Genomic DNA, 57,332 nt, shown 5'->3' with positions numbered 1-57,332 from the left:
GGTTGCCGTGACAACGGGAAACAGCCCCAGGCCTCCTGGAAAGGATGGAGGCAACAGCGAAGTACTTCGCTCTAATGTCGGGACAGCATGTGCCAATTAGTAGGTTTGGAGTGAGATTTGTGGTCTTTGGAGAGGAAAATCCCCCGCTGTCAGAGGAGGAAAATTAGATCACGTAGGGTCTCTTCTTTCCTAAAATGGGGATCCTAAGGCCCAGAGAGACAGTGACTTGCCCTAGTTCACAGTAGGTTGGGGCAGAGGTGGCCTAGAACTGGTGTCCATGGATGCCCATTTCTCAGCAGGGAAGCCTTGACTGGTCCACAAAGTCAAATCCTGGTTACTAAGTGACCGCATATAGTCGTACTTACTTGGTCTTGGTGGTTTAGGCTCTACACTTGTTTGCGTGCTTATTTGACTCATTTGTTAAGTTCTTCCATGTGAGCATGGATTGTGTGTGGTTTTGCTTGTCATAGCTCCTGTACCTAGTACAGTGCCTGGCACTGTAGTTTTTAAAAACTCAATAAAGGAAGTGTTATGAAGTGCTATCCATTCCAGCCCACCTATCTAACCATCTAGCCAGGCATTTTCCAAAATCATTGTGCTGATCATGCTATTTGCCCACTGGGCAGCCTACAATGGTTCCTCTTCATCTGCACCTACAAAAAAGGCCCAGCCTCTTCATTCTGGCACCCCAGGCCCTTCACAATGTGACCCAGTCTCATTGGCACTTGGTCTCACTGTCACTGTGCTGTAGTCCAGCCTGTCTCATGTAAGAGTTCTCTTTGATGTTTTCCCCCAAAACTCTTTCCTCTCCTTCATCTCAGAAAATTCACCCAGACTCCCAGGCCAGAAACCTAGGATTGTTCTAGTGTGGCCTCTGTTTCTCCACATATTTTCCCATTTCCATTTGCTCTACTTCCAAAGTAGACCCACATCTACTCTTTTCTCCCTGTTTGCACTATCACTTTAATCCAAGACTCCGTCATCTGTGGCCTGCATCACTGCAGTAGCCTCATGGTCAATGTCCTTGCTTTCACTCTTTCCCCACACTCTATTCTTCGCGGAGCAGCCACAGTGTTTATCTTATATGTAAATTAGATCGTGTTATTCCTGGGCTTACATTCCTCCAGAGGCTTCCCATACCTCTTAAAATAAAAGCTAAACACAGCCTTATGAACTTCATGGCCCCATGTGACCAACACCTTGCCTGTGTCTCCAGCCTCACTTCCTGCTCCTGCTGTCCCCCTCTGTTCCAGCCATGCTGGCCTGGTCTTCACCCATGGAACTGAGCTCATTCCTACCTCCGGATTTTTGGATTAGCTCTTCCCTCTCTCTGGAATGCTCCTGCCTTGACTCTTCACGGGCTGGCCCCTACCTTGCCATCCAGGTTTCGGTTCAAATATCCCCTTGTGGGGATAGGGACACTCCTTGACACCACATCTAAAGTAGCACTGTTCCCCCACATTCTGGTCATCTATCATCTCACACTGTTTTAGTTTTTCATACCACTTGTCACTGTTTGAATGTCCTATTTAAAGTTTACATGCATATTGCAGGATTGTTCTTTTCTTATTCACTCCTGTATCCCCAGTGCCTAGAATAGTGCCTGGCATGAATTTAATAAATGTTATTAGACATCACCATCATCACCGTCATCCTGTATTGAATGCTAACTATGTGCCCATTGTTGTGCTAAGTACAATGTGTTGTTTTATTTCCACTACGGCACTTTGAGACAGATATTTCTGCTCATTTATAATGAGGAACTGAGGCTGAAAAGAGGCTACGTGACTTCCTTACTATCAAAAAGGTAAATGGAGAGGTCAGGATTTAAACCCAGGTGCACATCTTTTAACTACTCAGTACTTAGTAGTCTTGTCTTAATCTTATAAACCTCCTCCCTTTCACCCAGTCCCCCCAAAAAATGGGTAGAATCGAATTGCAAAATCTCAGAAAGGAAGAAGTCCTGCAGTGTGGGCTGAAGGTCAAGGGGTATTTGCTGGGAGAGAAAATAGGTGATACCTGGGCGGCAAGATGCACACTCATTTCATTCCACAAAAATATTAAACCTATTGCATTCCCACCCCTTGCCAGGCTCTGTTCTAGGTGCTGAGGATTAAATGTCTATGAAAATCTCAAACCCCTAACCCCCTCTGCCCGGCAAAGTGTTCCTAGGAGAACATTCTGCTGGATGTCTTTGCTTTTTAGGTTCCTAGGAGAACGTTCTGTTGGATGTCTGTGCTTTTTCAGTGGCAAGAGTATCCAAGTTCTCTCTCAGGTACTGAGACCAGCCAACGCCAACATCCAGGGCTGTGCCTCGGAGGACGTGGGGCAGGCCCAGGTGTGTTTATTTTGGAGCACGCTGGATAAAAGGGGGATCAGGACCTTCCAAAGACCGAAAAACAATCAGCTCATTTCCAAAACCTCAACTACCTGAGGCAGACAGAGGTGGGTGGGGAAGTTCCTGTTATTGTTTCAGCTTCAGCCAAAGGGAAACACTTGGATTCCAGTCCTTTTGTAAAGCACGGAGCACTTTGCTGAGTTCGTGGGAGCTCTGTGGTTGACCAGTTAGAGGTGAGGCAGAGCTTGGTAATGGAAGGGCCATCCACTGGAAAATACCACCTCCTCTAGGGACACGTCATCCGCCCCCTACCCCCGCCCCCTGGCATCCTGGCTCAGCTCCAAGCTCCAGTATTGCTGAGAAGGAATGCCAACGGTCACCTAATTATCGTGGAATTAATTCTCTTTGATTCCAACTAGAGCCAGTCCTGAAATTTAAATTGCAGTCGGATGCTGTGGAGGAGAGGTTGATATGCAGCTTTCCGCAGAACCAACAGAAAAATGAGAACAGCAGACGTGGCATTTTGGCCACACTTCTTTTCCATTATGGGATCATATAGAGACTACATTGATATATTCTATTCCCGTAAATTATTCAGGACAACAACACAAAAGCTAGTCTCGCAATGGAGCTCACAGACCACATGTGAAGAAAGCGTCTAGATTCTGTTGAATTCTGGTGACAGGGGAAACTATTAATGACAAAAAAGGAAGGTTTAAATTCCAGAAGGCATCAAATTGGGGATTTTTCTCTGCGGAAAGAGTGTGCAGCAGCCTTTTCTCCCTCTCGCAGAGCGGAGCGTTTCTCACATTCTCACTTTTCAATTTGCTGCCAGTGAAGTCCCCAGCAGGCAAACCTGACCCAGCGGCCCCCTGCATAAAACCCTTGTCTCCCACTGCCTGTGCTGCCCACCATCCACATTCCAACCACAAGACACGGTCCCCCTGTCACTCAGCACGCTGTGCTTAGCCACCTCTGGACCTTGGCACATGGTGTTCCCTCTGCTTGAGGTCCCTCAGCCCTGCGCTCCCCTGGCGCCTGGTACTGCCCCACCCTTCCACTTTGTTGTAATTGCTTGTTTTCCCTGGGTGCGGGGGCCACATCTCTCCTGTTTGCCCCGGACTCCCTGTGACAGTTCCTGGCACAAAGTAGTGAGAGAAAACAGGCTCATCAAGTTAGATGTTACCAATTTGAATGATCTGTATGCTGCCTTCATTTTTTTTTTTAAGTTTATTTATTTATTTTGAGAGAGAGAGAGAGAGTGCATGTGAGCAGGGGAGTGGCAGAGAGAGGGGGAGGGAGAGAATCCCAAGCAGGGTCCCTGCTGTCGGTGCAGAGTCTGACATGGGGCTGGATCCTACAAACCCGTGAGATCATGACCTGAGCCAAAATCAAAAGTCAGACACTTTACCCACTGAGCCACCCAGGCGTCTCTGTATGCTGCCTTTAAAGCCTGGAATATACTGAGAAATGAAGACCAAAGAATAACAGGGCAGGAATGTGAGAGAGCCACCTAAAAGGAGTGGAAATCTTACGCCCCTCCTTCCTTTCTCTTCAGCTTACCCAGCTCCCAAACTTATGAGCAAAATCCATGGATTTTTTTTTTTTTTTTTTTTTTTTTTTGCTGACCACAGTAACAGAAGAGACTATAAAATCCAGCTTTCCATCTGGTTCTTCATGGTCCAAGAAAATAGAGCAATTCCAAACTCCAGGGAGACAAGCACTCAAATCACGACAGCTTAAACCAGCCTGTTATGGACTCCCCTAAAGAGTAGCATGAATTTGACTCTGGAAGAAAAGGAAAGAAAGCCTCATTTACTATGTAAGGATGGATTCCCTGGGGCCCCTCAAAGGGGGATGCGTGTGATGTTTCCCCATAGTAATATTCCCCTCTGGCCTTCAAAGCCAATGTGCTCAACCCAACAGCTGGTCCTGCTTTTCTCTCTCTACTCACGCCAATGTCCTTATCACGAGGCCAGTCATCAGTTAGCGCTTCGCAGACTGGGCCGAAAGTGGAAGCGGGCCTTCCAATGGGAACGCTTTAACATCTGTCCTCATCCACTGTCCAATGCTGGCTGCTACTTCAATGCAAATATGATGCGTTTGCTTTTTCATGTTTTATGTTAGAACCAGGGTTAGCTGAGAATTGCTGATGAGGGACGAAGTAAGAATCGGCACCTCGTTAATCTAAAAGCATCATGGGAGACACCGAGGCGTGCTCCAGAGCCTGCCTGATATCATTCCCCTGGCCACGGGCACACCTCTGCTCCTGGCAGGAGGAAAATAGGGCAAAGGTTCAGAAAAGCCATCAGTGGGCTGGTCTCCCGGCATTTGGGGCCCTACTGGAGGAGGGAGTTTTCAGAACTATGCTGGACATGCCAGCTCCAGAGAGATGACAGCCAGTTTGAAGGCTTCAGGCAGTTTGGATAAGCATCTAGACTCTGGGTACATTTCTGAGCCTGCTCTGTGATCCCTTTGAAGTTTATCCAACTTAAATAAACCCTCCAGAAAGCTGGGACCAGTAAAAAGGCTTTCTTTAGAAGTCCCTCTGGACGTGCCCTGTTGCTTTCTCACAGGGCAGTCAGCCCATCAGCACAAGAGATGTGAAAAAGACAGAAGGAAGAGGCTTGAGATGGAATGTTTCCATAATATTCAACTTGCTCTCTCTCTCTCTCTCTTTTTTTTTTTTTTTTTGTCTTCTTTTCTTCCTGGCCTTTTTATACATTGAGAAGGAGACGGCAGATAGATCACCAAATTCCCAGCGGACTTTGAAGACCCTGCGCTTAGATCTGATCGTGGCTTGCCCATGACCCCTGTGCCCTTTCCGCCGATGCAACCTGTTTCTGAAGGCCTCGGCTGAGACGTGTGGGAAAAGCACCACATGCATTAGATGAACAAGGTTTAACAAAAGATGCCATTTGGGGTCCAGGAGAGCTGGTGACAGGGCCATGCACCGGTACAGGCAGAAGGTTCCATTTCATTTCCCGGAGAAGCGGTCCCTGGTTGCCTAGGCCAGGCGCTGAAGCCTAGCTTTCCTCACTGGGTGGCATTTCCCCAGGGGCAACGTGGATTGGCTCTGGGCCGCACTCAAGAAGTCAGAAGGGTGGGCAGAGGGTGGGTGGGGAACTGAGCACTGGTTTCTCTCGGAAGCAAACAGGGAGGGGCCTTTATGAGCCATAAGTTGGGCCTTCATACCTGCTTTTGTCTCATTGGTGAGGACAGGCTGAGTGATGCCCCCACTCTGACTTTGAGAGGCGCGCCACGAAGGGCAGGACCCGAAGTCCACAGAGGACCGAAGCATGACTCGAAGCATCTAGAGAGGAGAGCTGAGCTGGGGGCACCTTATACAGCAGCATCCCACAACTCCACAACTCCACTGGTTGGCCACAGACACGTGGGAAATGCCCTTTTTTGACCCTGGGACCACACGACAGAAGGCGGATGACAGAGAGGCAGGGGCAGCACCAGAGAACCCCACTGGAAGTGGGGTTGCATGTAGTTTTATTTATTTATTGGTAAAAAAATATTAATAGCAATTAAGAAACACAAAACATTCACAACCCATCACAGAGTCCTGTACGTGTCGGCCATTTATTCCCAATGGAATCCTTCATCTGACGGAGGCCGTAATTTCAGCCGAAAGGCCCCTTCATGTTTTTCATGGGCGGGTACTGCTGCTCCATCGGCATGGCCCCAAAGCAGTCAGAGGGGTTACAGTGGCCAGCCTTGCCTGGCTGGCCCATGGGACCCGGAGGGCCAGGGATGCCCGGAATGCCTTGCTGGCCCATGGGTCCGGTCGCGCCCATCTTACCATACCCTGGAGGGCCTTGAGGACCTAGGGAGGGAAGAGTCCGAGAGGGGAGGTCAGGAGACCCAGGCGACAAAGAAGAAATCATGGTCACGGTACCTAACACCTTACGTTTGATAAATATTTGTCAGGCTGTAACAGGTTTTCACGGACACCTGATCTGATCCTTCCGTTAACGTAACAGTAACAACATTACTGGCTGGTTTTATTGGGAGCTTCCACGTGCCAGGCACCAGGCGAGTGCTTCTGATGCATAATTCGATGAATCTTCACGACCATTCCGTGAGAAAGAAACGATTACCTCATTTTGTAGATGAGGACACAGGCTCAGAGAGATTGCACACTCGGGAGTTCGAGTGTTCAGTGAGGCCGGGTCTCAGAGCCAGGCCGTCGGGCTTTGGTATCACTTCTCTTTTAGGCTATGCAGCCTGACTTAGCGACCTTCTCAAGGTTCGACAGCCAGCGTGGCGCCAAGCAGGACATGAACTCTCATTCGCTGGCCCCACCATATCTGGCTGTCTTCCCCTGTGTCCTGCTAGCCCAGTTTAGGACCTGGGGACAGGCCCTGGGCCTTCTGCTCCACCCCGCCCCCGGCACACACTGGCATTACCGTGATAGACCTGTAGTTATTTGAGGTTCTACACAACTATATTGTGCTGTAGAAGGAACATAAGGAAAGCAGATACCAGCTGCTTGAGATTCATGCTCTCAGATTCTGGCTCTTCCTACCTGGGGGGCCGGGGAGACCATTTTCGCCAGCCATGCCAATACCAATGTCCCCCTTTTCACCTTTGGTACCGGGCAATCCTGAGACAAAAGGAATAAAATAAGTCCTATTCCTGAGCGGAGAAATGACACCCCAGTGAGATTATTTGAAACACACACATACACACAAATATCTTATTCGCAATGGACCTCATGCAATGCTCTTGTCTGCCCCAAAGAGTCACATGTGCACCTCGGGGGCACCAGAGGGCAGAGCTACCTCTCATTCCTGGCACACCCTGGCGTCCTTCTCTGCCGATCTGACCAGGAAGTCCTGGTGATCCCGGAGCGCCTGGCCGGCCCGGAGCCCCATCCTTTCCTGGGGGTCCTGGTCGTCCCGGAGCTGCGGCCATCTCCATGGGGAACTGCATCCTGGAGGTGTAATAAGCCATCCTCTCTGTAAGAAAGCACAGGGACAGGTCCCAGGGTGTCCCAGGGACTCAGACGGATGCAGAAGGGCCACCAGCATGGAGTCCAAAGCCGCCTTTCTTCAAAGGGCAGTCAGAGCAAGGAACATGCCTCCCGTGCCCTCGCCTTCACCATCCTTTGCACGCTGGTCTTTCGACAGCACGGACCTGATCAGGGCCTCCCTCTTCTCCAACACCCTCATTAGTCTACCGCTGGCTTCACAAGAAGGTCCGGACTCCTTGCTTTGCATTCAAGGTCTTCCCAAGCAAGATGGCTAGCACCATCAGGACAGGGGCCACATTCTCCCCAGGCCCTAGCACGGCCATGCCGGATGAACAAGTGCACGGGAAAAAAGCTTAGAAGCGAAACCACACCAGCTAGCTTATGGCTGCTGCTTGCCCCTCTATTTAGAGCTCGCTTCATGCAGACTCGTTTGATTTCAGCTTTCCTGCCTGTCTCCTCTGCTGCAGTGGGGGCTCGGGGAGGGCAGGGAGATTCATTGTATCTCAGGGCAGAGCAGGTGATAAGGAAGGTCTGAAGTCTGATTGAACATATGCCTGTAAGTGGGCGAGGAGGGGTCTGGGGCGGAGGATTGGGCTCTAAAGGAAAAGGAGGCCAAGGCAGGGCAGAGAAACAGTGGGGAAAAGCCAGCAGCACCCACTGCCGCCCAGCCAGCTGCCAATTACCATCAAACATTTTAATGATCTCTTGTCTGATGAACCTCTTGATTTCATCATAATTCACCATGTCTCCCTGAGGAAAAAAAAAAAAAGAAAAGAAAAGAAAACCTGCCTCAATTATCCTTCCAAGCTTGATACTCTCCCCCTAGGAATAGACTTTGTGGAAAGAAAGGATAAGGAAGGGAACAAAGCTTCTAGGAGCGTCCCACAGATACTTAATCCAAGGTCCTAACCACCACCCCCCCCCCGCCCCGAATTGGTGCATAACATTTTGTGGATCAGTGCATTTTCCTGGGGAGAGGGTTCCCACGCCTCCCAGCTCTCCCAAGCAAGGTTAAGAACCACCTAGGTGGGAGTCATGCTCTTTCCCTCAGGGGCTTCTACAATGGTCTCTGCTCCACCCTGGATGCCTGCTCTGTGCGGCGGTGCCCCTGGCTGCCAGCCGTTCCCCTTACCATGGAGCCAGGCACCCCAGGCAATCCAGGGCTCCCCGCAGGCCCCGGAGATCCAGGGTGGCCTCTCTCTCCTGCAGGACCCGGTGGCCCAACGGGCCCCATGGAGCCACTCTTGCCGGGCCCACCAGGCATGCCAGCTCTTCCCTTCTCTCCTGCCTGGCCCTTCTGTCCTGAAGGTCCCGGATCACCCTACAAGGACAGGAAAGCCATAACCAGCATTGCCAAGGACTATCAAGTCCACCTTATTATGTCTCAGCAATCAGCCTCTCTCTCTGTCTCTCACCCTCTCTCTCTCTCTCTCTCCCCATCCCCCCACCCGGCCCCTGGCATCTTCTTCTGACTGTGGTCACAGCATCCTACAAGCTTGCCTGGCCTCACAGCTCCCAGAGCAGTCCGGGTCCTTTGAAAAGACAGTTCTTCATGCTGTTACTCCCTGTTTAGAAATTCTGATGCCTCCCAGCTGCCTTCAGGCTAAAGAGTTGATTCCTTGGCCAGGCATTCAAGATCATTCACGATGTGGTTCCCATCACCTCTTTTCCAGGTTCATCTCCCTGCCCTCGAACCTACAGCCATGCCTCATTGCTTATAAGTCTCTGCTTCAGCCACGCTGTCTTAGCCTTCCTTGCGTGGAATGCCCTCTCCCTCCTTCTACCCGGCTCACTCCTCCTGCTCAGCTGAAATACTCCTGTCCTATGCACAGCCTCCCTGACTCCCCGGGCTGACTTGGGTGCTGTGTCTAATCTTCTGTAAAGCTTGCCATGCCCTAGCATAAGTGTGGCTGGACGAAGTGAGTGGCTACTGTTCAGAGACTTCTGTTTAGCCAAAGCTGGGACAGAGGACCTGGAACATGAGAGGGAGCAGGTGCCAGCAGCATGAATGAATCAATCAACTGGTCAATGAGTGAATGAACTTGAGATTTCCACCCTCCCAGTCGTAGCTAAGAAATAGGCCCCCGTGAGAAACTTTCAGAGACGAGGTTGCTGCAAATTCTGAGTTCTGCCCACTTTTTTCTTCCTGCCCGCTGGCCTTCCTGTGTCTCCTCTCCATGGCTAAAGCCGTAGCTTGGAGCTGGCCTTAATCACTCGTGAGTTTTTCATCTCAAAACCAGCCAGTGCCCACTCACCTTTGGACCGGGAGGTCCATAAAGTCCCTGTTTTCCAGGGGGTCCCTAGAGAAAAGCAAAAGTCAGGGGTCAAGTCTAGGCAGCATCTCTGAGCCGTCCTGGGGAGGCAGGTGTCATGAAAGGACCACCTTCCGCAACCCTAGGGCCCGGGCTGTGTCCAGCTGGGCTCTGGGTGAGGAAGGGCGACAGCCTCCCTTCTGTTGGCTGACAGCTAGAAGGGAGAATGATGTCCCCTAGGGCATCATCGTGTTGGTTGGGTCCCTTGTCACAGACAAAAAGAGGTGAGAAGTCAGAATGAAAGGGCCAGCGCATGGCATATTGGACGGCGTTCAGGGAGTGATTACTGAGCGAAGGAAGCAGGGTGGGGGCAAGGCGAGGGGCAAGCAGCAGCATCCCCAAGGGAAGGAGAAACCCAACACAACAGTACCTCTTTGCCAGCTGCACCGTCCGCACCAGGCTCACCCTGTGGAGTAGAGAGTGGTAAAAAGCCATCAGCACCACCCCAGCATGGCGTCTGGCTCCCCTTACCCGCTACGCGTGCCCAGCCCCTGTGCCACGAAGGAACCATGATCCTCTAGCCCTCACCCTCAGCCGCTCTGGACACAGGCCATGGAAACTTAGAACCCCACCCCACACTCCAGCCTGTCCCGGAGCCCCACGCTGGCAGCCCGGGCCGCCTCCCTGACTGCGCTATGCAAGGGACAAGCAGACTGCGCCTGCCTGGCTCCTGGCTTGAGGTCCCAGCATCTCGCGGGATCCCTAGCTGTGAGTTTCTGTTACATGTTTGCCAAACAAAGGCAGTAATTGTGAACCTCTGTCCTCAGTGAGGTGCCGGAGACAGGCCAGGGTGGCCTGAGCCTGCTCCTTCCCCAGGACAGGACAGGCCACACACCCTGGGCCCAGCCTGCTTCTGGAATGATTGTGGGGAAGAGGAATCTGGGATTGCAAGGCAACTGGCAGATTCAGCTAGGGACCCTGGAGGCTCCTGAGCCTACAGGCAGGGAGGGACAGAGGCTTGGAGGGACCCGCCTGCCCCAGGGCCCTGGCGAGAATCCGAGTGAGTAGGTGAGACTCGGCCCTCTTGGCAGATGCACCAACCATCACCCCCGCACGGGCAGGAGTCGTCCACCCCATTGAGGCCACCAGCTCCAGGGTCATGGCCACTGCTCCCAGAAGAAAATCCCCCGACCCGGGGGCTAGGAGACCTGGGCTCCTGCCTCAATTTCCCCAGGAGAGTTCATCCCTGAGACTGGCAATCCATCCACCTGATGTGGGTCAATTGTCTGGAACCTTGGAAAGAGGGAGTATCGTAGAGTGGCTAAGGACGACGAAAGTTCAGGAATCTGGCAGGCTTTTCCACTCGCTAGCTATGTGACGGTGGGCAACCTATTTAACCTTGCTGAGCTTTGGTTTTCTCATCTGTAAAATGGGAACGATCAGACCTACTCAACGGGATTGCGGTACGGATTAAATGACAAAATGTCAAGCACTTAGCTCACCATTCAGTGCGTTGTCAGTGACCAATATGTCATAGGTCTTAGTACTAAACACTAGCTGAGACCAAGGACCAGTTTGCGAGTTGCCAAGAGGGCTGTGGTAACGGCTCTGCATTTCTGGCTCCTGACATTCACAGATTCTCTGTGGTTACCGGAGAGCTCCCCCAGGGAGGGGGCAGGGCAGGGGCAGAACAGGCGCCAAGTGTCCCCTGCCTGACCCCTAGGGTGGTGCATGGTCAGAGGCAGCGGCCTGGAGTGCGCTTGGCAAGCGCTGGCTTGCAGAACTTGTCCTTTCTTCCAGATGCGATGTGATCTCGTCTAACCACCTCTCCTCCCCCGGAGACCCCAGATGCGTGGGGTTGTGCTCGGCTGACAAAGCCAAATGTCCCTTTCCCTCGGGGCTGTGCAGTAAGATGTGGGGTCTTACCGGGGGGCCAGGGTGTCCGGGGGTCCCAGGCTGGCCTGGAAGGCCTAGCAGGCCCCTTTCTCCAGGGGCTCCCCGGTCTCCTTTTAGGCCCTGGAGAGAAGGGAGGTGGGTGGTGAGAGGGGACAGGAGAGACAGCAGTGAACCCCACAGAGCAGAGAGGCAGGCGTGATTGTATGCCAGGGACCATGCACCCACCCCCCAGGCCCTGTGGGGCAGGGTGGCGTGGCCTGAACCTGAGGCCGGGGCCTGTGATGGCCTCCAGCCCTCTCCAAAGGCCTTTACTGAATGCCACCTGGGGAGACCCAGGAGGTGGGAGAGGCTGAAGGCAGGGAAGGAGGGGGACAGGCACAAATTGCTCTCACCACCCCCCTCTGTGAAAGAAGCCCCAGCCAGAGTCCTGGGAGGGAGGGAGGGACGAGGGGAGTAGATCACTCACCACTGCAGAGATCCCAGCTGGGCCCGGCTGGCCTGGAGGTCCCGGTGGCCCCTAAAGAAACATGAAGACAGCGGGATGGAAAGAGTCTCCAATAATAAGGGCCCCCCAGGAGGCAGCGAGGGACCAAAGGCAGGAACAGGCCCAGAACTTCAGCAACTCCATCCCTCTTCCCTCAACCCTCCTTCCCTTCTGGTCTTGCACTTGAGCTTCTCCCAAAAAACTTGTGCCAGAGCTGACACCCGGGGGGAGTCCCCGAGCTCACAGGACCTTCACGCCTGCCGTGCACTGAATGGTTCATCTTGGGCTGTGCCAAAGGGATGATCTGGAAACCACAGCCAGAGCCGAGGGCGGGGGGCAAAGGCCTGAAGGTTAACTATGTGGGCCTGGGGACTTCTGAGGCCCTCCTAGCTCCTCTCCTCCTGTTCTGTAGGAGAAGCAGGGGCTCAACTCGAACCCCAGAGACCCAGTGGCTAAGCCTGGCCTCAGGCCTTGGGTCTCCCACTCTGCTGTCCCTGGAGAGCGGTGGGACTCAACACACAGAGTGCTGTCACCCTCCTGGGCTGGGGCAGGGCTGGAATGCCATCCCCATCTCTGAGTCAAGTTCAAGTTCAAGTCAAGTTGAGCTCTGAGTCAGCTCAAGTGCCAGCTCCCTGGCCAGAGCTACCCCTCTGAAGCCCAGGGCACAGGTCTCTCTCCCAGCATGTCCCGCCACACTCCCAGATGGAAAGTTCTGGAGGCACGGACTCTGTTCCGCTCATCACAAGTCTTCTGGGGGCGGGAATGCCCGGCACTGGGACTGGCACGGAGCAGGGGCTGAAGCTGGGCAGACGGAGGTGAGAGGAGGAAACTTGTGCCCCCTCCCCCCAGCCCCCCGATGAGTCCTCAATGGGATCACAAATCAGTGTGTGGCTCCTTTCATCTGCAGTGTGAACAGGGACTAGGCTGGACCTGGGGTCCCTAATCCGGGGCCGCTAGACCCCTTGAGATCCATACACACACTGATGAGGACCCGAGAGTTCCTCTTTTTGATCATGAGCTATTTTTAACACTTCCAGAAGCCTCCTGGAAACTGTACATCTGCCACAACAGGGCTGCAATCAAACGCCAGAGTGTTTCCTTTGCTCAGGAACCCCATCAGCTCTAGCTGTCACACTGATCAAAGGCGCCCATAGGCAGCCATCTATGTTACTGAGGAGTAAATTCAGATGGGAAACTCATTATTGCTTAATAACTGTCCTCTCCAAGTCGTCTTACCTTTGTAAGTGCACCCCCCATGCACCCAGCCGCCCGCCCACGCGCAGGAGTCATCCCTGGCTCCTCTCCCTCCACCGCTCCCCGCCCCTCCCCCATCCAAGTCGGCAGCAAGTACTCCAAACGCAGCCCATCTGCCACCCCAGCTCCACCCGACCATCCACCATCCAGGGACACCTCGGCTGCCACCCGTGCCCCTCGCCTCCTGAGGTCCTCCAAGGTCCGAGGTCGTCACCAGGTCCTCTGGAAGCATAGCTTTCTGGCTCCCACTCACGCCTTTCTCAAACTCCATTCCAGCCATGCTGACCTTGGAGCTCCCCGGACACACGGGGCCCCTCCCTGCCTCGGGCTCCTTGCGTCAGCTGCCTTCCCCCACCCCCCGCCCCCCCCCACCCCCGACTCCTGCCTGGACGTTCTCCCCCCAGACTGCTGGACAGATGGCTCCTTCTTGTCATTCAGGCCTCGGCTCAAATGCCACTTCTGCAGTAAAGGTTCCTCTAAAGGCGCCTCCCAGGCCCTCCCGGTGACATCACATGGCTGCCTGAAGCTTTCGCATTAATTTGTTTGTTTGTTGGGCCTGCGTGGAAGCTCTGGGATCAGGGGACCTTGTCTGTCTCGCTCCCTGCCACAGCCCAATGCTTGGAACAGTGCCTGGCATGGAGCAGGTGCTCAATTATTGTTTGTCGAATAACTGAATGATCTTTGTTTGATCAGTAAGCTCAAATGTGCCCAGAAAATAAGAAAATGGCAGAAAGCCTGGGGACCACTGGATTAGGTGAGCGCAAGGCCCCTTATTGCTCTGTAGGGCTGCCCCTGTGGTCAGTTCTTTCAGGCCATCACCGGCTTGCCCACCCCAGCCCCAAGAGGATCCTAACTCTAATAGAGGCAGAGGCAAAAATGGTTTAACTCACAATATGGCCAGGGGGGCCGGGTCTTCCCTGAGGTCCCATGGCACCAGGCTCACCCTATAGGAGCCAGAAAAAAAAAAAAAAAAGCAATACAGAAACAGACTTACACACACAGGGTGGTTAGTGGGAAGGAGGCTGAGCAGAGCAGGTAGGACACCGATAGAGGAGCTGAGCTGAGTCCTGGCCTCCAGGCCCATGCTTTCTGGGGCCTGAGAGACCAGCCCTGCCCACGAGTATTGTTGGAGACAGATGTCAGAGCCCCCAGCCTGAGAAGGCCAGGCCTTGCTTTTTAGGTGAGTGATCCAACAGCCTGCAGGGAGGGGAACCAGTTGCAGGAGGAAGGAGGAGGTGAAGGTGTGTATCTTGGGGCAACACCTCCCCCAGAAGGCCCAGGAGAGAAGGCAGCCCCTTGGCCAGTAAGTCTTGGACTCAGCAGAGCCCCAAAGGCTGCCTGAAGGTAGCACGTATGGACCTCAGCCCTTACCTCTGCTCCTGGCCGGCCACTGCTGCCTGGGGGCCCTGGTTTCCCACAGTCACCCTGCAAGAGAGAGGGCCAGCTGGAACTCGACAGACCTCTATTTGGCTCCCCCAGCCCCAAGGCGACCCCACATCCGAGGAGTCCTGCCCCCTGCCCAGACTCTGGCCAGCAGCCCTCGGATGCTCTCGGGCTGGTGGACGGCAGAGCCTGACCCGATCCGCTAGGCCCCGGTGGTCTCAGGAGGCTTGGATGCTGGGACGGCGTCTCAGCCAAGCCTCAGGTGGCGCGTCCACTGGTGCCAGGCTGCCATGTCTGCCTGGGGTCAGGCCTTGGGTATGGCCGAGAAAACCTGCTTGGCAGAAGTCGCCAGGCCCTTCCTTACCTTTGGTCCTGGGAGGCCAGGGTGTCCCGTTTTTCCCTTGAAGCCCTGGAAGGAAAAGTGGGAGGCTGCCTCGGGCCCTCGCCTCAAGCAGAGGCGACTTCCCTTGCCTCCTTCCTCAGGTTGAAGGAATCAGACCCATCCAAAGTCACAACCTGGTCCCCAGCGGATCTGGATTCGGGCTGCCCACCCTCTAAGGCAGAGCCCGCACCCGTCAGCTTTGGGACCTCCCCGCCCCCGACTCCTTCCTGCAGCTCAACTTACCGGGGGTCCCATGAGTCCAGGAGGGCCAGCGGGGCCAGGGTCCCCCTGTGGAAGAGACCAGGGGCATTGAGACAGGATGAGCACTCATTTCCCACTGTCTTCCCTCTCGGCAGCCCCTCCCCCGGCTATCCCAGGATGGAGGGAACGTCATGGGAGGCAGAGGGAAGAATCCAAGCTGGGCTTAGTCTCTGACTGGCTGTGGACGCTGAGTGAATCCCAGCCCTCTCTGAGCCCCGATTTTCCTTCTTTTGGGTACAGAAAGGGGTTGACTCTGATGCTCTGCCCTTTGCCATGTCGCATCCCTTTCACATTCCCCAGCAGCACCAGACCCAGGGATCCGGGGCTGCTCAGGTCCTGCCAGGTCTGCGGCCTGTTTTTCTGACACCCGGCCTAGTATCTTTAGTATCCTGAATTTCTGGATATAAATCCACCCCCTTCACTGCCTGCCTTTGGTGAGACCCGGCTCATCCAACCTGGTTAAGGCTACCAGAAGAACCAAGGAACCAAGGCCTCCAGTGCCATCAGAGAAGGGGGTGTGTGGCCAGGAGCAGGTGGAGGGAAGGCAGGGGTGTGGGGGAGGGGATTCCGTTTCCTTCATCGGGGTTCCATTGGCTTTGGCTCTTGGAGGAGGAAAGAGAAGGGAAGGGGTGCCCATCCTCTCACCCTCAAGCCAGGCTTGCCGTCCTTCCCATCCAGACCATCCAGGCCAGCAGGGCCCTAGAAACAGGAAAAAGGAATGTGTGCACGCCTGCCGGAGCCCCAGCACACGTACGCACGCATGCACGCTGCACGTACCTGGCAGGCTAAGAGGACACACACTCACCTGGATCCCAGGCGATCCTGGTGGCCCAGGGGGACCAGGCATGCCTGGTGGGCCTCGGATGCCTTCACTGCCCTGGAAAGGAGCCGACCCCCACAACACAGTCAGCAGGGCCTTGCCCACCACCACCCCCCCAAGCCCCCACCCCCGGGGGATGAGGCCCTAGGCGCCGGGTTCTGATGATTACTGGAAGTCAGGACCGCTGGTTTCCAGCCCCAGTTCTGCTGGATGTATTCCACACCACTCCCCCAGAAGGATCTGTCTTTGTCTGCAAAGCATCCCTCTTTCTGCACTGTGATATGAGGAAGGGACAGAGCCTGTTCGGCCTAGCACCTTCTTCAGGGTTGACCCAGGGACTGGCACAGTGGGTGTGCAGGAACGTGTACTGACTGAAGGCATACATTCAGCGCGCGTCGGTCCCCACAAAGTGCCAAGCACTATATAGCCTCTGATTCTTCCCTGTCCTCAAGGAGCTCACGGTCCAGCTCGGAAGAGGGGGCCGCTCACTCTGGCCAGGGGTCAGGGAGGGTGTCACAGAAGCGTCACCAGATGCTAGACTCTGAAGGATAGGTGGGATTCAGGCAAGTGGACAAGTAGAAAAGAGCCTGCCGGAGGGAACTTCAGAGAACGATACGGATTTGGAAGTGGTCACATGCCTGGCCTGGTCAGCATGTCTGGGGAGCCAGTGTGACAGGAGGGGTGGGAGGCAAGCCTGGAGGCTCTAGGTAGAGCCTGACGGGGGGTGTGCCCGGAACACCGTGCTAGAGTCTATCCGACAGACCAGTGCTTTTCCCACTGTACTCCTCAGAGCCCTGGGGGTTCCTGGAGGAGCGTCAGAGATGGGGGCACAAAGTGGGAGCCCAGAGGGTGGCACCCAAGACCCTTGCTCCCGCCTCAGTCAGAGCAGCTCCACTCATATCTGATTGAGAGTTCACGGGAGCTTCTGTGTGATGACAGGGCTCAGGAACTTCAACATAAAGTCTGGGAACCACTGCGACAGGCACTGGGGAGCCACTGATGGTTCAAAGCAAGGGAGTGATGAGAACCAAGGTGTGAGCTAGAATGTTCACCGGAGAAGGGAGGAGGCAAGCAGCTTGGTGTGGAGGGCTGCTGGGTACCCCAGGGGAGAGAGGGTAGCTGCCCTGGGGCAGTGGCTGTGGAGCTGGCCAAGGGGAAATGATCTAGCTAGAGACACCCCTCACCCTCCCATGGGGGGGTGGGGAGGAAAGCCCCCCGTGGCATTGCAATGCCATCAGCTACCAGGAGGGGTCAGCACAGCCCCAGAAAATGTCAGTCCCACAGGGAGTCGGGACAGAGAACCACTGGCCAGAGGTTTGGGATTCTCTGCAGTGACCAGCCTAAGGAGAGCAGGCAGTGCTGGGGGTACAGAGCCAGCACGGAGGGCTCTGGCAGGGGCTCCCACTGAGAAGGGAGGTGACACCCACCACCACCTCAGCCGCGCTGGCTCTGGGGAGGCAGGGAGGCGCCTGGGGGCTCACCTGGGCTGGGAGAGAAGTCTCAGCTCTGTTGCTATTTTGCTGTGTGCCCCTGGGACACCCCTAACCTCTCTGAGCCTCGTTTCCTCACCGGGACAGTGAGAAGTTAGACCAAGGTGGCCCTTTCAGCAGTCCCTTCTAGCTCTGAGAGCTGTGCGGCGTGTGTTTTCAGAGGAAAGAGGCTCTGCCCAAGGTTGTAGGCCTCTTGCCTCTCCCTTTGGGTCATAAACGCCCCCTCCCACCCCAAGCTTACAAGTCAATTTGGGGCCTCATTACACTACCCAGCCATCACATTTGGGGAGCCCAAGGGTTGGGAAGAGACAGGAGTGACAGCCCCCAGACCACGGCAGAGCTAGTCTTCAAACCCAGGGCAGCCAGCGCAGGGGCTTCCCAGGCTGCTGTCCTTCTGACCCTTGTCATCAGCTCATAGGCCATGCCTGCCCCGCCTGGGCCCCTGGGGACAATCTGAGCACGCTTCCTTCCTGCTGTTGTCAGACCCAGAAGGCAAATGGCCACGCTGCTCTGGCTTCAGGACTGTAGGGTTTCCAGTCTGGATGTGCTCCCCTCCTTCGCTCAGCTCCTCCCTCTCCCCCTTGAGTCCCCGCCTCTGACTACGCCCCCTGCCTCATCCCCACCAGGCGGGGACTCTGGCAGCACAAAGGCCAGTGGGTATCCTGGGCTTGGGGGCCACTGGTCTGTTGCCCAGAGGCAGTTGATGAGCCAAGGCTGGAGATCTCTCTCCCCACCCTTGACGTAACTGAGCCACTCCTCGAATTTCCAAAGGGCTGGTAGTGGGGGTGGATCGGGGTGTGGGAACTGCATGGCTCAGATCTGCGGCTGCGGCCACCTCACCTTGGGGTCCTGCTCACCTTCTCCGCTTGTGGGCCGGGGGGGCCAGGTGCTCCAGCTTTGCCCGGGAATCCAGGAGGACCCTGTATTAACAAAGGAGCAGGCGAGGATGAGAGCGGGGCCTGGGGGGGAGCTCTCCTTCCTTCTTCCACCGGGGTCTGCTTCACTGTGGTTAATGCGATGCCTTCTGACTTCCTAGAAACACCACCCAGGAGCATTACTGCTGGCTGGCCTGCTGGTCCGGGGCCCACCCAGGAGGCTCTGCCCTCCAGGTCCCGGCTCCTGGAATCAGGCCTGGCCACCCAGGCCGTTCCTCCCGTGCCTCTTCCCTCCCCTCCCCAGGCCCATCCTCGCCCAGCCTGGCCTGGTCAGGCCTACCCCTCCCAAACAGGATCACATCAGACAGAACTGGCTTTGTGTCTCCACTCACCGGTGGGCCGGGAAAGCCTGGCTGGCCTTGAAATCCCTAGAGGAAGAAGCGAGGGACAGTTTGCTGAGCCGCCCACTCCCTCCCGCCTGGCTGCCCAAATGGAAAGAGTGACAGGGTGAGGCTGCCTCGAGCCATGGGGCCTTGCCCTCCACTCTGCCCAAGATGACCAGCAGGTGAAACTCGAGCCATGAGCTGGGAGGTTGCAACACAAGGGCGGGTGAGGGCTGGAGGCTAGAGCTGGTCACCCCTCCACACATGAAGGTGGCCATCAGGGAGAGGACCCAGCCTCTGGGACCCCTTCCCTGTGCCCACCCCCACCCCCCAAGCCATCCCTCATGGTCAGGACAGCCAGCCAGGTCCTGTGGTCACTCACCTGGTCGCCCTTCTCTCCCGAATTCCCTTGGGGTCCTCGCTCCCCTCGGGGACCCTGTCGCCACAGAGAACAATGAAGCTAGAACCCAATCTTTCTGCCCTTAGACCCCAGGGCTGGACCAGGACCAGGGGGCCCCATGTCCACTCTCTCATCTCCTCCTTTACTCACTGCTGGGCCTGGGGGACCTGGGAGGCCTTCAGATCCTGGTGGGCCCTGGGGACACAAAGGAGCGGAATCAGTCACTCTGACTAAGGTAAGTGGGAGATCAGGGGACGGGGCAGGGGACAGGGCAGAGAGTAGATGCAGGGGATGTGGTGGGAGGCCCCTCCAAGCTGTCAGGACACTTCCCCCTGGTTCGCCCCGACTTCCTTTCTCTTGCCTGAGCTATTGAACCAGCCTTCTGACTAGTCCTGCCACCTCCTGGCTCATGTCAATCCAGCCAGCAACTGGCTACCATCTTTTCTTCTCCAACATAGTTCTGATTATAACACTCTTCTTGCTCCAAAACCTTCCATGGCTCCCCTCTGTCCCACTGAATGAAGTGCCCAATTTCCACCAGTGCTGGGTTTTGAGGCATCCCGTGATCTGGCACCAACCACCCTTTCCTGCTTCACTTCCCTCTCCTTGTCTTATTTTCTGCCTTGCTTGGTCAGACCGCTGTTCTCTAAGCATACTCTATACATTCATACCCCTGGGCCTTTGCACAGCTGTCTCCTCTACCTAGAATGCCTACCATTACCCCCATCCTTTCCAGGGCCCTTAAAACCTTACCCAGGGATTAGATGGCTCCAATCTCTTTCCGACGTGCCCCCACCCAGGGCCTCCCACTGTGGGATTCTCCAGGACAGATAGCCACGTGTCTTCCCCGCCCTCAACTCTATTCAGGGCTCCGCTCAAACACCACCTCCTCAGACAGATCTCCCAATCCTCTGCCTACTGGCACCCCATACACCAGTCCAGCCCCTTGCCCTGCTGTATCTTCTCTATTGTTTTCTCATTAATTTATGTGTATTGGCTTATTCACCGGTTATCTGCCTCCCTCGCTGGAATGTGAGCTCCCTGCGGTGAAGGGACACAAGTCCCTGTTTTGTTCACGGCAGCACCCTCACAGCAGAGCCTAGCACCCAGGAGGCCCATGAGAAATGTCCGTTATTGCATAAATGCACGTGGGGTTTGCTGTATCCCACCGGGGCCCGATGTGTGAACAGAAGACAAGACTAAGGTTTGGCAGGTTGGCCACAAACAGACTTGGGTTCCAGTCCAGGCTCTGCCCTAACTCGCTAACTGGCTGCAGCATGCTGGGTGAGCCATGCCACTTCCTGAGCCTCAGCGATAACCTCACGGATGTGATGTCCTCGCCTGATAACAGCCCCAGCTCCTGCCCTCACCCAGGCTGGGAAGGGTCGCTCAGGGCTTGTGGGGTCAGGCTAGGCTCCACGCTGGATCTAGGGGTTCCAGGCCTGCCTCTCCCCAGGCTGTCCTGCCCGCCTGCCTGCCTTTGCGGGGCGGGGCGGGGTGGGGGGGAAGGAGATTCTCCTGCCCACCGACTCCAGGCTCCCTGCCCCTTCCTTGGCAGCTGCGGCCAGCCAGCCCCCAGCCCGTCTCGGCGAAACCTGCTGGGATCGTCCTTCCAGCCTCCCCTCCGCCTCCGCAGCAACCAGCCTGCGCTGCCTGCTTGAGCTGCAACTGGAGGGACTCAGGGGGGCAGGGAAGCAGGGGTCCTGTCTCCCCCTTCACAGGCTGCTGGGAAAGTCTCCCCGGGTGGAGGTGGAGGCGGGGCAGGGACTGCTCCCTTTGGATCTCTTCCTCCTGCCCTGAGCTGAGACTCACCGATTCTCCTTTCTCTCCCGGGGGCCCGACGTAGCCCCGCTCCCCCTTGATGCCCTGACAAGCAAGCAGAGAGAGAGCTGAATTAGCCCCGTGGCCCGCCCGTCATGGCGCTAATGCGAGGGGTGGAGACTGCAGCTGGCACAGGCTGGCACTCACAGGCAGATGGCACCAATGATGCCGGCAGGGGGAGGAGGAGGGGGGCTGCTTCCCACCCGCCGCTGTGGCCCCCAGTGGAAAGCGGGACCCGCCCACCCAGCAGCCTCCTGCATGGGTTTGGCCTCCCCAGCTCTCCTGCCCCCCCCCCCCCAGGGGCAGATCTCAGGGCTGGGGTCTGTGTGCTCTGAGAATCTGGCGGCTGCAGCAGACTCGCAAAGTGGAGGGGCAGGGCCAAGCTGCACTACCAAAGGGACTTTGGGGACCTCTGCAGGGACAGCCTGGCAGGGGGACAGGCTGGTATGCTTGGAAGGGAGGGAGCTGCTGGGGGATGCCCCAGCCTGGTCCTGTCCTGACCACCATCCCCAGGCTCTGCTACCTCCAGAGCCAGCATCCCCTTACTCACAGGCAGTCCTGGGGGGCCCATGGCACCTGGGTAACCAGGCTGCCCTGGAGGACCCTACAAAGAAAGGTAGACATTATGAACCCCTCCCCGGGCAAAAAGCATAGCCGCAGCCAGGATGCCTGATCTGCCAATTCGGGAGGCACACACACCCACCCCAGGACAGCCACCACCTCGGACCAGTTCCCAAAGGCCCAGGTTTCTTTGGTCGAGACCGCCACTGCAAGGCTGGGGCCGGATGACAGGTGCCAGCCTGGCCAGGACCCTGGGAGCTGAGGCAGAGGAAAAGGCCCAGAGCAGGGAGGATGAGGACAGGGTGGTGGGGGGGGGAGGGGGGGAGTAGGGTGTGGAAGGAGCAGCTAAATGCTGCAGGAGGAGGGAGGGAGAAGAGCCCCCAGGATGCTGCTAGAAGCCAGGGGGCAAGTCTGTTTGCCCCTTCCGGGGGGAGTCAAGGTACATGGAGATCAGCCTCCTTTGATCCCGGGGTGGGGGGTGTGAAAACCCCCCCAATCTGAGGGATCAGGGGCAGAGAGTTTCAAAAGGAGTCCCCCTCCCATCTTCCACTCATCCCTGGGGGCCCAACTTCTGTCTCCCCAGGGTTCCTGATCCGTCTCCTTCCCCTGCCAGCCCCCTCTTACCGGTTCCCCCTTCTCTCCTGTCAGGCCCCTGAGGCCTCGCTCTCCTTGAAGACCCTTGGGGAGAAAAATCATGAGAACCTACAGGGGAGGGCAGTCCCCACCCAGCCCCCGACTCCTTCTCCTTGCCCTGCAGCCTTCTGTCCCCGGTCCGGGCAGAGTTGGGCTTTCCTGATGCCCTTCCTAGGGTACCTGGCAAGGTGACCATGGGGTGTACCCCAGAAGGGTAATTGTGAGACGTGTAAACTCCCACCTAGGGGTGCCTCTCAAGAGCATACCCCCAAGACAGGTAACTACAGAGATATGCCCCCCCACCCAGGTAGGTGACCCTCAGAGGGTACCTGTCAGGCAGGTGACTGTCATCGGTGTGCCCTATTTTGGTAACTGGCTGGGGTGTACCTTTAGGAGGCTGACACGTGTGTGCTCCCCGTGAGGGGCAGCTGTCGGGAGTGGCGTCCCTACAGTGACGTTCCTCTGCCAAAATGTATCACTGCATGCCCAACACTTACCTGTACGCCCCCCAGCCCCCGCCCCAAATCACCTTCTTTGAGGGGTACAGGGGAGAGGCACGGGAAGGCCCCCCGAGCACACTGCTCCCTCCAGAGCAGTCCCTGTCACTTTTTAGGGTGGAAAGGGATGTCACTTTCAGTCAAAGCCAGAGCCCCCACCCCGACCCTTGTGGGTTCACCACAGCATTAAGGGGCTGCGTCTGCCCCTTCTCCCTCACGCCCTCGAGAGACGGTGCCCAAACCTTTCCACAACACAAGACAGATGGCTAGACGGACAGATGGCCCCTTCACCCAAGCAAGCAGAAACAGACAAGGTCCGGCCAGGATGAGGACATGGGGACAGATGGAGCTGTGACAGGAGGGGCCCCGCTCCCTGAGCCTCCATCACCAGGCCTGGGAGGAGAGGAGCCAGGCCCCAGGAACACCAAATCTGACAAACAGGAGGTTAGTTTCCGTGACCCAAGAGGGAGCAACAGTGACGATGGGGACGATTTAAACACACTCGTGACGATGACGGAGGCAGGGCAATTAACGACACCTGGCGGGAGGGGCAGGCCAACGCACCGGGCACAGAGGGGCAGGGCCCCACGACACCCAGAAACCCAACCGGCTGGCGTCACCTGCCCAGCCTTGGAGCAGACCGGGCCCGGAGCCAAGGGAGAGGAAAGGAAGAGGAGGAAGCTGAGAGTTTCCTCTAGGACGCTGGGCGAGGTGCGAGCGTGGCTGCCTTCGGATCCCCGGGGCGCCTCTGGACGGCCCTGCCAAGCAGCGGGGTGGCAACCTGTGCCAGCCTGCGATGTGAAGCCCTAAAGCTTTGGCATCTCTGCCGGGCTCTGTGCCAGGCGCCTGGCAGGGCCCCAAGAACTACTTCCAGCAAATCTTCAGCCAACAGCAAAGGTGGGAGAAGCAGGAGGCAGAAGTGGGAAGGGAGGCGTAAAGAGGCCCCTGGAGGCACCGGCTTCAAATGAGAAGGTAAAGCAGGCCTGGGGGTGGGGGGTGGGGGGGGCAGTGACGTGGGACTAAGGGAGAGAAAACGGAGACTGCAGGGGAGGCGGGTGGAAGAGAGAAGATGAAAGAAAGCAGGAGCAGGGGGAGAAGGGAAGAGGGAAAGGAGTCAGAGACTTGGGAGGATGTCCAAGCCGCTGGGACCTGGCGGGGGAACCTGTGTCGTTATGTGCCTGCAGGGGGACGGAGACAAACATGGAGGAGGGGCAAGGGCTCCACGGGAAGGGACACAAGCAAAAGCCACAGAGACCTGGCTGGCGGGGGAAGGGGAGGTCGAGCAGCGCTAGGTTCTTACAGGCAATCCGGGGGAGCCAACAGCACCAGGAAAACCTGGGGGGCCCTGGTGGGAGAAACAGGCAGGTCACAACTCACAAGCACGGTAACCCTGGACATAGTCGGGGGCAGGGGGTCATGAGGAGAGGAGGTCACAGGAATATTTCCAAGGCAGCTGGAAAAGAGACTCAGTGAAGGCAGCCGCTCCTCCCCTCGGCTCCAGGAAGAATGGCTCCGCCATCGGCAGAGATGAGAAACAGCCCCCAGAGTCCCCCCGAGTCTAGCTGGACACCCTTGCTGGAGAGCAAGCCCATCATGCCTGCCACCTGACCTCCATAGGCCCCCGGCTGGGTGGCTCCCTGGTTCTAAGGTGGCTCCCACCAGCCACTTGTTCTCCAAAGAAAGCATTTTCGGTTCTTCCAGACTTTTCCTGGTCACTTCTATTTTCCTGCCATAGCGACACCAGACATCCCTGGTCTGGCCTTCGTAGACCTGTCCTAGAGATGGCCCCACAGAGCAATGCAGCGATGCTGGCCCCTGTAGTGACCGGTGTCACGGAAGCATGAAGAGATCTGGCCAGGTTGCCATATACTTTTCTGGCAGCCGAGACCAGGAGCCAGAAGCCTAGGCCTTCCTGCCAGGGCAGCCTGGGTCTGTGGTGCAGGACACTGCGGGGACGGGGACAGGGAGACAAGAGTGTGCCCTTGAGGGCCTCCCCTAAGCAGGACCACAGCCAAAGTGGGACGGAGCAGGCCAGTTCCAGGGGATTCGATGGTGGGGGGGGCGGCACAGTCCCCACAGATGCTCTGATGAGGGAAAGGAGTGGGCAGCAGAATCCCCCTCTTTCTGCCCTGCCCAGTTTCCTGGATACAAGGCAGTAGAATGGTGTCTGGGCATTGTGACCCCTTTGAGAGCTTCTCAAGTGGGCCAGGAAACCACGGATACTTACAATAGGGCCTGGAGGACCCGGGGAGCCCCTCATGCCAGGCGGACCCTGCAAAGGAAGCCAAGGGAAATGGATGGGGAGGCCCGGGCCCCACAGAGCCCCAGGGTCTCTGCAGCCTTCCTCCCAGCTCACCACGGCCAGAGTCAACAGAGGCTGGTAGATTTCATAGCGGGGCCATTCAGCTGACGTTAAACCTTTCGTTCAGTTCATTCAATCATCCAACAAACACTTACTGAGCAGCTATTATGTCCCAGGCACTAGTCCAGGTGCTGGGGACACAGCAATAAAAGGAACATAAAAATCCCTGCCTTGTGGCACTGACAACTCCAGGGGAGAGGTAGGCAAGAACAAATAGAACAGGGGCTGACTCGTGCTCAGTGGATACGTGTGGACTGTTCCTAAACGAATGAAATACACGGTATTCCGAGGGTGACACGTGCACTGCATGAAGGGGACTAGGGTTTCTAGGGACGGTGTGGGGCATGGTCAGCTTTTTGAGAGGGTGGTCAGGGAAGGTCTCCCTGCGAAAGTGATAGTTGAGCAGAGGGGGTCGGGGGGGGGGGGGGGGAAGGGACGAGCCCTGGAGAAGAGCTGCGGGCACAGGAAGCGGCTGGCAGGGGCGGAAGGGTGTCCTACGGGCCAAGAGCAGCCAGCGTGCCACCAGGGCCAGGGGCTCAGAGCCGCAAGAGGCACCGGATGACCTGACGCTCGGAGACCCCTGAAGGAGCCACCGGAGGGCCCAGGAGGACATCTGGCAGGAATGAAACTGCCCCTAGGAACTGAGGGCCACTTACATGGAGACGCCAGCCCCCTTGGGGCCCTGCCCAGATGAGGGCCTGGTCCTACCTCTTCTCCTCTCTGGCCGGGCAGTCCTGGAGGACCGGGCAGGCCAGGACTTCCAGCACAGCCAGGATCCCCCTCGCCGTTGTCTCCCTGGAGTGGGATGGGGACGGTGAGCTGAGCGGCCAGGGCCCTCCCTGTGGGGCCCGGGGCACGGGCAGGAAGCGGGCACGGGTGCACTCACCCGGGCCTCCTCGGCTCTGGGGCGCTCCCGCTCTGTGAAGCACTGAGGACAACAGGAAACCCTCCGTCAGGTGAGGTGGCCGGGCGCTCTCCCCTCACCAGGCCGCCCCTGAACCCGGCCTCCTACCCGGGCACAGCTGTCCAGGCCTGGCACGCCGGGAATGCCCTGGTCTCCCTTCTCCCCTTTTTCCAGGAGCGCCACCGGGTGGGCCGTCCGCCCCTGGACACAGTCCCCACAGAGGCTCTGACAAGAGAGAGGAGAGGGCAGTGGGGCGTGGGTCCCAGAAGGCCAGGGCGGGCCGAACGGGGGAACCCCACCCTGAACTCAGCCAAGGCACCCTGCCCGGCAGTCGTCCCCCCCCGCCCCCCCCCCCCCGCCCCCGCCCACACTCTCTCTTTCCCCAGCCACATCCCTGTGGCGGCTCTGTTCCATCCTCAGGGGACCCAATCCCAACACTGGCTTTGAGTTTTCTCCAGGAAGCAGCTCTGTGGGGCCAAGCCAAAGCCACTTTCCAGACAGGCGTGTGGGAGGAGGCGGAGGGGCCCGCAGAGGGACCATCTGTCCCGGCTGTTCCTGCAACCTGCACCCACTGTGAGGACACGCCGTGAGGATTCAGGCTGAAAAGGCCGGCCCCAAACACCAGCCTCTCTGCCCAAGGGAGCAAAGGAGCGGCTGTAGGAGCCAGGCCCTCTGCAGACGCCCCGCGGGATGGGGTCTGCCCTCCTGCCCCAGCAGATCCCGACTGGCACGGGCTCCCCAGTTCGCCCACCCCTGGGGGGGGGTGTCCCTGGACCCGTCGTCAGGAGCCCCCCGCTCCACCTTCACTGTTCGCTGCAAAGCCCAGGGATAATGGTTGTCACTGACTCAGCGTCCGTGATGCCAGCCATCGAAATAGGCCTGTGCACATTATCACATTCAACCCTGACAGTGCAATGAGGCAGGTAATCTTATAAGCATTCCGGAAATGAGGAAGCCGACGCTCAAAGAGACAGTGTGACTTGTCTCAGGTAAGTGGGAGCCTGTACTGGGGACTGCTGTGCTGAGGCCAGAGCTGGCACTCTGTCCACGGGCCCGGGTTTCCTCCGGGGTGGCATCTGAGCACCTTCTCCAGACCACACGCGGTTCCGGTTTGGGGTCCTCCACAGAGCACGTTGACTAAGAAGCCGTCAGGTGACATGTTACACAGAGTCGTGCAATCACTTGCCCGGGGGCAGGACTTGGGGGAACCCTGGGCTTGCCAGGAGCCTAAGGGAGAAGAACTGGGGTTTCGGTGCCACACTCCCCTGTGATCAACCTATAGCTGCTGTCAGGAGGTTAACCTGAGTTAACCTGTCAGGAGGTTAACTGCAAGCTGCTTCTGGAGACATCTGCTGTCCAGAGCAAGGGCCGGCCAGGCAGTCCTCATGCTGTGGTCTGACCAGGACCCACGGGGGGAAGTGGGAGGTCCAGGGCACTGGGTAGTCAGTGCTAGAAGGGAGGGGCCCCAGAAGTTGCTGGGCTGGAGGAGAAAAGAGACCAGCCCTCATCTCCAAAGGTGACTGAGCGAGGGAGGCCCGCATCACCCTCGGTCTGGCCCAGGTTGGGAGGCCAGGCCAGAGCCCCCAGTGAGATCTTGATGGCCTGGCACAGGCCAACCCTGCCAGGACCCCAAGTCCCCTCTCTTGTGCCACTGGAATTGTTCCTGAAATCCCATCACCTCCCTGAATTCTTTCTGCATTGACCAGAGGACAGCTGAAGCCTTCTTCCAGGCCCTCAACCCAGTCCCGTCCAAACATATGTGACCTTTGCAGCTCGCTGCCTGATGACCCTTATAACTGCAGTTGCACCCTCCTGCTGTGCTCTAGAAGCTGCTGGACCCTTCCCCGGTATGACCAGGGTGGCACAGGACCTCACTGGTGGCTCCTGTGGGCAGGCTTTGGGGCAGGAACTACCCACAACATCCCTCACGTGGGTACCTTCGCGGGATTCCTTCACACACTCATCCAGCAAGTAAAATGGAGGGTCTGGCAGCAGCCAGGCGCCGTGCTAGGCCCTCGGAGACGGGTGCTTGGAATGCACATTCCCTACAAACAGCTCCGTCTGTAGCTCCCCTGTGCTGTGCTGTGCTGAGACTTCCTACGATAATCCCCTCAGGAGACTTCCCTGCCAATTCCTACCCCTCCCCGCCTACCCTCTTACCTTAAGGAGGTGCTGTTCAATTGGTAAGGATCCCTGCAAGAGAGGAGACAGGAGGGCTCCAGGCCTCAGGCAGGTGTGGGGAAGGGGGATGGAGACTTATGGGATCAGGTAGAACCTTGGGAAGCCCCGTACCACCCCGGCTTCTCCCTGCCTTGCACAAGGGAGAGAAGAGGGTCCCCCTACATCTAAGGGAGCTGGCATGACAAGTCAGCCCCGGGAGGGGCAGGGAAGGGCAGGGAGGGGGCTGCCCAGTGACGCCTGGCTGGTACCTACCAGTTCGGCCGTTAGCCCAGGCTGTCCGGGCAAACCGGTGTTTCCAGGCACTCCCTGCAGCCAAGAAGAGACACGAGTGAGCGGGCTCTTCTTTTGAGCCCGAAGGCCACCCTGCTTCGTGCCCGCCACCCCCACTGCCTCTTCTCTTCCTGCAGAACCGGAGGCCTGGCTGGCATAAGGCTGGCACCCATTCTTAGCTCAAAACCTCCAGACTGTTTGCAGGGAGAGCCGAGGAGGCCCAGAAGGGTGACCCCCCAAAACCAGTCCGATGGGAGTTTTTCCTACATGTTAGAGGGGCATCAGAAATCAGGCAAAGGGGCTTCTGCACAGTAAGTAACGACGTTTCTTTCTTTCTTGCACACGTGTCCTCTGTATTCTCTTTAATCACGGTCTTCCTGGCCAGCTAGGTGCTATCACCTCCAACTTGAAACCAGAGCAGCGAATTCAGAGAGGGCAAGTAACTTGCCAAAGGCCACAAGACGAGCAAAATGCAGAGGTGAGGCTCAGAGTCAGGACCACTGGCCTCAACCCCTCCCTTAACCGTGATTCCAGCACCTTCCTCAAAAGACATTCCCTGGAACACAGCAAGGTGGAGGCTCGGGAGCCAGTTGGTGTGAACCCCAACTACCTGGGTAATTTCTGGAGGGCTACTTGGAAGAAAGAAATCTCTGTGCCTCAGTTTCCTTATCTGTGACACAGGGACAGTTTATGGTGAGGCATAAAGAAGCTCACACGAGAGGTTTGCCGCCCAGACTCCCTGTCGCCCCTGCAGGCTCGCGGTGCATATTTGCATATTAAATACCCCGTGGAGGCCCAGAGAATGTTCCCTTTTCAATCCCCAGTGCCCAGCACAGAGGAGGCATGCATTAAATACATGTCGAGTGAACGCACTGCTGCTCACCCTGCTCTCCCCACACCGGGATTTCCTTGGCCCGTCCTGAGAGCTGGCCTGCCTTCAAGTCCCGGCTTCCGGTGACAGAATGCACCGCCTTCCCCGGCGAGCCCGCCCTATTTCAGCCCAGGCTCTAGCGAGGCCCGAGGCAGACTGGGGTCGGCCTACCTCCGGCAACCCCTGTGCCACTCGTTCTGCGTCCTGAGTGAGTTACCAGGGTCATGTGCTTAGGACAGGGCCTGGCGCGGGGAAAACACCTCGAACCCATTCGTGATCATTATGCACCTAAATCATTCACCCCTGCTCTCCTCCCCACTGCCCGCGTGTTACTTCAAGCCGGATACTTGGTGATTTTCTTTCCTTGCCCTCCTGGAACCAAATGTCCCGCCTGTTGTCCTAGTGTTAGAAGCCAGAAGCTACGCTCTCACTAGCTACTAACTGTATGGCCTCGGGCACATTGCTTGCCCTCCCTGCCTCAGTTTCCCCCGCTGGGAAACGGATGGGGATTACGTGGGATTACATTACTTGGGCAAATACATGCTGTCTATCTCTGGGCCTGCTTCTGAGCCTGAAGACAGGAGCTGCCGGGCCTCCCTTCCCTGAAAGGGCTGCAGGGCCAACCTGGCCAGGAAGACTTGCACCTTGCCTGGCACGGGGCAGGTGCCTATTAGTGGCAGCTTGGCTTGGTCTACGGCACTGGCACCAGACGAGGACTCCAGTGCCTGGGACCAGACTCTGCAGTCACTCTTTCTGCCTTGTTCCCCCAGCGTGGCTTGGCAGGGTTCACACTCCATCAGCGTGTTAATGGGTCACTTTGAAATGACTCTCATGCTTCCCCAAGCAAACTGCAAAAGACCCCTGCAGACAGATTCCTGTTTCCTGGTGGTGCGGCAGGATGCGGGGACACTTGGCAACTGTGTGGCTGGCCCATGGGGGACTGAGAGTTGGCTCTGGTGCTGAGCTCTTGATGAGACAGAGAAAATTGGATCCCGGCAGAGACTCCCATCAGCCATGGGGACTCACCAGAACAGATTCTCACCCCAGGGTGGCAGCGGGGGATGTATAAAATCTCCAGGGCAGGGGGAGTCGTTTGTAAGAAGCTTCCATGGGATTCTGCTCTGCTTCCTCAGGAGCTGGGGGCCAGACCTGCAGAAGCCTAGGACCTTCAGGAAATGTGACCTGGTGTGCAAACCCTTGGGGAACCGTCCTGCAGGGCAGCGGCAGGGGGAAGCAAATGTTCTGTCCTGGGAAGCCCTGCCCAGTGCGGCCGGTTCCTAGCTGGATGACCTCAGACAAGATATTTCACCTCTTGGAACCTGTTTGCCTCGCTGTGACTTGGGGATAACACCACCTGCCTGTTGGAGTTGATGTAAGACTCAAACGAACGAGAGTACGGACGTAAAATAATAATAGAAGTCATGGTCCTAATGATGGCTAATGCCTTCTAAGCATTTACTATGTGCTAGGACATATGGTCCCACACATTTCGCGTGCATTAACTTGCTTCACATTCACAAAAGCCCCATGAGGTACTTGCTGTAATTATCTCCACTTAACAGATGAAGGAACCGAGACACAGAGAGGGTAAGGAATTTGCCCAGCATCACACCACAACTAGCACAGAGCAGGGCTGGCTTTCAAGGTCAGGTTCATTGGCTCTGGAATGCACGCTCTCATCACAGTGCCACACGGATCTCCACTCCCACTGCTCTCCCCTCACTGTCTCTGGCCTCCACGCGATTGTCAGGCACAGTCCCGCCTCCGAGCCTTTGCACCTGCTGCTCTCCGCTGTCAGGAACACTCTCCCTCGCTCATTTCCGCTCAGTCTGGATGCCTTCCAACACGCCTCTCCAACATCTTCCTTGCCCTCCTCCCATTTTCTGACCCCACTCCCTGGCTTTATCTTTCTCCTTAGCACACACCGCTTTTTAACATGCTATGTTGTGCTTTATTTTTATCTTGCTGATTGTCTGTGTCTCTTACTAGAATGCACACTCTAAAAGGGGAGGGGTTTTTATTTTTGCCCACTGCTGTAGCACCAGCACCTAAAATAGTGTCTGGAAAACAGCAGAGGTGCAAAAAGATTTGTTGCATGAATGAATGTTGGACACCGTTCCAAAACAGGGGAGCTTCACACGGTGTACGGAACTATTTGACCCAGATCCTGGGTTCCTGACAGCTGACCAAGGCCTGAGGTTGGCCCGGGTGTCCACAGGGTGTCTGGGCCAGCACACAGCAGGGTATTCCCTGCTCAAGGAAGGTCCAGGACTGCCCACAGCCCGTGCTAAGGGCTCAGAGCCTCACCCCCCCCCCCCACCCCATGCTGCACTGGGAAACAGGAACACAGAGGAGCGAGGATGGCACGCGTCGGTGTTGGGCGGAGATGCGGCCCACTCAGGGGCCCACACAGACCCTGAGCCCTGCCACCCTGCCACCCTGCCACTGCGCCTCCCAAACGCCCATTCTCTTCTCCCCCTTTACCTGCAGCCCCGGCATTCCAGGAGGTCCAGGGGGTCCAGGAACACCCGGGGGACCCTGAGGGAGAGGAGAAGCAATCAGGCCCAAAAGAAAGCTCTGCCCCACCGCTGGGGGCAGCGGCATCACGGTGGGCAAGCCACAGGGCGCTGGCGGACAAGTGGAGACACAGAGGAGACAAGCGACACACACCTGCGGGCCCGGCTGCCAGGAGCTGCCCATCCAAAGTCCCGGAGCACCCTGGGTGGGAGTGGGGGTCGCAAAAGAAGGGAGAGGTTATAGGCAACGTTCACACCAAGCGCAGGGCTGCGTGGGGAGGCAGCTGGCTGGGGCGCAAAGCCCTGCGGGGCCCTCGCATGTTGAGCCAACACAGGAAGCCAGGCCTCTCCCCCCCCGGCAGGGGGGAGAGCTCTCAGCACCACTTACCGGCATGCCAGAGAAGACGGGGTCCCCTCGAGAAGGGCAGGAGCACTCCCCTGGCTCGCCCTGAAAAGATAAGAGCCTTTGTCAAAGGGGGGCAAGGATGGGGGACCTTTTGGAAACCAACATCCGGGAGGCAGCACACGCTCTAAGATGGAGAGGCCAGGGTTTAAATCCAGAATCTGCCTCTTACGACTGTGCCCTTGGGCACCCTGTTCAACCTCTTAAGCCTCAGTCTCCTCATCTGTAAAATGGGCAGCATAGCACCAAACGCATAGGCCATCAGGAGGATGGAATGGATGAACCCATACAGAGTTCCTGCCCCACGGAAAGCACTCAGCCCTCAAGTTCTAAGCGCTACTGTTATTCCTGTTGGAATAGCAGCAAGGAGGCCAGAATGACTCCTCCGTGTGCATACATTCCCCCGGGGGCGGGGGGGTGGGGCTATAGGGGTTGTTTATTTCTCCACGGTATTGGCCACAGGGCCTGGGGACTTACCTTCTCTCCCTGAGGTCCCTTTTCACCCTGCAGGGAAGAAACACAGTGAGGTGAGTAGATAGGGGTGTGGAGGCGAGACCTGCTGGGGCTTCCTGCCGCCCTGAGGCACTGTACTCACTGGAATCCCTCTGGCTCCTGGAAGTCCTTGCTGCCCATCAGGGCCCTGAGGGGAGAGAGCCCATGGTCAGTGGCGAGCCAGGACAGCAGCCGGCCATGTGGCCCACCGGCAGGGGAGGGCAGTGGGACAAGCAGAAGCCTGCACCCCAGTGCCCGTGTCCTAGAGGATGGGACTCTGGCGTAGGAGACAAGGAGAGAAAGAAGGAGAAAGACTGGCATTTCCTGAGCACCTTCGGGGGGTCAGACACGGGGCCCAGCACCGGTCGGAGAACAGAGTGGGATCCCCACTCCCATCCCTGCAGGACGGTACCGTTCTGTTTTCCAGGTGAGAAAACTGAGGTTTAAAGAAACTTTGTAATAGACCCACCCAGAATCACTGCACCCAGCTATATGGGCCCAAAGTCCCTGCTGACGCCCTCTCTCTCCCCCTTTAGTGCTCGCCACACGTTCCATCACCAAGGTCATCTCAGATGACTTAGCAGGAGATGGGAATTTCTGCCCTTAGTTTATCACCAAGGATTTGAAGACTCTGAAAGGCTGTCACTGGCCTAAGGTCACACAACTTGCACGGTGTGTGGGGCTGGGACTGGGGGGGCCTCCCGGCTGGGGTTCAACCCGAGGGAAGAAGATCTGGAGAAGTCTGCCTGGCTGTTCAGGGGCATTCTGATGGCTGCCTTCCTGTGGGACATGCAACCTTCACACACGGGACTTGCAACTCCACGAGAATCGGGACTGCCTTCACTTTCACCTCCGCCTTTACCCAGGGGCTCCCTGGAACAGCCAGGGACCCTGTGTCTGGGCGACACAGACTGGTTGCACAGATGTGGGCGAGTCCCTGGCCCCTCTGGGCTTCAGGGCACCCTCAAGAGGACCCCATCAGTGATATTGCCAAACCGGAACTGGAATTTCTCTGGGGATCCATAAACATAGAAAAGATATCTTTCACTGGGCTGTTTTCAACATTCCCAGAAACCCAAGAGAAATTACACATTTGCCCACGACCTGGCATGGCACAGCCTGGCTGAAAGGTAGCACTGCTTTGATTTAGGCTAGAATTATACCATCTCGTAAAATTCTAGTGGGTTCATGTGGAGTAGACGCTGACTATTATACAGGTATTTGATGGATGAAAATAAGGAAAGGCATTTATTATTACTTAATCTGTGCAATTTGTTCAATAGGCACATCTTTTAAAACATGGGAATGAGGGGCGCCTGGGTGGCTCAGTCAGTTAAGCGTCCGACCTCGGCTCAGATCATGATCTCACGGTTCGTGAGGTCGAGCCCCGCGTCGGGCTCTGGGCTGACAGCTCGGAGCCTGGATCCTGCCTCGAATTCTGTGTCTCCCTCTCTCTCTGCCCCTCCCCTGCTCACACACTCTCTCTCTCTCTCTCTCTCAGAAATAAATAAGCATTAAAAAAATAAATAAATAAAACATGGGAATCGTGGGTGGGACAGAAATAAAGAGAGGTCTTTGAGGGTAATGAGGTTGGTCTAGATAGATCTGTGCTGGCCAGTATGGTAGCCAATAGCCACATGTGCTTATTGAAAATTTAAATGAATTGAAATGAAATGAAATGTAAACTTTAACTCCTCGGTCACACTAGCCACATTTCGAGCGCTTGAAAACCACGTGGCTACCGGCTACCCTCTCGGGCAGTGCAGAATAGAACATTTCTATCATTGTGGACAGCTCAATGGGGCAGCACCCATTTAGATGAGCCCCCAAGGACCAGGCTTTGAAGTGGGGTGGGTGAGTTAACATATGGGCTTTGAGTCAGACAGACCTGGGTTCAAGTCCTGACTCTGCCTGCTCATTCTCTGGCCTTCCGGGGGACAATGATAGCCAGTCCCTCATAGGGCTGTTGTGAGGTTTAAGTGAATCTCTCTTGCTTTAGAGCTCAGCACAAGGCCTCAGCGCAGTCACTGCTCCAGAAATGGTGGTGATCAGTGATGTCATTCAGGTGGCCTCCCCTCTAGACAGTGTGGTTTTCCTTCTCGGAGGCTGGGCCTCTCTCCTCCCCTTCCCCACGCTGTGGGGCCCGGTCAGTCAGCCCTGTGCCCTCTTCCCAGCAGCACCAGCCCGGCCCCAACAGGGCCTCCAGCACAGAGCACAGACAGGACCCTTACCGGAGGCCCAGAGACACTGGCACCAGGGGGCCCCATCGGCCCGGCAGCTCCTTTCAGCCCCGGAGACCCCTGCAGAAGAGAGAGCACAGAGGCTAACAGCGGCAATCGGGCAGGTGAGACGCATCAGACCAGGTGTTGGGTGGCCCACCGTTGGGCATCACTCACTCCCATGTCCCCGTCCCCCCTGCCAGGGCACTCAGAAGCACCGCAGGTCTAGCGCCCTACGAAGCAGAGGCTCACCTTGGCACCTTTCTCTCCGGTGGGGCCAGGTGGTCCCCGAGGTCCCGGAAGCCCCTGCAGACAGAGGGAAGCACAGTTCCTTAACCCCTGGCCCGAAGTGGCCCCTTCCCCGGCCAGACTCCTCTAGGCCAAAAGCAGACGTACCTGAATGCCAGGCAAACCCTGGACTCCAGGTTCCCCCTGCAATTTAGAAAAGACAGACTGGGCCACTGGCCCTTCCCCACTGGCAGACCTGGTCTGGGGTGGGGTATCTGCCAGCCCAAATTCAAGAGAGCTCCCCGGCAAGACCGTGAGGGTCAGAGAGGTGGGGGTCAAAGCCAAGGTCCCCCGCAGGAGTGATGACAGGCCAGGGCTACAGCCCAGTTCTTCTTCCCAAAGCTGGGCCCTTGAGCACTGGAGGCCAGGCAGAGCCCCATAGTTTTAGGGACAGATAGGAGTGGGCAGATGGTTAATAGAAGTGTTGGGAGGCTGGGGGCAGGCAGGCCAAGGGAAGGCTAGAGACTCACCTGCGGCCCCTGGATTCCCCTTCCCGGAGGTCCAGGCTCTCCCTGAAGAGACAGAAGGACAAACCTTGGCTTGGGATTCCCCACTCACCGAATAGCCTCTTCCCCAGCCTCTTCTCCTTTACCCCCGCACCTCCACCTTCTCCCTTCTCTGGGGCTGATCTTCCCCACTCCAGGCCCATGCCACACCCCCCAGCCCTCACCACACATACCTGCAGCCCAGGCTCCCCGTACACACACCTACCTGGGTGCCCTTCAGTCCTGGGGGCCCTTGAACTCCAGGTAGACCGGGCTGGCCCTAAAAGATACAGGTGGCCCATGGGTCCCACAGGGAAAAGGGTGCAGGTGGGAGAGAAGGCAAAGCTCAGGCAGGGAAAGACCAGAGGGCAGGTAGCCGGAACTCACCGGTTTCCCAGGCCGGCCCACACCTTCTGGGCCCGGCTCTCCTTTGGGGCCGGGCTTCCCAGGCAGTGCTGCCGTGCTCGGCACCGCCCCCTGCAGGCTGGGGCAGGCAGTGCAGCCATCACCCTGGTCAGAGAGAGGCGCCCCCAGTAGTCCTTGAGCCAGGGCTGACAGGCAGGCCAGAAAGAGGCACCGGAAAGAGGGGGGGTCCCTGCGCCCCTCTGAGAGCTCTGCCCCTCCACTGCCCCCACCTCGGTCTGGGAAATCAAAACACGCCCCGACCCTCCCTGCTCTTCCCCTCCCTGCCTTGCAGAAGAGCTGAGGCATCACCCGGCGATTCCGGTACCCCGCTAGGCTCGCAGCCTGACTCCGCAGTCCTTCACCTCATTAGCTCTCAGCCCCATTTCTTTTTGTCCGGGCAACAAAGTCCCCCCTACCCGACTGACCTTTTCTCCTTTCGGGCCCATGGGGCCCCGCACGCCAGGTTCTCCCGACAGTCCCGGCCGCCCCGTGGTGCCTGGCACTCCAGGATCTCCAGGGTTCCCAGCATCACCCTGTAAGGAGTAGGCTTCAAGGAGGGCAGAGGTGGCCCAGCTGGGGGCAGACTGCCTCTTGGGAACTAAAGGCACTCAGAGCCCTTTGCTGGCCCCTGGGGGCTGCCCAGGGAGTGGAGAGCGGGCACAGGGCGATCAGGAAAAGGAGGTGGAAAGCGCCTCAGAGAGGTGGTGCCCACCCGTGCCCACGAGGCTCTCTCACCTTGTTCCCCTTCGGTCCACGCTCTCCAGCCTTGCCCTGGGGAGAAAGCATTTCTAGCACCCACTCACTCATAGCGGACACCCCTAAGCGTCTGGCACCGTGTTAGACCCAGGGAACTCAGCAGGGCACAAAACAGTCCAAAATCTCCTCTCTCGTCCTAGCGAAGCAATGCTGGATAGATTAAGAGAGGAGCCGAGCCAGAGTCCTGTCTGGGTGACCCCCGGCAAGCTGCCTAGCCTCTCTGTGACTCGGTTTCCTTACCTGTCGATGGGAATGCTAAGAATGGCGTTGGCTTCTACCCTGTAGAGTCCTTGTGACATTAGATGAGCTAACGTGTGTGAAGCAGTGTGTGGCACCCAGCATACGCTATGGCAGTGCTCGCTGTGACCAGTAGAGCGAGGACAATAATAATCAGTCCCGTGGTAGCCATGGGTCATCCTGAACACCTATCGTATGCCGCGAAGTGCTTCACACACGTGATTCCTAGGCCCTAGGTGTTGGTGATTGCAACACCACCACGCAGAGGAAACAGAGGCACAGAGAGAACAGTAACTTGTTCAAGTCAAAGTGTGAGTGAAAGGCAGAGCCAGAATCTGAACCCAGGCCCGCCTGGTCCCAAGTTGGTGCTCTTTCTTTCGTACGCCCTGCCAGGCCGGGTCCCAGGATGAAGGGCTGAGGCATCCTCTGGGGACAGAAGCACCGACCCTTCCATCGACTCCCACCTACTCCCCACCATCCAGGGAGCCAAAAGACCCGGGCAGGGTTCGTCCCTTCCTTTGCGCCTCTCCTGCAGCAACCTGGGAGCTCACCTGTTTCCCTGGCAAGCCAAAGCCCGGGGGCCCAGGCTCTCCCTTCTCTCCAGGAGGGCCAGGCAAGGCCACCGCGTAGCTGTCCCCATCCTGAGGCTCGGACAGGGCTGGGCATGGCTCACAAGGCTCCCCCTGCCAAGTGAGGACACAGGGTTGGGGGATACCAGGCCGGGCCTGGAATCGGGGGCTGGGGAACGGAGCCGGGCCTGACACAGCGTCCCTGCTGGGCGAGGGATATCTCGGGAGAGATCGCGGGAGGACAGGCAAGAAATGAAGGTGGGGCCAAGTCATCAAGGGTCTTGAATGCCATGCTAAGGAGTAAGATGTTACCCTCAGGCAGTGGGGAGCCTTGTGGGGATTGAATTAGAGCAAGATAAGTGTGTGTTTAGGAAGTTCACCCTGGCTGCAGAGGGGAGAGTGTCTCCAGACTCACCTTCTCCCCTTTGATGCCTGTGGATCCCACTGGCCCTGGTGGACCCTGTGTGATTAAAAAAAAAAAAAAAAGAGGCCACGTGTGAGGCCCAGCACCTGCCTGGGCTATGCTGGGGCACAGTCCAGGTCTGTCGTCCCCCCCAGTAGTAGGTAGCACCTCCCGTCTTGCCCTTTTCCCAAGAGCCGTTGTATCTAGAGCACTTACCGGCCGGCCAGCTGGCCCTGCCTCCCCAAAATTACCCTGTACAAAGCAGAGAGCAAAGGGTCAAAGAGAGGGTGCTGGGTCAGTCCCCAGCCACAAACCACAAAAGTTGCCTCTTAGGACCTCTAGACTACCCCTCTCATCTCCTGGCTAGGGAAACTGAGGCCAGGGATTTCCCCAAGGTCCCCAGGAGAGTCTGTGGCATGCTCCCCAGGCTCACTTCACAGAATCCTAGCCCCGCACGCAGCCCTCACCCAGCACACGAAGATCATTAGCTCATTCATTTGTTCACTGGATGCCTACACGGCTGTGCCCCGGGCAAGGTGCTGGTGGGTCGCAGTGAACAGCACGCCCAAACACCTTGTGCAATTTACACACTTGTGGGGGACAAAAAGTAGTTTTTAAGTCACAGTAAGTGTAAACAGCCAGGAGGGCTATGAAGGGCACAGACACAAGGGAGGCCATTTTGGACAGGGTGGTCAGAGAAGTGTTGACCACAATTATTATCAGAAAGACGAGAAGAAGGCCATCCAGTGAAAGAATAGGGGGAGGGGGGAAGAGAGGGAGAACGTACGAGATGGTGGGAGCCACGAGTACAGAATCTAAGAGGTGGGGACATTCCTGGTTCCAGAGCGGAAGGAGGCCAGCACATCCACAGCCCCGGAAACGGAAAGGGAAACGGAGGAGAGGAGAGTCAGAAGAACCGGAAAGGCAGGCAGGGTCCGGCCAGGGTCTTGTTAAGCATAGCAGGACTTTGCTACAGAGTCAATCATGAAGGATTTTAAGCAGGGAAATAATGAAACCCGAGTTCTTTTTGCAAGGGCACGTTATGTTAGCTGCTGGGTGGCAAACGGGCTGTGGATGAGCTACGGTGGCCACAGGCAGGCCAGACTGGGGGGCTGCCGCCAGAGTTCAGGTGAGACTGGTCGGGACTCAGATAGCGGTGGCGCTCACAGAGGTGGAGAGGAGCGGGGGAAGCTGACAGAGATGCCTGTTGGCAGGACTGGGGGAGATGATGTGGGGGAAGGCAGGGATCCAGGCTGCTGCAGGTTTGGGATCTGAGGAGCTGGGGACGTGCCATTTACTGGGACAGAGAAATCTAGAAGAGGAGGCAGCTGTGAAGTGAGGGTACAGGGGCCCCGTCTTGAGAAATGACGGGTGTGGTTTGCCTGACAGAGCAGAGCCCGAACATATATTTTGGTATTTCTCACGCTTGGACACGCATCCACCCGTGGAAGCCCTCATTTGGGTAACACTGCATTATAAGTTCAACGCTGTCATTTGTCCCCAACGCAATCATAAATACAAATGTGAACACGGGCACTGAAATCGAGTAACCCTGCCGAGCAGCGAAGATTACAGACTCTAGAGCCAGATTCCTAGGCTCGGATCCCAGTTCTACACCCGAACACCCATGTGACCTTGGGTAACTGACTTGGCCTTCTATGCCTCTGATTCTTCATCCGTAAAATGACAATAATGGAGTAGCTCCCCCGAAAGGTTTTAGGGGGATGAAACAAGTTAATACGTGCCTAAGCACTTGGAACGGTGCCCGGCACATCGTAAGTGGTAAAGGAGAGGCAAATATTGTTATTTTATTAAAAGGTAGTCTTAAACGTGCTTAATTGTTTTAGATTATCAATAAAATAAACACACAGCACTAAGGAGTTCTCTTGGAGAAGGCAAGGGCTCTTCCAAATAAGCTCATTGGCTCCAGTCTGCAAAGCACGGATGAATTTATTTCACTGTGGGTTTACAGTTTGATCTCTTGTCTGCATCGTCCCTATTCCCTGCCTCCCTGCCAAAAAACCGTGGCGTCACTGACAGCTAACCCAGAGCTCACCTTCTCTCCTTTCAGCCCTGTTGGCCCTGGAGCCCCAACTTTCCCCTGAAAAACAACCAAGTCACAGTTAGAGCACCTTCCCACTCCCACCCCTGCAAAACCCCACGGTTCCAGTGTCCCCCCAGAAAGAGAAAGGCCAGCTTGGAATTACGAATGCCACAACTCCACCGGTAGCTGGGCAGTTACTTCTGTTATGCAGCCGGGCACTTGGAGATTCTAAGAGGGAACTCCGGGGCAAGCAACCCGGGGCAGCATAGGGGTGGAGGGAGAGACCAGGCTGCAGGCCTGGGACACCTGCCTCAGGGCCTCCTTCCTGGTCTCTGCCTTGAGACTCGGGGCCTGTGGAGCCAGGGAAGCCACCAGTGTGGCAAAGATGGGCTGGACTGAGCTGGGCTGGTCACTCACCGGAAGGCCGGGCAAACCGAAGCCAGGGAGGCCCATGTCTCCTTTGGCCCCTGTAGAGGGCCCAAGATGCTGGGCCCCTACCGCTAAGCTGCAGGACAAGCAGGAGTCCCCCTGGGGAAGGAAGTGAAAGAATTGGAAAGGTTCCCAGGAGTCAGAAGGGGGCAGCCAGGGGACCAGTGTTCCTTTACCTTCTCTCCTTTGGGACCTTGGATGCCAGGGTCTCCCTGCAGGGGAAAAAAGGTTTATTGGCTGAGACTGGGCACGTCGGGGCACCCCAAACTTCCTAGCCATATGCGAGGACAGCAATGGTACATACCACAAACCCTTCAAATACCCGACGGTCCTATGGGGTTCAAGATTAGCACCCAGAGCCGGGGCTCATCAACCCATGTAATAGATGGAGGAAATCAGGCCAGGCTAAGCTACCTCACTGGAAAGTTCCTGTACCTACCCTATCACCTTTCCATCCAGCAGATCTCAGGCCCTCCTGAAAGAAAGTGTGAGGGAGTGGGGTGGGGAGTCAAGGCCAGGACCCAAACCGCCCCCCCCAGCCCACTCCCTTCCTCCACCCCCAACCAATCCCCAATCGCCAGGAGAAGGGCCAGCCTCACTCACTATAAGGGTGGGCTCCACCCCAGCTTGCCCAAAGGGCATCTTAGAGCTTCCTCAAGAACCCTAGGAGGTAGCTGTGGAGACGTGGGTGACCTTCTAGCCCAGTCCTAAACTCTATGGTTCAGCCCCCCTCCCCTCAAGCTAAGAGCAGGGACCCTCTGCCCACAATCTCTCTATGGCCAAGAGATGTACCCAGTCCCTCTGCCAGGTACCCAACTCCTCTTCATAACCACGCCTGCAGGTTTTTGTGGTGCCCCTCAATGGTGCCCCTCCTTGGGCACTCACCTTGGCTGGTGCAGGATCACCTGGTTCCCCCTTGGGCCCTGGTTTTCCAGGGAGCCCTACGAAACTCTGGAACCCTTCAGGCAGCGTTGGGCACAGCTCACAGGGGTCACCCTAACAGAAGGGAGGGACCGTGAGCAGACAAGTTGAGGCCGAGACCCCGAGGAAGACAAGGAGCCCTAGACATTGGATGTGCCGGCACCCTACCCCCAACATCAAGGTGGACAGTGGGATCACTGGAGGGGCCTTCTGTTCAACTGACTCATTCACTCCACTTACGGTTCCTGGACATCACAAAACGATATCCTCACAATAAGCCACGAGAAGCCACTGTGTCCCATTTACAGATGTGGAAACTTAGGCGCAGAGGAGCTAATTGACTTGCCACATTCATAAACCATGTGAGCGGCCGAGGCAGGATTCAAACCCTGCTGTCTAACTCCCAAGCCAGGCTCTTGATTTAGTAATTATGCACACACCATAGGAACAAAGATGGGGTCTGCTAGAGAAGGTCCAGTACCCCTGATGCTCAGAGTGTCGCCTTCAGAGAGGAGATCCCTCTCCCACCATACCCTGGTGCAACCTGGCCTGGGACTCACCTTCTCTCCCTTCAGCCCCGGCACCCCTGGCTTCCCCTGTTGGAGAAGAAGCAGTGAACATCAGTGCCGGGTAGAGGGACTGATAGGCCAAGAGAGGGCCCAAGGACCTAGCCCCCCTCTCTCTGGAGGCCTTTGTAGAGCAGCCCTGGGCATGGTGGGCAACAGCACCCCTTCCCCACCGGACTGGGCTTACTTACAGGTTTCCCACCGGGACCTTCCTTTCCTGGCACCCCCGCGCTGCCCTGCGGTCAGAAGAAGTATTAAGGGGGAGGCTCCTGGCCATGACCTCAGCCCATTCACCCCTCCCCCACTTAGTCCTTTCTCAGACTCCCTCTGTATACCCCTGTATACCCCTTCACTGGTACAGCAGGTCAAGAGGAATCTAGGTGACGCCAGAGGAACCATAGCAGACAAGACAGTCAGACATTTCCAGGGCACAAGATCCTAAAATAAGCCCGGGGCCTCTAGTTAAGGCCTCTCTGGTCATTACTAGACTTAGGCCTATCTGTCCCAATGTCTGGAACCCAGGCCAGGGCTCCCATGTCAGCAAGCACTGGGATGGGGGCACTCCCCACCGAGGGGCCTGGCTGAGTTGAGCCAGCCTCAGCTGAATGCCTGGCTCCTGCCCTCCATGGATGCCTGCTGCCCCTGGACCGCTCTCCTCTCTCCTTCCATCATGCAGGGAGCTCCCCCAAGCACCCCTGACCCTGCCTGTGCTTACCTTGTCTCCCTTAGGGCCTGGCGGGCCACCCGGGTCCCCCTGAGGGCAGAAAGAGCATCAGCCAGAGGCTTCCTAGGGAGCCCCCACATCACAGTAAGACCAACTCTAGCTCCCTCCTTTCAACCAGGACCCCCAGACCGAGCCTTATCTCCCCAGCCCTGGCCAGGCAGCAGAAGGGTCTCCGAGGAAAGAATAGCAGACGGGGCAGGAAGTACTCACCGGGGTCCCAGGAAGTCCTATCCCAGGGGCCCCAGGGAGGCCAGGGGGCCCAGGCTCTCCTGCCAGTCCCTCAGGCCCAACAAAGCCAGGGTCTCCCTGGCACAGACACAAGGCAGGTATGAGAGAGCCGCCGCCCCAGCCCCACCTCCCACTCTCCATCCCACAGATACCCACAACTCACCTTCTGCCCTTTGGGCCCCATGACGCAGATCTCCCCTGGCCGGCCCTGTGGGGTCAGGGAAGGTGGAAGAAAAGCCTGAGGCCCTGAGGCAGCAGCCCTGCTGAGAAGAGGCCACACCTACCTGCCCACCCTCAGTGTCCCTCTCCAAAGCCAGACTCCATCCCTGTGTCCCAAGGTCATCAGAGGTCAACCTCTGGGCATTAGAGATTAGGGGCTGTTAGGCTGGGAGCCAGGGCTCCTGGGTTCAGGTCCTTTTCTGTCCCCTCTTTGCTCTGCTTCCTGGGGCACAGCCTCCCCCTTTCTGGGGAGCAAGGCTAGCAGGCTGGGTTCTGATGGCAAAATCCAGCATTCACTGAGAGACACGGGGTTGTGGTGAGGAAGGGTCCCCAGCATCGTACATCTCGGCCTGGCTTTCCCGGCGAGCCCTTAAGGCCTCCGTCTCCCTTCTCGCCTTTCTGGCCCTGGGGAAGGAAAAGGCAAAGTGACTGGGGTTGAAAGAAGGGGCCAGAAGAACCAGAGCAGCTCTAGCTGGAGGAAGGACAGTTGCCTTCTAGGCCCCTGGTCTCTGCCTCCCCTGAGACGGAATGGCTTCAGTCACTGCAGGAAAGTAGACAACAGAAAGAACTTTCGAACCAGCCAGGCCACTCTCGGGGAGTCTATGGCATTGCCCTCTGGGTCTGGTGGGAACTTGGACAGGACAGGGTGACTGGGAGGGAGAGTGAGTAGTGCCAGTTCTGTGCCTTCCATAGGGATGGTGCCCTCCCTCCTCTGAGAAGATTCCAGACATCTCTTTTCTCAAGTCTACAAGGCCCACGCACCTCCCTGCCACCCACCCCTCCAAATCGACGCCTATTACCTTCTGGCCTGTAGAGCCCGGAAGTCCTGAGGGTCCCTGAGATAAGGCGGGGACACAAAAGAACGGGTGAGGGAAGGCGGGCGATGCTGGGCCAGAACCCCACTGCCCTGCCCTATCCCTGGTCCCACACTCACCAAGGCTCCTGACTCTCCCTTCTCTCCCTTCGGGCCTTCTGCACACTGAGCAGGGAGATAAGGTGTTGAGAGGGTCCCAGGGTCACCCTGTGGCCTTCCCCGGGGGCTGACCCCATAGTGGTCTTGAAGTAGGCCTTGCCTCCAGGTCTTACCTGAAGCGGGGCATCCGGGGAGATCCGGACACAGTCACTGCCCTGTGGGTAGGGAACAAGGGATCAGGGGTGGGACCCTGTTCTGAGAAGGATGGGCTCAAGAATCCCGCAGTCCCAGCAGTCATTTTCTAAGGACCCCTAAAAACTAGACGTTTCCCCATACTAACTCCTAGAAAGACCCGACCCCTCAGCCCCTGTGTGGGCTGGGCTGCAGGGTTTTTTGGCTGAGCCGCTGGGACGGTTCCCACACCAGCCCGGCCTCAGGGCACAGCCGGGGAGGGCCCCGTGGTGGGTCCGGCTGGGGCACTTACCCGGGCTCCCTTCTCTCCCTTGGGGCCTGATGGGCCAGGAAGGCCTCGCTCACCTCTCCCTCCCTGTGGACGAGATCAAATCGGGGGCTGGGACCAGAGGGACCACATGGGAGACTTGAGGAAGCTCTCCCAGTCTGAATTCTCTACACATCGACCACACAAGGGTGTGTAAGTGAGCACACTACCCCCCAACCCCCAACCGTGCACGCAGCATATGGATTCCATATGCATTCGTCCATACGGCCCTCCCACCCCAAGAGGCTATATTTGGCAAATCTAGAGTCTCACACAGAGGGTACTCCCCCCACACCCCTACTCAAGCACGCAAGCTCGCACGCAGCCCGCCCGGGGCCACATGGACGCATGTGCGTGGACACGCACACGTAGAATGACAGAGCCGGTGATGGCGAGAGTCAGGCCCCCTCGGTTCAAGTCCTGCCCCCGCCACCTACTGGCACGTGACTCAGGGCAAGTCGCAAGTCACCTCTCTGAGCCTTAGGGTCTTTAACGACAAAAAGGGATTCAGGGGGCCGTGGCAAGGACGGAACATGACACCACAGGCCAGGTGCTCAGCGCGGGGCCTGGCACTCACTGGGCCCTCACACGAAGGCGGCCCCTGGAAGTTGTGCTACATACTCTCCGGCTCGCACCAGCACGCTGTCGCACCTTCACGCGTGCACGGCCTGTCCCGTCGCTCACAAGCCGCACGGGGCTGTCGGGCCCACGGGCACACGGGCTCGCTCTCCCCATCACAGCGGGCCACGCACAGGAGAACATGTGTCCCAGGAAGCACGTCGCCAGACCCCCACACGATCACTCTGACACCCCCAGTCCCACACAGGGGCACAGCTGGGTCTCACTCAGTGTTTTCTGAAGCAAAATGACAGGACCTGTCCCCACTGGATGCTTGAGGAGGCAGGAAGGCAACGTGTGCACAAGTGAGGCCCAAAGCCCGATGCCAGGAGGAGCCAGAAAAGGGGAGCTCATCACATCCTTACACACGTGCACAATCCCCTACTCTCTCCAACACACACACACACACACACACTCACCTCCCACACACATTAGGGTTGGGTAGCCCTAATATAAACACACAGCCACAGGGTCACATGCTGTGAGACAGGCTGGGACCGCCAAAGAGGGCAAGAATGTCCTGTTCTCCATCTTGGACTCACCTTGGGTCCAGAAGGACCAGTTGTGACCTGGATGGGGGGTGGGGAGGCAAAGAGAACATTATACCGCAGCGATGGAAAGAAGACCAAGGGCACAGAGAAGGCAAGCAATTAAGCCAGGGCCACACAGCATTGAGGCTGGACCAACAACAGCCTGAATTCCAGCCCCTGCTCTGCCTCCCAGGCCAAGCACCATGCCGACTTTATATCCCAAGGCTGTCAGACTTGCAGAGGGGTCTAACCTACCTTCTCTAAACTGCCTGACTTTGGCTAGCTCCACCCCCTAGTTGTTAGGATTGCACAGCTGCGTGGTTGCCATGGTAACTCCTGCATACCTGGGGACCATCAGCCTCACCAGATTTGGTGGGGGGCTAGATGGAAAGAAGGCCAGGCAGCAGAGGGGGTACTTCCTGATGTCCCCTGAGGTCAGGGGGCTTGGAGCCAAGGGCAGCCGGGATTATGCCATTCGTGGACCAACGTGGTACGTCAATTCAGGATGTCAGGCCGTGGGAAAGTAATGACTCACGCTACCCACAGAGGAAGCACAGTTGGGTACCAGCTGTGCTCTCACTGAGCCCCTCTCCCTTGTCTTTCTAGACCCCCAGAGGGAGGCTGGACCAGAGCCAGCTAGAGAGGGATAGGAGGGGGGTCCGGAGTCAACATGTGTTTGGGCACCAGTGCTGGGCTGTGTCACCCTGAGTCAGCCTTCCCCTTCTCGAGGCCTCCAAGGTGATGTGGGAAGCCTTCAAGCAGAATGGCCCTGAGTCCTCATGGGGGAACGGAAAGCTGGGATCATCAACCAAGGTCCTGATCCCACCAGTCACCACCCTGTCCCCAGTGCATTGCCCAGATCACAAGCCGTGAGGCTTCCTTCCGTGCAGCCCTTGGTGGGGCTGGGGTGGGCGTCAAGGCCAGCTCTGGGGGATGGGCAGGGAGGCGGTGTGATAAGAGCACAAAGACCCCCTTGTGCTTAACCAGGAAGCTACCAGGCCAACCTCTAACCCACTCCCAGCCCCCGCCCACCCCACCCTGCACACGCTCTATTCACTCACATTGCTCTCCCGGGTACCATGGACACAGGGTGGGCACTGCAAGGGAAGAATGGGCCAGGAGGTCAGTTCTGAGAGCCTGGGACCAGCCCTCACCACCCCATTCCCCCGCTTACACACAGCAAGCACACAGAACATCACGTGTGTCCTGTGTGAAGTCCAAGGGAGCAGGAAGATGGGAATCCTACCAAACAAGCCTCATCTCCCAACTCCCAGCAACCCAGAGCCATTTCTCACTGTAGCCCAGAGAGGAAGAGCAGTGCGATCTGGGTCACACCGCGTGTGGGGGGCAGGGTGAGGCCCAGGATCTGGGGTCCCGTGGCCAAGGCCCGGACTCTTCCCGCGATGTGTATGGCCGCTTGCTGCCCACACAGCAGGAGTGTCCAGGACTAAGCCCACCCCCCACTAACCCACCCACCCAAGGAGAGAGGCAGCAGGCGGACAGGGCCCAGCGTTGAACCCCGAAGGAATGCTGGGAGCTATGTAGTCCTCCCAAACCCCTACGCCCAGCCTCCAGTGCCCCAGCGCCTTGTCCAAAGGGTTCATGCTGGCACCTCCTCTTTGCCAGTCTAGATGGGAGGCTTACCTCATCGGCCGCTGTCTCCTGACGGGCCTGGGAAGAGGGAGGGCATGGTAATGGGCAGGAAGCAGAGGGTACGAAGCACTGCTTCCAACACTCCTACCCAAGAACTGCCAGGAGCGGGTGCCCTACACAGTGCCAGTTACTGTCTGTCTCGCCCCCAGTCATCCTTCCTTCCCAGAGCTGGCTCCTATACATCCTAAGCTCTGTCCAGGAGTGGGGGCAGGTGGAAAGAATGTGGGAGTAGAGTGGCTTAGTCAAGGGGTTTACAGAGGGCGCGGAGAGCAGACCGAGGACACCGTGAACTCCTCCCCCTATACCCACTGTCTCTACCTTTGTTCCCCTTTCTGCCTTCTGGCTGATGCTTCCTGTCAGCTGGGCATCCACCTGGGCAGAGAGAGCAAACAGGAACTGTTGAAGAGGGGGCAGCGCAGGGGCCCATGCTGGAAAGGGGCACCCAGGTAGGGGCATGGGCCCCAGGTACCCCCTCGGCGGGCACGTCCCAAGGCATCAAGAGCCTGCTCAGGCCCCTGGCACTCCCACAGCACCCCCCCCTCCTTTTCCCCCCACCCACGTGATGTCGGAGAAAACAAGACCATGAATCAATGGGATCCTGTGTTCCTGCAGCCAAAGGCTGGGCACGATGCCCAGCGGGCAGGGAGGCTGCCCAGCCTGGGGGTGGGGCTAAGGGAGGAACTGGGCTTCCCTGCCACCCTAAAGAACCTGAGAGTAGTAGGGCAGCTGGCCATGGTGCTGGGGTATAGAACCAGCCTGGCAGTGGCTGGGGCTGGGCCCAGGACAGCGAGCAAGCCCCGAGGGAAGCAGTATGGCCGGGCCTCTGATCCCGGGTACCCCTGTCCTGGAGAAACTGCCTCTGGGCGCAAGCCTGGTCCTGACCTCACCAGGAGGGTCTGGGGTGGCATCAGTGAGGGGTTGGGTAGTGGCAGAGCTAGATGGATACATCCCTCAATGCCAAAAGGCAGGTAGGCACAGGTTCACGCAGTGGGCTCTCTGCTTCCTTGAATCCCATAGGGGTAGTTCATAGATAGGCGGGACTTCCGGTGCCCTCCCTACCCTGGGAACAACTGAACCCAGGGCTGGACCTCAGTCAGGTCAGGGGAGGAGAGTCCCACTTGTACCCACCTGTGGTAGGTGCCACAGGTACCTGTCCACTTACCTTGCTGTTTTGAGGCTCCTCCAGGCAGAAGCAGCGAGTGTAGACCTTGCCTTCGGTCTGTGGATTGATCTCAATGAGCTCATTGCTCTGGGTATCCCGGCGGGCCTTGGAGGTCTCTGGGGGACACTGTCCAGCACAGGGGAAGGGCTGGGGTCAGTACAGAAGTCAGATTGCCCCTCACCCTCTCATCCTAAGATTTCAACGCATCCCCTCCCTGGTTCCCCATCTGTAGCACACTAGCCCCTGGGAAGTGCCCCAAACCCTCCCAGCTGGGCTGGAGCTGGGCCACTCACCCCTCCGGGTAAAATCTCACAGCATCCCTCCTCCAGCACAAGCTCTGGGTCGCAGTAGATGTGTGCCTGCTGAAGGTCAAACTGCAGGGGACACACAAGTCAGTTTCACTTCATTTTACCAAATAGCTCAGTGTCCTGGCTGCCAGGGAGGCACAGAGATGGCTCCACCCCAGGATTAGCCCTCAGAGACCTTCCGGTCTCACCTGGGGAGACCATCAAGAATATGGCGGTCACCAAAAGCAAAATGGAACCGCACACGCAGGAAAGAGGGAGAGGAAGGAGGAAAGTTCACTTTGGCCCAGAGGAACAAGGCGGAGGAGGTTCCATTTAAGCTGGGCCTTGAAGGACCAGTAGATATTCCGCAGATGGGTCTGCACGGAAAAGCATTCCGGGGGGAGGTGACAGCAAAGACAAAGATGTGGGGGTGGGGAAGTAATAGGTGAGATGTCCAGCTAGGAAGGAACTGACCAGAGCAAACAGTATGGAGAGATGTAAAGGAAGATAATACCATAGACATTTCTAGGGACCAGATCATGAAGGGCCTTGCATGCGAGGTTAATATGTTTAGGCTGCATCTGGAGGGCAGTGGGGAACCACGAGAGGATTCTGAGCAAGGGACGGACCTGGTCAGATGCAGATTCCCGGGAGCTCACTCAGGCTCCCAGAAGGCGGGAGCAGAGGCCAGAGCCCGACCTCGCACTCACCGAAACGGGTTTCCCCTGCTCGGCATCCAAGCCCAGAAAGACATGGCCCACAGGCCGCATGGGTCGCCGGGGCCCCAGAGGCCGAGAGGAGGCTGAGGTGCAGTCCACATGCACGGAGGCCACGCGTCCAGCCACACTCAGCACCAGCTTGTGCCAGCGCAGGTCAAAGAGCTGCGGCACCGGGAAGATGCAGGACACAAAGTCACCATCTTGGCCGCGGGCCCGGAGCTCCAGGCTCCGCTCTTGGCTGTTGACTTCCAGGGAAATCTGTGCGGAATTGAACAAGGAAAGGACAGAGAATCAGAGCCCCAGAGCCCCCAGTATGGCAAAGTTCGGGGCCCTCAAGGTCATTTCACAGGAGGGGAAACTGAAGCCCAGAGAGAGAAGGAAGCTGGTGGGGGTCACAGAGCAGTTCGCCCTGAAAGAAAGGCATAGGTGTCGCTGGGGCAGGGCTAGCCTGGAGGGTGGGCGCCGGGATGGAGCAGAGAGGCCCCAGAATTCACAAGCTGGGTCAGAGGCTGGGCCGGACTGGCATGCTAGATGCCCCAAGATCCATGGGGGTGGGGGGGGGGCGGGGCGGGGGGTCCGGCTCACCTGTGGGTACCCGTCTCCATCGGTCACTTGAAATAAATACCACGTGTTCTGGCGGGTGTGTTTCTTCAGCAATAGTGTCAGCACCAGGGCAAACTCATCAGGGAGGCCCCGAGGGAATACTCGTCTGGGGGTAGAGCAGGGAGGGGACCCTGAGGCTCAGGTGAGAGGCCAGCTGCTGCCCACCCTGGGCCCTCAGGACCGCTGAACCTGTGTGGGACACGCACCGGCCCCCTCCTCCAAACCAACACAGCCATGGGCATGTCACTCTACCGACAGCTATTGGGTGCCTACTATGTGCCAGGTGGGTCTGGCTGCCGGGGATAACAGTGGTGAAAACACAGAGAAGGTGCCTGCCCTCGCGGAGCCTTCAAGTCTGATGACGGGGTGGGGAGAGGTAGGGCCCTAAACACAGACTCCCCAGGATGGCCATGTCACCATTTCATTACAGTTGTACTTAAGTTCTTCCAAAGAATCCAGGATGCCCTGGAATCCAGAATAACCGGGGCTGGCCTAGGAGAAGAGGTTTTGGAGAAAACTAAAAAGCATGCAGCCCGACGAGAGCAGGAAGAAAGAAAGAGGGCCATTTTGGAAGATAAGGCTGGAGAGGGAAGGAGGGGCCAGACCTCCCTGAGACTTGTAGGAATTTGAACTTCACATGTGGGCACATGTAGGTGTGTGTGGGCACACACACACACACACACACACACACACACAGCTCTTGCCAGGTTCCCACACACATCCTGGAGTCCTCACAGTGCCCTTAGGGTACAGACCTGTCCCCCGACTGCTAGCCAGAAAGAGGGGAGGGACAGAGGAGAGGGTGGGCCTGCCAGGCATCTCCTCTGTGCCTATCTTGTAAGCCCCCGGGGGGTGGAGACCAGGTCGACCCCTGGCAAAGGGTGGGATAAAATGACCCACAGGGGCCTCTGGGTTCAGGCTCCCACGTCCAGAGTTGCTGGGGAGCATTGATTCCCAGTGGTCACACTGGGGCCTTTACCGCATGGGCTGGGTGAGGGGGGCTGCCCCCAGTCGCAGGATGAGGGGCCCCTTGGGGTTGCGGATCTTCTTGATGGCAGATGTTTTCATGAGGTTGAGTCGGCGGATGAGATTAAAGCCTTTGGGGGGAGACACCAGATGAAGAGCTCAGCTGGGCAGGTGAGGAAGGGGTAACAGCCACTCCAGGAAGACGTAGAGGAGGGACGGCTGAACGAGATGGGCACTCACCAGTCACGTTGGTTGATACATGGCTTCTGTGTTCTAACCTGAGTCCTTCCTGGTATGAAGGTGGGCACTGCTCACCTGGAAGACAGTTGGCAATGGGGCACTCAGTAAGCTCTGGCTGAGGTGGCTGTACAGCCAGGCCCTTGGGAAAGCTGGAGAGAAGCAAGTTTTTATTCCCCATTCTGGACCTTTAACCAGGCCCTGCCTTGGGGCTGTTTTTACCTCTTGCCTTCTGACCCTGGCTATCCCGGGAGCCAGGAGGACCCCCAGTATACAGATGGGAAAACCGAGGCCCAGAGATTGAGGCTGCGCTCAGGGCCACTGATTTCACAGCAGAGCAGGACGAGAACTCCCGGGACCCAAACCCCCGAGATTTCAGGAGGCAGGTCAGCAAAAGAAAGAGCAAAAGAAACTCGGGGCAGCCCTAGAACTCAGACGGAATGGGGGCTGGATATATACATGTGCTCCCTCCTTGATACACCTTAGTCGGTGTGCGTGGAGGGGGGGTGCAGAGAAACACTTCGGGGGTAAAGAAACCTCACATTATGCATGCCTGTGTTATATACAAGTACATTTGCATGTCTGCACATGTGTGACTTGGGGATACCCGTGCCACCAGAGATGCCACGTGCAGCTGGTACACGTGTTCTCAGCAATGGCTGGGGTTTGCTTCCTACATCTAAAGCAGAAAGGCAGGCCAGACAGTAGACTTGAGTCAACAGAATGACTTTTCACCTAGAGAACTACCTTATGAAACAGTAAGAAGAGACTGAGGGCCTCAAGAGACCACAAGCTAAAGGGAACCACTAGGACCTTGGGGGTCCAGACGGGGTATGGTAAGTGGGTAGAGGCTCCTAGAAAAGGAGATAGCTTAATTAGGGTCTTCAGAACCCTGAAGGGACAGATGGGCAACAATGGGGCTGCCTCCTCTCCAGGCTGACTGAGCAAAATGTTAAGAAAGGTGCTATAACAGGAGTTAGAGGCGAGACTCCAAAAGGCCTTCCCATCAGTGCAGTTGCGGTAGCTGGGACAGGATAATGAGGACAACTCCTAGAAGCTGGGCACTGGACTCCCTGGCTGCCTAACTGGAGGAAGGAATCCTGGATCTCTAGGCCCAGTGACCCCACTGGAGTCTCCCTCCCCCAGGTCTGGCCAGAAAGACTATCACTGTCTTCAGCATCGGCAGCAGCAATGGGTGACTCACCCTTGGCCATGGGCCCAGATTCCTTACAGATGTTGAAACTCTCTGCCCCATCCCCCAGGCGACCCGGTAAGGGAGAGAGCAAGGCACTCGCGCATACATGCAGAAACACACATGTAGGCACACAGCCCTGCAGGCAGTCACGTGCACCCTGGGGGCACACCCCTCTCACATCTGCACCTTGGTTTTTTTGCCGCCCTCAGCTAGGTGAGGGTTCTAGGAGTTCTATTTCTGCTCAGCGAGGCAGCTAAGCTACGAAGCCCAGAGGGCACCCAGCAGGGCAGGGCAAGTTGCCCGGTCAACTTCCTCTGGCTTTGGGCCCTGGAAAGCTGCACCCTCTGTCCCATCCAGCGTCTGGGCCTCGAGGCGGGCTCTTTATCCAGGATCCGGGGCCAGCCGTGTGGAGGAGGAACACGTGGGCTGGAGGATGGATTCTCCTCCATGAAACGGACTGGAAGGGCTTGGGCCTCTCTCAAGATGCAGCTTCCTTCTGAAGGAACCTCACCGGCCCTGCCAATACTCTGTGTACACGGTGAGTTTACGTGCCGGGAGGAGAGTTGTTCTCTCGTACACGGAGACAGAGGGATATGTACAGATGCACAGAGAGACTCTGTGATGCTCAGAGATACACAAACATGCAGACGGAAACACACATACATACACTCTAGCTCACACTGCACAGGCTCACGGGTACAAACACCTCAGACCACCCTGAGCCCAGCCTGGGACTCTTATAAATGCCCACGTGATCGAGGCACGGGGTCACATATGTACACAGGGCTCCTGTATCTCAAGGAGCCGGTCATAGGCCTATGGCACCCTGAGCCTCCTGTGTCATCTCACCTGTATCTGCCCCATGGCTGCAGGCGGCCCAGAGACTGAGCAGCCACAAGCCAGAAACCCAAGGTGCCCACATCCTGATCCAGAGAGGTCGGCCACAGCTGCAGCACCTGAAAACCACAGAGACTGTGAACACGGATTCCTGAGTTCACGCAGCATCATACATAGGCGAGTAGCAGCCGGCCCATGGGGCCCAGGCCCTAGTACTGGGGTGGCAGGAGGTCTGGCCAGGCATCCGTCCCTCTCAGAGGCCCGACCACAGGCCTTGGGCTAGGATTTTCGCCAGGGTGATATTCAAAATATTTAACCACCGGTATGGCACGGACACCGACCAGCCAGAGCAGAATGCTGGCGGGCGCATTGAGACTGGGTCCAGGCGGTATCTGATGGCGCCAGTGGATAGTTGCTGCATGAAGGAGAAATCTAGAGGGTCCTAGAAGGCCAGGTGAGTTGGGATAGGGAGGGGCCTCGAGACAGAGACTATTTGCCAAGACACTCGGAAGTATTTCAAGATCTTAACCGCCTGTGCATTGTCTCGGTGTATACTAGCCTGGTACCTGGCTAGCTGCACCCAGCTCAGCCTGGCAGCCCTGCCAGACACCCACAAGGTCAGAGGCCAAGTCTCCTGGCAGGTATCACAGAGTTGTGTGCGGGCCAAGGAAGCTTCCCCCCTGGGTACAGTGGGTGGGAGAGCAGGTCGCCGGGCTCAGGACCTTGTTGCCAACCTCCCCTGCTGATGGATGCTTGTCTTTTAGTTTTATTAAACCCTGATGGATGGGCCCAGATAAATCAATGCAGGCTCAGCGAGCGGCCAGGAGAGCCATACATCATCCGGCCTCCCCTGAGACGGGCAGCTCGCGCGGGCACACCCGGAGTCATTCGTGTGTCAGCATGACACATGCCGGCACACGGGCACGTACACACACACACACACACACACACACACACACACATACACACACATCTGTGCCAGTGCATGCATGCATCCAAACCTACCTGCACACCGGCATCCTCCCCGAGACACATGTTCACGGATACACCCTGACATACGCACGTGCCCATAGCCAGCCTGTGACCGTCCCTCCGGTCGGCCCTCCTGCCGGGAAGTTCTTGTGCAAGTCTGACCTCGTTCCCCCCCCCCCCCCCCCCAGCTGTTACGGAATTCTATCACCCTTCCTGAATAGGGAGTCAGCACAGGAAGAACCCCTCACCTCAATACTTTTGGAGATAGGACCCCAGACCCCTTGTTCCTGGGGCAGAACTGTTTCTCCGCCCTACTCATCCTTCCTCCTAGTGGGGTGCACATCCCATCACTGAACCCTGTTCCGGCCTCCTAGTCTCGCCAGTCAGTGGAAGAGCTACCAACCGCGGGAGGCATGTGGACGCATGTGGAGGCGGGAATATCAGTGTGCCTGTGTCCCCTTCCAACTCCTCCTCTCTAGCCTCCACTCCCCTGGGCCCCAGCCACGGCAGGGGCTGCGGGGACAGGAGAGAAGCTTCCTGAGGATGTGATCCCATCCCAATACAGAGGCGCAGGTTTGGGGGCAGGGAGCGAGCAAGCGAATGCAGACCTGGGATGGAGTTTAGAGCTCCCCTACAGAGAAGGCGACTGAGGTCCAGAGAGGGGATGCCATTTGGCCCAGGTCACACAGCACGTTGGGGGCCGCCGAGTCCCCAGCCCCCCACCGGAGGCAGCCCACTCCACCCCCACTTACCGTGGCTGGGGATCCCCCACCTCACTGAGTAATGCAGGCAGCCCAGGGCAGCCAGCCAGGGGAAAAAGGGCCTGGGATCCTCAGGCCCGCTGCGAGGGTCCTCGGTCACTTCTGGCGGCGTGGGGCCCCAGCTTCCCAGGTCGCAAGCTCCTGGGGCTGAAGGCTGCCCCGCGAGCCAGCGCGCGCCTGTCTGCCGGGGACCGCCGGCCACTCCGGGTGGGGGAAGAGGGGCGGTTCCAGGGGGCTGGGGACTTGCCAGGGCCGCTAATGGAACACAGCTGGACCCGCCCGCCGCGCGGGAGGCGGGAGGGAGGCCGGGAGGGGGCTCCGGCGGTGGCAGAGGCGGCCGGCGGGACGCAGAGCCCCGCTCCCGGCCTGGCCCCGCGCCCAGGCCCGCCCCGCCCGCCTCCCAGCCAGGTGAGGGAGCGAGCCAGCGAGCGAGCGGGGCGGGGACCCTGCGTGCCCGGAGCTGCCCGGCGAGGGGGCTCCGCAGCTGGCGGGGGCTGGCGGGTGGGCGGGGAGTCCGGCCCTTTAAGGGCCCGGCTGGACGTGAAGGTCCTCCCCGGTGCCACCCCCTTCGCCTCTCCTGGCCGGGCCTTCAGAAGGCTGGGGCGGACGGGGGGGGGGGGGGGGGGGGGGGGGGGGGGGGGGGGGAAGTGTTGCAGGAAGGGGGGGCGGGGGGGGGTGTTGGAGACCCTCCTCCCCAGTTCCGTGGCAGCGGTGACGTGGCTGCTGCCCATGCCTCCTCGGTCAGCTGTTTCCAGCTTCTCAGCCTCACAGTCCCAGTTAGTGGTTTCTCTCGGTTGGAACTGGGGGGAGGGCCCCTTCGGGTGTGGGAGTGGGCGCTTCATTAACCCCTTCTGCTCTAGCCTCGTCCCCGTCCCCGGGGAAGTGGGACCCAGCCAGCTCCCTTATTCTTCCTGACTCCGTGAGGTTAGAAGGGCTCCAGTCTCTGTCCTCAGCTCTAGCTTTGTGGCTTGGAACTTACTATTTGACTCCCTTTTTTCATCTGTATGATGAGATAATGATCCGTATACCGTTAGTCTGTAAAAGTGCTTATACAGGGTCTGGCACAAAAGAGCCCAGTATAGGGCGCCTGGCTGGCTGCGTCGGTGGAGCATGGGACTCTTGATCTTGGGGTAGTGAGTTCGAGCCCCACCTTGGGGGTAGAGTTTACTTGAAAATAATAAAAAAATAAACAAACATGCAAGAATAGCTATAAAACCCCCCAAAAAGAAGAGCTATAAGAAACTAGGTTTGTCAGGTAATAAAATGGTATCATACAAAAAAAAAAAAAAAAAAAAAAAAAGAGGAACTCAATAAATAATTCACTGTTATTATGACTGTGAACACCAGCCAGGGGTGGGGGTAGCAGGAGAGAAGGAGGTCGGGATTCAAGCATCTACACAAGCGATGGGACTTCTGAGCAGAAAGGGGCAGGTACAGTGTCCCTTTCCATCCAGAGGCAGGGATGATCAAACCCTCCCAAGGGTCCCCTGCCCGAGGCAGCAACCAAATTTCTGGGCACCAAGGCTGAGGAACTACCCAGAATTGGGTTCAAAAGACTCATGAGTGGGGCACCTGGGTGGCTCAGTTGGTTATGGCCAGCTCTTGATTTTGGCTCAAGTCATGATCTCACGGTTTGTAAGGTTGAGCCCCTGCATCGGGCTCTTGGGCTCCGTGCTGACAGTGCAAAGCCTGCTTGGGATTCTGTCTCCCCCTCTCTCTGCCCCTCCCCAGCTTGCCCTCTCAAATAAATAAACAAATCGGTTCTGAGTCCTAGGAATGGATATGGGGGGAGGAGGGAGCAACTGGGGTGTCCTGACCAGGGGAGACTTCCTGCAGACACAACATGGTTGAATGGTAGCCCTGTGGCCCCATCTAACCCGGGAGAGCAGGGAGCAGGCCTGGGATTTCCCGCCTTAAGAGCCAGAGGCGCTGAGTCAGCGGAAACCCCAACCAAGGCCACAAGAGGAGCCCCACTGTGGTCCCAGCCCAGGGAGCCATCCCAGATGTGGCTACGACAGTGGTGGGGCCTGGGAAATGCTGAGCTCAGCAGGCGGGAAGTGGAGGGGTGGGGCTTTCTGGGCACTCCCCGCCTGAGGGGTGGGTAAAGCTCTGGCTCTGCCTCGGGGTAGGGTGCTGTCCCAGAGGGGGGCACTTGGGAACTGACAGGCAACGCA

At 57.5% G+C, this 57,332-nt stretch overlaps 1 protein-coding gene across 5 annotated transcripts; it reads right to left on the bottom strand.

The window, feature by feature from the left end:
- Positions 1 to 5,834: 5,834 nt before the first annotated feature.
- COL16A1 (collagen type XVI alpha 1 chain) lies at positions 5,835 to 55,513 on the bottom strand. Of its 5 annotated transcripts, XM_058718268.1 has the most exons (72): positions 55,150 to 55,512; positions 53,438 to 53,544; positions 51,397 to 51,471; positions 51,170 to 51,287; positions 50,173 to 50,296; positions 49,579 to 49,845; positions 48,875 to 48,955; positions 48,582 to 48,707; positions 47,738 to 47,791; positions 47,411 to 47,437; positions 46,828 to 46,863; positions 45,779 to 45,805; positions 44,604 to 44,666; positions 44,293 to 44,334; positions 44,141 to 44,185; positions 44,007 to 44,042; positions 43,549 to 43,611; positions 43,151 to 43,195; positions 42,970 to 43,065; positions 42,751 to 42,789; positions 42,227 to 42,271; positions 42,030 to 42,065; positions 41,434 to 41,544; positions 40,988 to 41,023; positions 40,725 to 40,760; positions 40,537 to 40,647; positions 40,132 to 40,176; positions 38,292 to 38,327; positions 38,088 to 38,132; positions 37,655 to 37,786; positions 36,846 to 36,881; positions 36,536 to 36,643; positions 36,093 to 36,215; positions 35,932 to 35,985; positions 35,691 to 35,732; positions 35,329 to 35,364; positions 35,185 to 35,238; positions 34,945 to 35,013; positions 32,817 to 32,861; positions 32,699 to 32,725; positions 32,207 to 32,266; positions 31,973 to 32,020; positions 31,787 to 31,840; positions 28,414 to 28,467; positions 28,141 to 28,173; positions 26,089 to 26,205; positions 25,963 to 26,004; positions 25,785 to 25,871; positions 24,942 to 24,986; positions 24,015 to 24,059; positions 22,209 to 22,262; positions 21,574 to 21,627; positions 21,015 to 21,068; positions 19,353 to 19,397; positions 19,185 to 19,238; positions 18,812 to 18,847; positions 18,402 to 18,464; positions 16,040 to 16,111; positions 15,880 to 15,933; positions 15,217 to 15,261; positions 14,956 to 15,000; positions 14,580 to 14,633; positions 14,099 to 14,152; positions 11,937 to 11,987; positions 11,501 to 11,590; positions 10,005 to 10,040; positions 9,578 to 9,622; positions 8,455 to 8,643; positions 8,006 to 8,072; positions 7,132 to 7,308; positions 6,876 to 6,953; positions 5,835 to 6,173 (listed from the first exon to the last, which is right to left on the bottom strand). In XM_058718268.1, the coding sequence occupies exons 2-72, from the start codon at positions 53,508 to 53,510 to the stop codon at positions 5,971 to 5,973; spliced, it is 4,869 nt and encodes a 1,622-aa protein (XP_058574251.1). In that variant the 5' UTR covers positions 53,511 to 53,544; positions 55,150 to 55,512; the 3' UTR covers positions 5,835 to 5,970. The 5 variants fall into 5 exon arrangements, with proteins under 5 accessions (XP_058574251.1, XP_058574252.1, XP_058574253.1 ...); XM_058718269.1 differs by lacking the exon at positions 40,988 to 41,023 and having other exon boundaries at positions 55,150 to 55,513; XM_058718270.1 differs by lacking the exon at positions 24,015 to 24,059.
- Between the last annotated feature and the right edge of the window lie 1,819 nt (positions 55,514 to 57,332).

This window comes from Neofelis nebulosa, chromosome 2 (assembly GCF_028018385.1).
Source record: "Neofelis nebulosa isolate mNeoNeb1 chromosome 2, mNeoNeb1.pri, whole genome shotgun sequence".
Classification (NCBI taxonomy): domain Eukaryota; kingdom Metazoa; phylum Chordata; class Mammalia; order Carnivora; family Felidae; genus Neofelis; species Neofelis nebulosa.
This window is presented reverse-complemented; position numbering and strand designations above follow the sequence as displayed.

Excerpts from the sequence above, each read along its gene's own strand:
- COL16A1 (XM_058718268.1), bottom strand. The coding sequence starts at position 53,510 with ATGTGGGCACCTTGGGTTTCTGGCTTGTGGCTGCTCAGTCTCTGGGCC. Across the intron at positions 48,956-49,578 it reads AGCAGGGGAAACCCGTTTCG|TTTGACCTTCAGCAGGCACA; the intron begins GTGAGTGCGAGG and ends TGTCCCCTGCAG. Across the intron at positions 44,186-44,292 it reads CCCCGGATGCCCCGCTTCAG|TGTGCAGAAGGCCCGAAGGG; the intron begins GTAAGACCTGGA and ends CTCCCTGCTCAG.